The sequence below is a fragment of the Pelophylax lessonae genome (genome assembly GCF_965119305.1).
Source record: "Pelophylax lessonae genome assembly, chromosome: 5".
NCBI classification, from domain to species: Eukaryota; Metazoa; Chordata; class Amphibia; order Anura; family Ranidae; genus Pelophylax; species Pelophylax lessonae.
Window position 1 is genome coordinate 45814851 of NC_138772.1, and position 72089 is coordinate 45886939.

Consider the following 72089-nt stretch of genomic DNA (forward strand, 5'->3'; position numbering starts at 1 on the left):
ATCATTTGTCAGGATATACTGGGCTGATAAAAAGTGGAATCTGAAACTGCTCTTCGTTCCATTCTGCTGCATAAATTTCTGTCCCATCCCAATCTTCTCTACTCAGCTCAGGCGGATAACGATGCAAATATTTTATTGGCAAAAGTTATTCAACATTTAAATGCAAAACTATACGATTATTTGTCTGGGTAAATGTTTGATTACAAAGTCAAACAGTTTTATGGCAAAAAGAAATGCTTATAGGAAGCTTATCCATAATAATAATGCTACCTCTGATAGAATAAAAAGCATTAGAAAGGTCCATTTGAATTTCACATCTGAAAGAAGAATAGTTTCTAATTGAGATTTCATAAATAATAGATGAACCGCATTCACTTGGAAATGTTCTTTGACAGCCATTTAAACAATACAGGAATTCACTCTGCAGTAAAGAGTATGCTGTGTTTATTTAACGTGCCCATGCATATCATTGCATTGTATCTAAACCTAAAAACAAAAATATAATATATTGCAGAATACCAATCCTTAGATGTGACGGCTTCATTAATTTTTTTTTTTTTTTCAGACTTTTTTTTTCCCTTTATTTTCACCTGGAGACCTGGGCAGTAACACACTTCCAGTCCATGCTGGATGGAGAAGCAACAGGAACACCTTTGAGCAGCAGGATTGTCACCCTATGGAGAGGATAGTGTTAGATGGAATTGACATAAGTGACTAACAAATTAACCGCTTTATGACCGCCCGCCGCAGTGATACTGCGGCAGGCAGCCGCTCCTGGGCAAACCGACATAGCTATAGTCTCCTGCAGCAATGTCGCTTACAGGAGAGTAGGGGATGAGCGCTCCTGCCCCCACTTCAGGGAAGCTGATGCAGCAGGCAGGCGGCTCCGATTGCCGCCTGACACCCGCGATCGTTCCCTGCTGAGAGAAAAGGACGGCCAGCTGTTGTAAACACAGCTGACCGTTCTTCTCCCTGGAATGATCATAGAGCGCATATGATCCTTCTGTATAGGATCACAGGTCTCTGTTATCATTTCACAAGCCATGCCCCCCCACAGTTAGAATCACTCCCCTAAGCTCACATTTAACCTCTTGAAGAGGCTCTTGTCCCCAACAACATGGGGACAAGGTGCTTTGGGGGGCACCTTAAAGCAACCTCCCCATGTTGAGGTCAAGCAGCCTGGTATGGTTCAGGAGGGGGGGGGCGCTTGCTCGTCCCCCCCCCTCCCCCATATCCTGGCCAGACAGGCTACTTGTTCGGACAAGGGACTGGTATGGGTTTTGGGGGGACCCAGGCCATTTTTTTTTTAAACTTTGGCGAGGGGGGGACCTCACGCCGTTTTTTTCATTTTTTTTTATCTGTATTGCCGGGAGTCGACAATACATTACAACCGCGAGCAAGTTTAAATGACATTTGTTCCTTTAGAGATGTCAGTATTGCTGCAGCAGGCTCCATATATTGCACAAATGCGCCACTTTACAGGCACATTAAAGTGGAGTTCCACCCTATTTTTATACTTACCTCCATCTTCTCGCTCCGGGTCACCTGAAAAAGAAATGGATAATCGCATATTTTTTTTTTTTTTTACTTACCTCGTAGCAAAGAAAAAATACTTACCTTACTTCCTTCTTCCTCCTTCCTCAGCCGCGGCCCGTCGTCACTTCCTGGCTCTGCAATGATTCCTGGGAGCTGAACGTCATAGCTCCCAGGAATCATTGCGCCTGCACCGGCCCCGACGTCAGTTCCGGGTCGCGCGCGTCATCCCCTTCTAAACAGCTTCTGGGCATGCCCAGAAGCTGTAGAGGGATGACGCGCGCGACCCGGAAGTGACGTCGGGGCCGGCGCAGAGCATCGTGGGACCAAAGAAGGCGGAAGAAGACGCCGAAGGGGATCTCGCTGGCTTCAAGCTGCCCACATCTGAGATGGCAGCGCTGGACAAGACGTTTGCAAGGTAAGTATTTGTCCTAACAGGTAAGTGCAACCCGGGACAGATCAGAGGCTAGCCATTGTGGAATGTACTAGCCCTGACTGTCCCGGGGGTATTAAATAAAAAAAAATCCAGGGTGGAACTCCGCTTTAAGTGGGCCCCCAGGCACGATATTTAAAGGAATTTTTCATTTTTATTGTTTCATTTTAAGCATTATTAAAATCACTGCTCCTGTAACAACGATTGTTTTTAACCACTTGACGATCGGTCACGTTGACCGTACTGCGGCAAAGTGGCTCGATTCCGTCCAGCGACGTAGACCTACGTGGCTGGACTCCTCCCCCTGTAGGCGGCGCTCGCGCGCCGCCGGAGGCACGCTCCCGCTGTTTTCAGTCACAGCGGGAGTCGGGCCAGGGGAGGAGTGGCGGCGATCATCGGGGGAATCGAGTTTGGAGATCCGCCCGCTTGTGTAAACAGAGCGGGCGGATCTCCTAAGTGACAAGGAGTGACAGATTGCAGTGTTCAGCATAGCTGAACATGCGATCTGTCCCTGTGTCACTCAGTCACCTCCCCCCACACACGTCAGTAAGCACCAGGCATACATTAACCCCTCCCTCTCCAATAAAATTAACCCCTTCCCTGCCAGTGTCAATTTTACAGTAACAGTGCATATTTATAGCGCTGATTACTATAGTAATGTCACTGGTACCCCCAAAAGTGTCAAAAATGTCAGTCAAGGGTCCGATCTGTTCGCCGCAATGTCGCAGTCCCGCAAAAAAAAATCACGGATCGCCGCCATTATGCATTAAAAAAAAAAACAACAAAAATGACAAAAATCTTACCCTTTGTTAGTAAACGCAATAACTTTTGCGCAAACCAATCAAAATACGCTTTTTGCGATTTTTTTTACCAAACATATGGTAAAAAAAATTGGCCCAAAATGTTAAAAAATTTAGATTTTTACTTTTTTTGGGGGGGAATTTCATATAAAAAAATTTGAAAAATATTGTTATTTTTGCAAAATTTACGCTGTTTTTTTGTTTATAGCGCAAAAAGTAAAAATCGCACAGGTGATCAAATACCACCAAAAGAAAGCTCTGTTTGTGGAAAAAAAAGGACATCAAATTCGTTTAGGTACAGTGTCGCACGACCGCGCAATTGTCAGTTAAAGTCACGCAGTTCCGAATCGCAAAATAGGCCCTGGTCAGGAAGGGGGTAAAATCTTCCGGGGCTTAAGTGGTTAAGGGGACCCCCCAGGCACGATATTTAAAGGAATTTTTCATTTTTATTGTTTCATTTTAAGCATTATTAAAATCACTGCTCCTGTAAAAAAAAATTTTTGCATTGATACATGTCCCCCAGGGCAGTACCCGGGTCCCTATACACTTTTTATGGCAATAACTTGCATATAAGCCTTTAAAATTAGGACTTTTGATTTTTCATGTTCGTTTCCCATAGACTTTAATAGAGTTTGCATGTTCGCTAGAACTTTTTCCCTGTACGAGATGTTCTGGTGCGAACTGAACGAGGGGGTGTTCGGCCCATCACTACTGGTCTATTTGGTCCTTTAGTAAAAATATAACATGGTTTATGAAATATAGAAGAATATCTAGACAAATAGGTAAACAGGAAGGTACATATTGGTTCTTTTTGAAAAAAATATTGCATTACTCATACATAGGTTTTTGATATTTCCCTACTGATGCATCTCCACCAAATTAATATATATATATATATATATATATATATACATTGTATCAAGCCATCAGACTCCAGTAAAAGCACAAATAGGAACATTGGCATCTCTGCACATAAATGGACCTTTAAAACAAGGATCTATTTTTATCAAGAAAGAATTTTAAGATGAATGTTTCCATAGAGACTACTGTAGTAAAAATATAACATGCACCCTACCGGGAGATACTTACCTGTCTTTGTTGCTGCTCACAGGCCATCCGGCGGTCATGTAACCATTGATGGAAAACTGCGATATTCTGTTTTTAATTTAAAGAGCCAATAACGGCTTGAGACTTCTTCATTTTCTAGTGGTCATAAAACAGAAAGGCTCTTAAACTGTTAGCTGCAGATAGAGAAAATGCCCACGTTGATTAGTTAAGTTAAATTTTTCAGGATGTTCTGCAAGAATTAACTAAATGACTATTTATTGATGGATGACGTCTGGTCAATATCATAAAGAAGATAGTACAGAAAAATAAGAAGATGCAATTAATCTGTTCGGTTCCATGTAGTGGAAAAGCGCCGCCATACCGTACCGAACCGTTCCAACACTGTACTATGCGGTACCATGCAGTGGAAAAGTGCAAAAGCGAGCCGAACTGTTCGGTTCCATGCAGTGGAAAAGCGCCATAAGAACTAGAAGACAGATGTCACAATAGTGACTTTAGGAGAACAGAGAACATAGGACAAAGGAGATGGTGCTAAACTGGAATAAGAGGCAAAATCGTAATGTTTCCCCAAGTGTTCTTAACCCCTTCATGACTGAGGGAGGGTAAAACAATATAAACAAATGTAAGTCAGCGCTCAGCAGGAAGGCAGCTAGCAACAGTGTCAATGTATAAAACCCTCCGGTTTAGACAATGCAAATAAAGTGCAGCGCCTATAGTAATAATAACAAAAAGTTAAACCATACCAAAAATTAACCAATAAATAAAGAAAATAAAAAAATGCAGAAAAATGTGCACCATGGAGGGTAAAACAAACCTTAATGCCCAAAGCCAGTTTTGCAATTTTGACATGTGTTAGTAAAACTGTACATACAGCAGGTAAAATAAGTATTGAACACGTCACCCTTTTTCTAGTTAAATATATTTCTAATTTCTACCACATGTTGGTAACAACACATGCAATCCATACATACAAAGAAACCTAAACAAATAAATTCAAAAATTAAGTTATATGTAATAAAAATGGAATGACAATTCATTGGTATATATATATATATATATACCATTAAATAAATTATTAGGTGTATAATTCACAATTTTCAAGGTTTTGTTTGCAGTATATAGGGTGGAACTGGGTAGTTTCCGCCTTGTATACTGTGAACAAGGCCCCTTTTTTTTCTTTTTCACTAAATTAGGATGAATTTGGGTGAGGATTTTGTAATTAGTATAGTATAATTAGTATAATTCACAATTTTCAAGGTTTTGTTCCCAGCATATAGGGTGGAACTGGGTAGTTTCTGCCTTGTATACTGTGAACAAGGCCCTTTTTTTTTTTTTTTTTACTAAATTATGGTGAATTTGGGTGAGGATTTTGTAATTAGCTGGTATATATATATATATATATATACACCCTTAGATAAATGAACTGTATGATTCACAATTTTCAAAGTTTTGGTCACAGTATATAGGGTGGAACTGGGTAGATAATCAGGGTTTCTACCCTGAGATACACTCCCTATTTTAATCACCAACACATAAATTGAGCACAAATTTTTAGTTTTACGGTAGTAGGTGGGGGGTTGTTGTAAGGGTTTTTTTTTTTTTTTTTGGGGGGGGGGGGGGAAGAGTATCTTTACCTATTGTAAGGGGACTTATGAAAAGGGGTATCAAAGAAAAGGAAAGAAAGAAGCGAAAAAAGAAGAAATAAAAAGGGAAAGAAAGGAGGAAAAAGGAAGAGGGAAAGAAGGGAAAAAGAAGAGAAAGGGAAAAAAAGAAAGAAAGAAAAAATTGTTGAAGGGTAATGTATATGTTGGAGAACATTTTACGGTCTTGTATAAATTGATGTCTTTTTTTTAACGTCATATTTTTATTTTTTTATGTATATAAAGAAAATGTAATAATAATAAAAAGATTTAAACAAAAAAATAAATAAAATGGATTAACACAGGCTAACTGAAATTTGTTTAACCACTTGCCGACCGCCTGCCGTGTATATACTGCGGCAATGTGGCTCTATTGCGCAAATCCACGTACCTGTATGTCGTTTCGTTCAATAGCCACTAGATTGCCTGACTGCACCGCCGGAGGCGCGATTGCACCCTGATTGGACACAGCGGGGATATCAATCAACGGGTCCGGTGGACCCGATGTCCGCCGGCCTCCAGCAATCATCCCCGGGAGAGACAGAACATATGTAAACAAGGCAGATCGCCATTCTGTCAGGCATGAACACAGTGAGCTTGTGTTCCTGCGATTTAGCAACACAGATCTCAGTGTTCATCCAGTGAGTCTTTCCCCCACACAGTTTAAAAGCACCCCCTAGGGACATATTTAAGCCTTTGATCGCCCCTGATGTTAACCCCTTCCCTGCCAGTGTTATTAGTATAGTAACAGTGCATTTTTTTTAACACTGATCACTGTAATAAAGTCACTGGTCCCCAAAAGTGTCAAATGTGTCAGTTAGATGTCCGAATTGTCCGCTGTAATGTAAAAATCGCTCATCGCCGCCATTACTAGTAAATAAATGAATAAAAATGCTATAAAAATATTGCATCGTTTGTAGACGCGATAATTTTTGCACAAACCAATCAATATACATTTATTGGGATTTTTTTGCCAAAAATATGTAGCAGAATACATATTGGCCTAAACTGATGAAAAAAAATATTTTTTTTTACATGTGTTTACTGACTGTGTTTTATAGCAGAAAGTAAAAAATATTGTTTTTTTTTTTTTTTTTTCAAAATTGTTTCTCTTTTTTTGTTTCTAGCCCAAAAAATAAAAACCACAGAGGTGATCAAATACCACCAAAAGAAAGCTCTATTTGTGGGAAATTATAGGACATACATTTTTTTTTGGTACAGCGTTGCACGAATTGTCATTTAAAATAACGCAGTGCTGTATCTCAAAAAATGGCCTGGTCATTAAGGGGGTAAAATCTTCTGGTCCTTGAAGTGGAGTTCCACCCATTTTAATAACTTGCATTACATAGATGTATGTAATCCCCTTTAAAACTACTTTTACCAATGGAAACTTTTTTTTTTTTGCTAGGAAATACCTTTTTTTCTTCTTTATTCATCCTCACTTCCGGGTCCGGCCGTCGATCGGCGATTACGTCATTTGGCGATTCGCAAGGGCTGCTGGGATGTATCTCATGAAATCTCATGGGATGAAATCTCACATTATTACACAGGAGTCCTGAGCTGTACTCGTATGTATTGGATTGAGTCCGTGCTCCGCTCCGCCCCGCCTCCTCTCAGTGAGCTGTACTCGGATGTATTGGATTGAGTCCGTGCTCCGCCCCGCCTCCTCTCAGTGAGCTGTACTCGGATGTATTGGATTGAGTCCGTGCTCCGCCCCGCCTCCTCTCAGTGAGCTGTACTCGTATGTATTGGATTGAGTCCGTGCTCCGCCCCACCTCCTCTCAGTGAGCTGTACTCGGATGTATTGGATTGAGTCCCTGCTCCGCTCCACCTCCGCCCCGCCTCCTCTCAGTGAGCGAGGACTGAAAGCATTATATCCCGTAGAGCTCACTGAGAGGAGGCGGGGCGGAGGCGGGGCAAAGCACGGACTTAATCCAATACATACAGTACAGCTCAGGACACCTCTGTAATAATGCGAGATTTCATCCCATGAGATACATCCTAGCAGCCCTTGCGAATCGCCAAATGACGTAATCGCCGATCGACGGCCGGACCCGGAAGTGAGGATGAATAAAGAAGAAAAAAAGGTAGTTTTAAAGGGGATTACATACAGGTACATCTAAAGTTACTAAAATGGGTGGAACTCCACTTTAAGTGGTTAATACTTGGTACAAAATCCTTTGTTGGTAATGACAGCTTCAAGACACCTCCTGTATGGAGAAACCAGTCGCATGCATTGCTCAGGTGTGATTTTGGCCCATTCTTTCATACAAACAGTCTTAAAATGTTGACGGTTCTGTGAGCCTCTTCTATGAACTCTGATCTTCAGTTCTTTCCATAGATTTTCTATTGGATTCAAGTCAAGTGATTAGCTGGGCCATTCTAGCAGCTTTGATATCTTTCTTTAAAACCAATTGAGAGTTTTCTTGGCTTTGCGTTTGGGATGATTGTCTTGCTGAAATGTCCGCCCTCGTTTCATCCTCATCATCCTGGTAGATGGCAGCAGACTTTTATCAAGAATGTCTTAGTACATTTTTCTATTAATTTTTCCTTCAAAGAAATTAAGTTTTCCAGTACCGTATGCTGAAAAAAAGCCCCACGCCATGATGTTCCCACCTCCAAATTTCACTGTTGGTATGGGGGTGTTTTAGAGGTGATGTGCCACTTGACCTCTAAATTTAGTGTGTATTAAGGCATCCAAAGTGTTAGATCTCATCTGACCAGACTATCGAATTACTATTAGTAAATCGGAAAAACAGGATATCAGTCCAATAGAGCAGGCCATACAATAAAGGATGCAGCCACCTAAAAAGCCAAAAACATTAATCACAGAAACATTGTCAAATACTGGTGTTTGTATCCACATACACCTAGCTAAAGCTATGCGAAGCACATCGCCACCATGACACCATCACCTCTAGAATAAATCAAAGTCGCAAATAGTCATCTTATGGTCTATTCGGACACCAAATAATTTCTTGTATACCAGTTCCCGTGGGCTTAGACCTGGGGTGTCTAACCATAGTCCCCACAGTTTTTCAAACTTGCCGGGGCAACCCCAGCATCTAAAAGAAGCAAAGCCTGGCCCACAGAAGACTTGCGTAGGGGGATCTGGGGACTGTAATCATTCCATTTTATTACACATAACCTAATTTCTGAACTTATTTGTTTTGGTTTCTTTGTATGGATTTCATGTCATTAGCAGCTTAAGTGTCAGTTCACACTATGGCAACAGGACTTCGGGGCGACTTAATGAAGTCGCCGTGCACCGCGACTTCGGCGCGACTTGCACTGACTTCACATAATGGAAGTCAATGCAAGTCGCTCCGACTTTGTGCAAAAGTAGTGCAGGAACCTTTTTCTAAGTCGGAACGACTTGAGTCGCTCCTATTAGAACGGTTCCCATTGCACAGAATGGAGCACGACTTGTCAAGCGTCCAACTCGCCTGACAAGTCGGGAGTAGTGTGAACCGGCACTTAGAAATATATTTACCTAAAAAAAATGGTGATGTGTTCATTATTTATGTTACCTGCTGTATGATCCCAACTACTTTGTCTATCCAGGTGGATTATACCTTGTATTTTTTTTAGGACAAATTGGGTTTTCAATTGGTGGTAAATGGTAATGGTGTCTCCTGATTTTCTTCTTTTTTTTTTGTATCAAAGGAAAACTGGCCCAAAATAGTAAAAAAAAAAAAAAACTAGAAAAACATTAACCAAAAGTTAAACAAAATAAAAACATTATCGAAAAAAGTTAAAGAAATGTAAATAAATTAAATAAAAATAAGACACAGATTTCTTCTAAATTCTAATTTTTTTTTAACATTTCAAAAACTATCTTAAACATACTACGGATATTTCTCCACTTCCTAAATATTACAAAATTACTAAACTCTCCTTTTCATGTAACTCCACCTCTAAAGCAGGACTAAACGTAAAAATACTTACTTTTGTAGAAATGTAATAAATCCCATTTGGGGGCTGCTGTTTTCCTTTGATATCCATTTTTTAGGGGGACAGCATGACACACTAATTATATTTCACCCCCCACACACCTCTCCCTTGTATTTACTTTGTAAAAATGGTCCAACTCCCAGGAAGTCCCTTGCCGACGCCGGCTTCCCTGACTTCCTCCAGGTGCTGGTCTTGATTGGCTGGCATGCGCAGAAGTTCAGTCATCCTGGCACACAAGTAGTCTGTCGGAATGGGAAGAGAAAAAGGGTTTGTTGTATGGGTGATTCCGTGGAATACAGAAGGCTTTAGGTGAGACACTGCACTTCGGCAGCACTGGAGAGGAGAAGCTGCTCTGAAAGTGATAAAGATAAAAAGACAAGGCGCCTCTAAGTGCAGTAGGCTCTGAGTATTTATTAGGTTAAAAGTATAAAAACACTCACATTTGGTAAATGTGACATGGGCATAGCAAAGATCTGTCTGGAGTCTTACTATCCGCTGTGCTGAGTGGTTGCAATGAGGACATCCGGTGATCCGCTTTCTGTAGATGCGTCCTTTCGTCTGTGTCTCAGCCTGGTCGGCATGAGATTTCCTGAAGGCAGGGTGTGGACGCAGCGGCTGGTGTCCATTAGAGCGGGTGGTGGGCGGTTACATGTTTCGAAGCTCAGCTCCTTCGTCAGACCTCCCTTAGGACACATCTATAAAAAAGTGGATCACCGGATGTCCTCATTGCAACCACTCAGCACAGCGGATAGGAAGACTCCAGACAGATATTTGCTATGCCCATGTCACATTTACCAAATGTGAGTGTTTTTATACTTTTAACCTAATAAATACTCAGAGCCTACTGCACTTAGAGGCGCCTTGTCTTTTTATCTTTATCATGGAATGGGAAGAGAGCTGTTCATGTCTCTTCTGCTAAAAACATCCTGCCTGTTCACAATTTTTGATGGTTATGGCCATGGCAATATCTAGCACAGATTCACAAAGGACCGACGTTGTCAAACTAATCTACTTTTCTTCAGTTTTACTTTGCTGGGTCCTTGTTTCTGTCAATGCCAGTCATTGTTTGTTAAAGGAGAAGTCTAAAAAAAATAGTCAATATGCCCTGCCAAAAACTCAGTTGGACACCCTTACCCATGCAATTAAAGTATTGCTTGTTCCTATTTGGAACAGTGTTTAAAGTCGTTTTTAAAGGCAGAAGGTTTTTTTTACCTTGCTACATTCTATACAGTAAGGTAAAAAACCTTCTGCAAGCAGCTTTTTCGATCCAGCGATGTGCACGAGAGCCGAGGCTCTCTCGAGTCTCTTGCTCCTGGTGGGCTCATATACAGCAGCAGGAGTCATTGGCTCTCGATGCCGTCAATCAGAGCCAGTGGGGAGGGAGTGGGGTTGGGGGCCAAGTCCCACTCTGTGTGTCTTATGGACACTCAGAAGGGGGCTCAAGAGTGAGCACACAGGAGTGCCCTCATAGCAAGCGCGGCAGGGGACCCAAAAAGAGGAGGATCAGGGCTGCTATGTGCAAAACTATTAAACAGAGCAGGTAACTATGACATGTTTGTTATTTTAAAACCCCCCAAAAAAACAAGGCTTTACTATTACTTTAACTACTTACCGACCGCCCGCTGTAGTTTTACTGCGGCAGGCTGGCTCGGCTGCCTGAAATGACGCAGCCCTAGGTCGGTTGTGTACATGGTGCTGGGGGGGGGGGGGGAGCGCGTGCTGCCGGCGGTGTGCTCCCGCCCTCACTAGGCAGCGGGGATGCCGATCCACGGGGACCAGCGGCTGCGATTGCCGTCATGTTGGAACAGGAAGGGGCCATCCCCAAACTGTTCCCACAAAGTTGGGAGCATGAAATTGTCCAAAATGTCTTGGTATGCAGACGCCTGAAGAGTTCCCTTTACTGGAACTAAGGGGCCAAGCCCAACCTTTAAACGACAACCCCACACCATAATCCCTCCTCCACCAAATTATTTGGACCAGTGCACAAAGAAAGGATAAAGACATGGATGAGCGAGTTTGGGGCTGAGGAACTTGAGTCCTGACCTCAAGCCAATATAACACCTTTTGGGGTGAATTTTAGCAGAGACTGCGAGCCAGGCCTTCTCATCCAACATTAGTGCCTGACCTTACAAATGTGCTTCTGGAAGAATGGTCACACATTCCCATAGACACACTCCTAAACCTTGTGGACAGCCTTCCCAGAAGAGTTGAAGCTGTTATAGCTGCAAAGGGTGGGCCAACTCAATATTGAACCCTACAGGCGAAGACTGGGATGCCATTAACCTCCCTGGCGGTTTGATTCTTTCGGATTTTAGGTGCTGAAAGCGGTACCATTATTTTGCATGTAATTATTAAGAATGAGCAGCCCAAACCAACTATTTACATATCATTTTTTTTTTTTACTGTGCGTTCTTCTTTATAACATCTCGGGTATGATAAAGTTTGAAACACAAAATCATAAATTATAATATAATAAAAACTAAAAATAAGTTAAAGTATGTATGTATGTATGTATGTATACATATATACTGTATATATACATATATATATATATATATATATACACACGTGTGTATATATATATATATATATATATATATATATATATATATATATGAACATCACGTCGCAGGAGACGGAAGCCGAGCACGGAGAGGATCGCGAGGAAGAACCGCCGCCAGACACCGCTGGGATACATCGCTGGATCCCGGTGACAGGGTAAGTAACCCCGCTTTCAGGATCCAGCACTGCTTCTGGCGGTACCCCAAGTGTGGCTCGGGGTTACCACTTTTGGCTCTGAAATTTAACCCCGAGCCACGCTCGGGAATACCGCTAAGAAGGTTAAAGTTCATGTGTGTGTAAAGGCAGGTGTCCCAATACTTTTGGTAATAAAGTGTATTAATGAATACAGAATTGCATTCATTTTATTTTAATAATTTTATATCTGCCTGGGGTTTGGCTTTAAAACAAAAGAGACAATATGCCATTGGTTCATTTACCAGGAGTCTGCACAAAACTCGGCAAAGATACGGCGGCTTTATACAGAACATATCATTCCTGCATTGGCAGTATACCATAATTTGAATTCACAAAACAATTCCCTTCGAATGATCTCCAGGGCCAATTCATTATATAAACCCTCAACATGTCACATAGTTAAGCGTTTGGCAATTGTTGCCTGCACTGTACATTATATATTGATTGAGGAAGACGCAGAAGCGTAAATGTAAGTCTTGGCTCTGCTCTGATTTAGTAAAGATATTGTCAGTGAATTCAGAGAATTTCCTGAAGACATGATCTTGTCTACAAATAAATCCGTTTAAAATTAAATGACTGTGGTTTGTCAGCGCCGTTCACGTTATGGAAAATACAAAACAGACGTCTGGAGGCAATCAGAGACAATGTCAAAACCATGTTTGCTAATGACATTGTAATTCTTGAAAAGCTACTTTACTGCTGGGAAGTCAACTTCTTATTTCTTTCGCTTTTCACTGCATTTGCCTGCCACTTAAATTAAAGGGGCACACTCACCAAATTAAAAACAAATTGGAAATTAAGTGAACCAATCAGGGTAGAGTATCTGTTAGCATCTCATTATATTATGGACAATGAGTATCCCAGTCCCCATCAGGAGTATTGTGCCTTGGGGGATCAGAGCCAGGGTCTTTTCTCTGCAGAGGAGGACCATGTGTACACCCAGTGCTGTATCTTGGCCTAGACCAACAAGGCCCAAGCCTAGGGCGGCACTTTGCAAGGGGGCAGCAAAAAAAAAAAGCTGCACCCGCACGAAAAAAAAAACAGCCTCCTCCCAGCTCCCACACGAAAAGTGTCCCCGCCGGCTTGCGCTACACTTTTAGTATAGTGCCAGTCTTATGGGGCGAATTGGGCCAGAGTGCAAGGTCCAGGAGGCAAATCAGTCTGGCACCCCCATAAAGCAGTCACACAGCCACCTGCCGGTATGATAATACCGGCGGGTGAGGACATTCGGACAGACCGCAGGCCGCCGACCAAAATTAATACAACTGGCCCGACAGCCGCCAATGCTAAAAGGTTTGGCACTGCAGCCTAATGCTTCGTCTACCCTCCCCCGCCCCTAGGTATGGCAGGCATCATGTCAATAATATAATTTAATTTACTTAAACATCCCTGTCCTTGAGCGAGAATACTGAATTGCATCATATACAAATAAGACTTTTACTTGTATATGATGGCAATAATATTTTGGACCTGCTCACATCCATATGTGCTATCGCAATCAGTGACGGCCGGTGTGTTGGGGGCACAGGGGCGCCACCCCCCCATCCATGCATCCGGCCCCCTAATCTGCATGCAGGGCGCCGGACGCATGGAGCTTAATGGGGTTTTTTTTTTTTTTACATCACCTGATTAGAGCCAGAGGCTCTAATAGGGCAATGCAAAGGTTGGAGCCAGGGCGCAGAGCAGTGCGTCCCGAGCCCACCCATTGTGTGACAATAGCGAATGAAAAATCACTATTGCCACACCGATCCTCCTCCTGGCCAATCAGGAAGCGCGTCCGATACGCGCTTCCTGATTGGCTGCATGGCAAACCCCATGCCATTGGCCGAGGAGGAAGCGGGAGCAGGAGGACTGCAGGAGACGCGCCGGGGGACAGAGTGAGGAGAAGCCGCCGCCGCCGGGACTGAAGAGAAGCCGCCGCCAGGTAAGTGCTGGTGTCTGCATTGATGGGGGCACACTGTGGCGCTCTGCATTGATGATTGGGGGGTACGCTGTGGCACTCTGCATTAATTGGGGGCACGCTGTGGCACTCTGCATCGATTGGGGGGCACGCTATGGCACTCTGCATTGATTGGGGGGCATTCTGTGGCACTCTGCATTGATTGGGGCATGCTGTGGCATTCTGCATTGATGGGGGCATACTGTGGCACTCTGCATTGATGGGGGCATGCTGTGGCACCCTGCATTGATTGGGGGGCACGCTGTGGCACTCTGCATTGATTGGGGGCACGCTGTGGCACTCTGCATTGATTGGGGGCACGCTGTGGCACTCTGAATTGATTGGGGGCACGCTGTGGCATTCTACATTGGGGGGCATGCTGTGGCATTCTGCATTGATTGGGGCATGCTGTGGCATTCTGCATCAATGGGGGCATGCTGTGGCACTCTGCATTGATGGGGGCCTGCTTTGGCACTCTGCATTGATTGGGGGGCACGCTGTGGCACTCTGCATTGATTGGGGGCACGCTGTGGCATTCTGCATTGAAATGTAAAAAATCCGCGCTTAGGATAATTCTAGATTTCTAGTATTTAATGTTGGCTGCAGCCCACCTTTATACTATATTGCTAAGAATATAGTGAGAATGAAGGAAAAGGAGGGGGAAGGTGTATGGCGCTGCCAAAAAGTGCTGATGTTTCTAGATGTCCAAAAAATAGGTGTTAAGGGTATATACAATATAAATCACCACTATGAATAAAGTGTCCAGTGCATCGTATGTGTCTTCCTAATAAATGTGCATACTAAAGGATAATTCAACTATGTAAATGATAAATATTGTGAAAAAAAGTGGATACAAAATAGGTGAAAATTGGTATGATAAGAAAAATATATGAAATGTATGAATTATACAAAATATAAAAACTATATGAAAGGTGTGAAATATACAAAATATAAAAATAAATATATAAAATGAATCCACTTAAATCTACAGCCGTAAAATACAAAACATCAAGTATGACTTAAATGAGGTGCACAATAGGTATATAAATATTATGGCAGCAATAATACAAGAATAAATAAGAAAGAACGAATAGTCCCACAATGCTAAAAAAACTTTTCCTAAAAAACAGGGCAAAAAAAGGTGACTTGAGTGTAGGTGTTCTGATGATAAATATTAAAGGTGCTCAGGTATATGGTGACCATTCAGTGCTCCCCGCACCCCTTGGACCGCACTCACCAGAACTATGTACCCCTGCAGGGGTATCAGGCCTTGAATCTATAATCCTGGATCTCCTCCACTGACCATCAAAGTGGTTGGGTGGTCCAATTATCTGCCCGAATCTTGTAAACCCGGTTCCGTGGTGTTAGGGTCCGAAGGTGTACCGATATATGGGGGAAGAAGGCTCACATAGAGTAGTACCGCTTGGTTTTAAAATACTTTATTGTATATCAAAATTAGGTACTCACAAAGGGAATAGAGGGTAGTGGCATGAAAAGCTATAGTAGCGCACTTCCGGGACGCCGTGCGTTCCACAGGGCGGATGTGCGTTCCACTTAGGCGGATGTGACGCGATGACGCTCTACGTACGTTTCGTCGTGATGACGTCTTCAGGAGTAGCGTCATCACGCCATCTCCGCCTCTTTATACCAGCATGGTAAACAAGACTCGATGCGTGCTCCAATCAGAATGCCGGGCAAAGCATCCAATAGAAAAAAGAGAGAGGACGCACGCTGTTGCCGGGTAGAACTATGTGTTTTAGAACTTGGGGAATTTGCATACTGGCGGCTGCGTAATTAAGAGATGGACATATCTGACCTCAAAAGTCCGCGATATACCTCATTTTAAAAGGAAAGAAAGGGGGAACCACAAATTGGACTTTAAGAGGGTCAGGTCCTCCTCTGTTGCCGTTGATACAATAATGGTGTGAAAATCTATACTTAGGTATCGGGTCTGTTTACCATCTAGTGTACAGCATATTACATAAAATACATACGTTGGCATTAAACTAATGATGATAAAATAACATTGGTAAATATAAATAATCTTACGACCAATCACAGAATTTAACCCTTTCATAAAAATCATATATATAGTTAATAATATTTAAATAATTTAATAGGTGACCTAGAATTATGATGGTAATAAGAGATAGAATAATATTGGTGATAAAATTGGTGATTAAAAAAGTGGTGGTGATGATGAATAAATTAATATTAGTGACGAGGAATCAGAAAAATATCAGTGAACTAAATATGATATATACTCTTTTTGGTCACTATATAAAATATTTTGATAGATGGCCTAAATTCATGGTGATAATAATAAATAAAAATATAAATAAAAATAAAAATAAAAATAAAAAGATTGGTGACTAAAAACGTGGTAATGATAATAGATTAATATTAGTGATGGTGAATACATAAAAAATTGTGGAGGTGAAATAGAATATAGTGTATACTCTTTCTAATCAGTAATAAAAGAAAAAGGATATTTGTTTAAAGTGAAAGCTATGATTCGTAATCATTTACTGGGTAAACATTATAGGGCTAAAAAAATATATATATATAGCCCTAATGCTATATATTCGAATATGATGGGTCTGATAACTTGATGTAGGTGACTCTAATCAGTATGGAGTCAAAGAGAACAACGTATAGATGCGGGCCGCATTAAAATACAAAAAGTGCAGATAACGGAACACTTGGTGTCTAATCATTGGGGGGTAAAAATACCAACCCAATTAAAAGGAACCTGAATAAAGAGAATAGGAAGAGTATATAAAGGAAACATAGATGGGAAAAAATCTTTGACTGTCTGTCCGAAAAACTTGGTTGAATGAGGGTAGGGAGACAACAACCTGTATGACCCGTAGGTCTATAGTTGATCCTTATAGACATATGATCAAATTTTGACGGGTGATCCCATGGTGATAACCAGAGGAAGAGAATTAAATATCCCATAGGATTAAACCTGTTGTTTAAACTTAAAATATCTAAAATATAAATATACTGTATGTTAAAAATTAGAAATAAAACAATTCAAATCAATATCCAGGTTAAGTCCTTTGGGCTGAAGTGAATCGAGTAAAAATATCCACTTAGTTTCATTTTGGGAGATTTTCTTCCTCTTATTTTCACCTCTCCAGTGTCCCTGAATTGAATCTATACCATAGAAAACTAGCCCTTCAGGGTTTTTGTGATGAACTTCAAGGTAATGCCTGGAGAGGCTGTGTTTCGGGAAGCCATTTTTAATATTGGTTATATGTTCTCTAATCCTGACATGAAGAGGTCTGGTAGTACGTCCTACATATTGCAAATTGCAAATACATTCGACAATATAGGTGACATGCGTAGTGTTACATGTAATCAGGTTATTGATCTTAAATCTTTTGTGATTCACTTTTGATTTGAAGTCCATTATTTTTCTTGGCTGGGTAGGATTATTCTTACAGGCTACACACTTTCTGCATCTAATAAACCCCTTCATGTCAGGAAAAATTTTAATATTTTTAGGAGGGTCAATCACATTTTTGACTAATCGATTTCTCAAGGTGGGTGCTCTACGGTAGATGAATTTAGGTTTTTCTGGAAGTGTCTTGGCAAGTGTTTTATCACTTTTCAGCACTGGCCAATATCTTCTAAATATTCTTTCTACCTCCTTGTATTGTCTATGGTATCCTGAAATGAAAGCACCTTCAAATGATCCCTTATTTTCCTTTAATTTGGTTTCCAATAGGCTTTCCCTATTCATATTCCTAACTTCTTCCCTGGTTTTTTCTAAAAGATCCTTTTGATACCCTTTTTCTTCAAATCTTTGCATTAAAACAGAGGTTTGTTGATCATAGTCTTCTACTTTCCCACAGTTTCTCCTCATCCGCATGAATTGGCCTTTCGGAATGTTATTTTTCCATTTAGGATGATGACAGCTGGTCTTCGGAATATAACCATTCTTATCGGTTGTCTTGAAAAAAGTCCTTGTTTGTAAACGGTTCCCTTCTTTAAATATTTGTAGATCTAGGTAGTCGATCTTCTGCAGGTTCCAATGTCCAGTGAAGGTCAGCCCGTATGGGTTGGAATTGATTTCTTCCAAAAATTCTTGCAAGGACTCACTTGTCCCCTCCCAAATCATTATAATGTCATCTATGTATCTTTTATAAAATTTAATTTCCGGTAAGTTTTGATTATAAATATGCTGTTCCTCCCACATGTTCATAAAAACATTTGCTACACTGGGGGCATATCTTGCCCCCATGGCCACGCCTTTTGTTTGTACATAAAAGGATTTATTGTACCAAAAGTAATTGCTTTCCATGGCTAATTTGAGGCCTTCAAGTATGTACTGTATCTGAGTTCTTTTTAAGCTGTTGTCCTCATAAAGTGCTTTTTTTATTGCACTAAGCCCATCTTTTTGTTTGATGCTGGTGTACAACGAGTTGGCATCAATTGTAACCAAAAACTGAGATTCATCTGTATTCAAACTCTTAATTTCTTTGAGTAATTGGGTACTATCCTTCAAATAGGACCTTCCTTTGGATACCAAAGGTTGAAGGAACTTATCTAAATATTCACCCAATCGAGAAAACAAAGAATCGACCCCACTAACTATGGGCCTCCCAGGTGGCTTTTCTAAACGTTTGTGGATTTTAGGAATGTGGTATATTACAGGAGTTTTGGAGGATGCCGGAATTAAATATTTGGCTTCCTTTTCTGTTAAAATGCCAATATCTTTACCCTTCTGTATATATTCTTTGAGTTTCTTAGTGTATTCACTTTTTGGATCCTTTTTTAATTTCTTATAGGTATCTGGCACTTTCAAAAGGTTTTCCATTTCATCTTCATAGTCTCTCTTACTTAAAATGACAAGTCCTCCTCCCTTGTCAGCTGGTCTAATAACCACTTCCTTATTTTTTTCTAAATTCCGTATGGCTTTCCAAATCCGTTTACTGTCTTTACCATGAATCTGTAATTTTTTGATATCTTCCTCCACCATTATTTTAAAAGCTTTAATACAGTCATTGTTTGGTACCTTGGGGTTAAAAATTGAATTGTTCCTTAAAACCGTATGCTTAAAACGTGTGGATATGGGATTTGTATATTCGCCCTTAATTTGAAAGAATTTCTTAATATTCAGTTTCCGGATGAATTTTTGGAGATCTATATAAGTTTCAAATTTATCTATATCTTTTGAAGGTGCGAATTTAAGTCCCAAATCCAAAATTGCCATTTCCTCTTTACTAAAAACTTGATTGCTGAGGTTAAAAATGCCCTTTCCTAAAACTCCCTTCTTCGCTTTCTTCCTGCCCCCTCGTTTGCCTCTTGCCCGTTGCCTCTTGCCCCATATCCGTTCCAGTGGTTCCAGTTCTGTTGCTGGTAAGGTGCATGATTCCTCCATTCTTCTCTCTGTGGGGATGTGTGATCCCTCCTGGGTCCTTGTCTCCCCCCACGATTGTTCATATGATCTGGGAATCTTCCTCGGTAGTTGTATCCTTGAGGGCCCCTCCCTCCTGGTCTTCTGTACTGATTTGTCCAATTCTGTTGTCTTGGAGGCCTCCCAAAGTGGTTGGTATGAAAAAAATCCCTTCCCTGCTGATTGTAGCCACCTCTTCTTTCATCTCTAGGAGTGTACATTCTTTCATCTCTCAGAGGGGAAAACCTATTGTGCATAGGAATCCTATAACCTGGTGAGGGAAATCTGGGTTCTTGCATGACTCTGCGTCTCTGTTGTGTGGGAGTTCTATATCCAGGTGATGTGAATCTCAAGTCCTGAGGTATTCTTTCCTCATTATTACCTGCACTTCTAAATCTTACATCCCTCCAGTGTTCCTAGGGGTCTGGGGTTCTTCTTCCCTAGTTCTTCTGTCAAAATTGACACTCCGAGGAGTCCTTTGAGTGGGGGTGTCTGGATAAACATCCTGATCTTCTATTTCCGGTGTGGTTTCCCTAGAATCTGCTACTAAGGTTGTTTCCTGTAGTTCCATAGGTTCTTCTCCCATAGTGGTTTGCCAATTATAGATTTTGTTATTTTTATAGTCCAATGTATCCCTACTATATTTCTTCTGTTTTTTAGTTTGTATTTCTAAGTCATATTTGGTGATGCTTTCTTGAATCTCCTTTTCTTTATCCTTATACTCATTAGTTAGTGAAAAGGGTGTTAGGGACTCTTTTAATTGCTTAATCAGTTTCTCTACTTCCGTGAGTTTATGTTTCCTCCTAGTAATGATTGTTTCTAGGAGTTCTGATTCACATCTATTAAAGAAAATGAACCAACTATCCATTAGGGTTTTGTCATTAAGTCCGTCGTTGGGATGTACATCCCAGCGTAACCTTCTGGGTGTGATCTTCTCTTTTAAGTACATCTCCAGGGTGGTGATGTCCCACCACACCCTGACTTGCTTCTCAAGTGCGTGTTTAAGTTGCCTAAAAAGGCTGTTGACATCATAATTGGTAGACACCCTTTCACTACTAAAAATCTGTTCAATATCAACTTTCCTAGTGGTAGTGAAACTAAAAATATCCATAGCTGCAGATGTAAACACCCAGGGGTGGAGAAAATGAAATGTAAAAAATCCGCGCTTAGGATAATTCTAGATTTCTAGTATTTAATGTTGGCTGCAGCCCACCTTTATACTATATTGCTAAGAATATAGTGAGAATGAAGGAAAAGGAGGGGGAAGGTGTATGGCGCTGCCAAAAAGTGCTGATGTTTCTAGATGTCCAAAAAATAGGTGTTAAGGGTATATACAATATAAATCACCACTATGAATAAAGTGTCCAGTGCATCGTATGTGTCTTCCTAATAAATGTGCATACTAAAGGATAATTCAACTATGTAAATGATAAATATTGTGAAAAAAAGTGGATACAAAATAGGTGAAAATTGGTATGATAAGAAAAATATATGAAATGTATGAATTATACAAAATATAAAAACTATATGAAAGGTGTGAAATATACAAAATATAAAAATAAATATATAAAATGAATCCACTTAAATCTACAGCCGTAAAATACAAAACATCAAGTATGACTTAAATGAGGTGCACAATAGGTATATAAATATTATGGCAGCAATAATACAAGAATAAATAAGTCCGTTACACCTAAGAAAGAACGAATAGTCCCACAATGCTAAAAAAACTTTTCCTAAAAAACAGGGCAAAAAAAGGTGACTTGAGTGCAGGTGTTCTGATGATAAATATTAAAGGTGCTCAGGTATATGGTGACCATTCAGTGCTCCCCGCACCCCTTGGACCGCACTCACCAGAACTATGTACCCCTGCAGGGGTATCAGGCCTTGAATCTATAATCCTGGATCTCCTCCACTGACCATCAAAGTGGTTGGGTGGTCCAATTATCTGCCCGAATCTTGTAAACCCGGTTCCGTGGTGTTAGGGTCCGAAGGTGTACCGATATATGGGGAAAGAAGGCTCACATAGAGTAGTACCGCTTGGTTTTAAAATACTTTATTGTATATCAAAATTAGGTACTCACAAAGGGAATAGAGGGTAGTGGCATGAAAAGCTATAGTAGCGCACTTCCGGGACGCCGTGCGTTCCACAGGGCGGATGTGCGTTCCACTTAGGCGGATGTGACGCGATGACGCTCTACGTACGTTTCGTCGTGATGACGTCTTCAGGAGTAGCGTCATCACGCCATCTCCGCCTCTTTATACCAGCATGGTAAACAAGACTCGATGCGTGCTCCAATCAGAATGCCGGGCAAAGCATCCAATAGAAAAAAGAGAGAGGACGCACGCTGTTGCCGGGTAGAACTATGTGTTTTAGAACTTGGGGAATTTGCATACTGGCGGCTGCGTAATTAAGAGATTCTGCATTGATTGGGGGGCATGCTGTGGTGCTCTGCATTGATTGGGGGGCATGCTGTGGCGCTCTGCATTGATTGGGTGCACGCTGTGGCATTCTGCATTGATTGGGGGCACGCTGGTCACTCATTTTTCTGTTTGCGCCCCCCCCCTCAAAAACTTTTGAGCACCAGCCGCCACTGATCGCAATATGTCACTGGGTTAGTAAAATTACTCCAATCATATAATATATTTGGACTTGTGTTTGCTGCCACTAAATATTTCATGTATTTGTATAATGACTCTGGACTTCCTATTTATTATACAAATAGGTGAAATAAATCTACGATTACAATTAGTGGCAGCAAACACAAGTCCAAATATCCTAAAAGAAAGGAGTAATCTTACTAATCTTGTGACATAAGGCTGTACTAATGGGCACTGATGAGGCTGCACTGATGGGAAATGATGAGGCTGAACTTATAGGAACTGATGAGGCTGCACTGATGGGCACTGATAGACTGTGATTGTGGTCTGTGGTTTACAGATAACAGAGTGGGTAACGGGAAGGGGTGTGGCCTTTACAGGAAGTTGTGGGTCATATTTAAATTAGGAGGTGCCCAAGTATAGTCAGACCTAGGGCAGCACAAAACCTAAATATACCACTGTGTACACCCTGTGCAATGTCTCGTGGTTCACATCTTGTGTGCTCACTTTTTATTGCACCTGGTGTTTCGTTTTGAGTAAGCACTTAACCTCTGAATGTACTTCAGAGATCCTACAGGTATCCTTTGATAATTCATTTTGAGTCCCACCATTCCAGCACACAGAGCATTTAAGCCCTGAAAAAAGGGGCGTGCCCAACCCCCTGAAACAAGTTGGTTCTTTAAGGATATCCCAATATGAGACATTAACAGCTTTCCGACCAGCCGCCGCAGATGTACTGTGGCAGGCAGCCGCTCCTACAAGCAAATCATGTATGGCGCTCGCTCTGGGGAGCTCCCGCCCCCCCGCTCGTCAGCCAGGAAGCCAGTGCGTGTGTCAGCAGCTCCGATTGCCGCCTGAGGCCTGACACTCTCAATCGTTCCCCGATGAGAGAAAAGGACGGTCAGCTGTTGTAAACACAGCCATCCATCCTATTCCCTGGGATGATCACAGAGACCATGTGATCCTGCTATATAGGATCACAGGTCTCTATGGTCATCTCACAGGCCACCCCCCCCCCCCCCACAGTTAGAATCACTCCCCTAGGCTTACATTTAACCCTTTGATCACCAACAGTGTTAACCCCATTCCCTGCCAATGGCATTATTACAGTAACAGTGCATATTTTTAGCACTGATTACTGCAGTAATGTCACTGGTACCCCCAAAAGTGCCAAAAATGTCAGTCAAGGGTCCGATCTGTCCGACCGTAATGTCGCAGTCCCGCAAAAAAAATCGCAGATCGCCCCAATTACTAGTAAAAGAAAAACAATACAAATGAAAAAATGACATAAATCTTTCCCGTAGTTAGTAGACGCAATAACTTTTGCGCAAACCAATCAAAATACGATTATTGCGATTTTTTATTACCAAAAATATGTAGCAGAAAACAAATTGGCCTAAAATGATAAAAATGTTGATTTTTTTATTGTTATAAATAAAAATAAAATATTGTTTTTTTTTTTTTTTGTTTTTTTTTTCAAAATTGTCTCTTTTTTTGTTTAAAGCGCAAAAAATAAAAATTGCACAGGTGATCAAATACCACCAAAAGAAAGCTCTGTTTGTGAGAAAAAAGCACGTAAATTTCATTTGGGTAAAGCGTCGCACAGACCGCGCAATTGTCCGTTAAATTAACGTAGTGCCGAATCACAAAATAGGGCCCGGTTAGGAAGGGGGCAAATCCTTCCGGTCTTAAAGTGGTTAAATAACCTTCTCGGACTCCATGTGGCACTTTCCGCATTCTCTACTTCTGAACTCTACCCAGCATGCCTTCTATGGTCCCCTGGCTGACTAGACTGACCCAAACAGTGAGCCTTGTCAAAATTTGATCTCTATAGAGATCATGTGATCCTGCTATATAGGATCACATGTCTTTATGGTCATTTCAGAAGATATAGTACCTCATATCCTTATTTGTCAAAGCAAAATTGAAGGGGTACGCTCAACAAATGTAAGCCTTTTGCATTTAAAGTTGAATTTTAGGTGTGGTTATTTTTGCATAGTTACATGGAGCCAGCTTGGATCAATGTAACTTTGCATGTGCCATGCCTGGCTGATCCCCGTGGAAGTGGGAAATCACTGTATTAGACACTGTTACTACAGCCATTGCCATTGGCTTCAGGGTCCCATGCTGAGAGGTTGATTTGCTACTTTGTGAACACAGGAGGTTTCTCGCTCAGCACAGGCGCTATTCAAAGAACGCTAAGCAACGCATTCTCTGAATGGGCAAGATGAAAAGACAGGCTGATGACTTACAATCTCCACTTCGTCTAATTAGAGAACGCTTTATTAGGAGGAGTTAATCTCTATGCCAATTCTTTGGTGGGTTTTTTAAGTATATTTATTCCTACTGTTCCCCTATTTGCAGAGATGTATAGTAACTAAGTAGAACTACTTCACTACTGTACTTAAGTACCGAAAGGCGGTATCTGTACTTTCCTAGAGTAGAATTTTTTTCTCCTACTTCCACTTTTACTTCACTACATTTTTTCAATGATTTCAATACTTCTACTCCGATATTTTTTTTTGTGCTGCATAGTTACTCGTTACAATTATAAAAATTACCACTGCCAGAACAGTAGATGGCAGGTTTCATGAAGTTCAAAACATGTGTATTATCAGCGCATACGAAAATAAAAGCTACTGTATGTATAAATAAAAGCTGCATTTGAAATAATAAAAAACAATATGATGTTCAAACTTTTGACTTCTTTCTTTAATAACTACATAACACAGTACTTGTACTTTTACTTTCAGTACTTGAGTAGCAATTTTTTTTTCAAAACTACTGGTACTTTTACTTTCAGTACTTGAGTAGCAAAATTAAAAAAAAAACTACTTGCAATACTTAAGTACAAAAAATGTTGAATACTTCTACTCAAGTCACTTTTTGATCGAGCACTTCCACTGCTACTGAAGTCACTTTTTGATCGAGCTCTTGTACTTTTACTCAATACTTTATACAACTCTGCCTATTTGCAGTTTATTGCTTGCTATAGTTTTAACTGTTTGCTGTGTCATTACTGTAATTCAAATCTCTTTTGCTACTGGGGTACTGCATACACATCTGCACAAAACTATTCCCCACGGGTACACCATATGTACAGCCTGGCATATGCATGCCTGGGTACACCATAATCATCCTGTGTGCCAGGGCTGCTAATAAGGTAGTACAACCAGCCCTCCTGTACCAGGCCTGGGCCCTATCAGTTAAAAAGGGGGGCCTGGGCCTTATTGCAGACGCAGATCCTCTTGTTCCTCTCCCTGCAGCACTGCCAGTTTCTGCACTTCTCCCTGCCTCTGGCTGCACTGCAGGGGGATCAGTTCTAGCATCTGCACCCCCATCCATCTGCTGTCCAGTCCCCCCATGTGCCCCTTTCTCCTTCAGAACTGCTGACTTCCTTCCTCTCCTTTCCCACTGGTAGCTGCTATAGGCACACAGGGGATGTTTCAGAACAGAGAGCCCCTTCCTTTTCTGAATGAACGATCGGTACAGATTTCTCTGGGCATCTCAGAAGTATAGTAAATGGTGTTTACTATGCTTCAGTTTGTGAATAAATAGGAAGTCTGTGAGTGCTTCATATTTATTTATCTGTGCAGCTGAGGTTGCAAAGAAAGGGAATGATGAATTGATGTTCTTAGTCCCTTTCTGTGACTTAAACGTGTTCTGATTTAAAAAAATATCTGATTTTTAAAAATCTGTTTAGCCCCCTGATATTTCACCACAGCCCCCCAACAGGCCAATTAAAAATATAAATAAATACAATTCCAAAAAAAAAAAAATGATTTTCTGCCAGCTATGGCTGCAAAGCATAGTGATGCAATCATGGTATGTGCAGTGTATGCCACTGCCTCTGTTGCTCTGTTTCTGAGCTTTGGGGAGCATACTCTAATGGAATCGGCTGTGCAGACCTTTGGTGCTATTTGCAGAGTCATGGGCACAAAAAGCAGGGGACCAAAAGAAACAGCGGCTCCTTTGGGGGTAATTGCTACACACCAATATAAATGCTAGCTGAGCTATTTTTTATGGGTTTTTTTGTCAATAAATGGCCTATTATGCCATATATTGTTATTTGGAGAAATTTGGGAACTAACTAATATACTACTTTGGAAAGGTGGAGAGTGGATGACTGGATCTTACTTACACTTAAGGCCCCTTTCACACATACGGACCGTTTGTCCGTTTTTCTTCCATCTGTTGACGGATGAAAAACGGACATCAATGCATTCCTATATGGAAAAACGGATGACAACGGATGATCATCCAATTTCCATCCATTTTCATCTGCTTCTGTCAATATTGTTTTTTGAACGGATGGAAGCCCTATTTTTCTTTCGTTAAAAAAACGGATCGGCCGAGAAAAGGATGTAAACTGACAAATGGTCCATTTTTCATCCATTTTTGCATTGGTAGTGGATGTAAAAAAAATGGAGGAAAAAAACGGACGAAAAACGGATGAAAAATGGTTAAAAAATGGATGAAAACTGATGAATACTTCATCCATTTTGACATGACTGAACTGATGAAATGAACGGTCCGTTTGTGTGAAAGGGGCCTAAGGCTTTCTTGATTTTGGGTGTGTATGTTGTAGTGCATATATCTATGTGGTCTGCACCAAACACGGAGCCATGGAGTGAAGACGCACATTCGAAGATTGTGTCACTAACACTGGAAAACATTTTTTTCTTCCACCTGAATATTCGGGACACTTTTCACTTTCTTGTTTTTGCACATTGTGGTGTGCTAAATCAGGTATTTAGGTTGGTTTTTTTTATTCACTGTTTCATTTGTGAATGAATTTGGTATTTTTTAATATTTCTTATTTCATTGCTTTTACGATTCACTGTATTATTCATTAAAGGTGCAGTTGGAAAATTGGTTATACTGACATTACCATTGCTTATGCGGACGTCACCAGAAGTGACGAAACGTGTCAGCTTGGACCGCACAGCGTCATTACGTCACGATAGGTGGAACGCAAGCCAGAAGTGAGTCTGTTTGCTCCGCGAGGAGGACAAGCAACTTGCACCACTAGACCACCAGTGATGTTGTACAGCTTTTAACTTATTTTACCCGAGCTATGGAGAAATAAAGACTGCTTTATTTAAACCTTATCACACTATTTGGAGCCTTCTTTCTCCCCCACATGTTACTACTGATCGAGTACCCCGGAGCATAAAGGAATTTCAGCATTCCTGAGGACCACACAGAGGGGAAAAATCTTTTAAGCCCAGTGGGCTTTGCAAGCGTGAATGGTTCTAGTGCCATACGGCATATAGAACCCACCTCATTTGGTAAGTGATTCACTTCACCTATTTACAAGGGATTTGATTGTCACGGCCAGCATTTGCACTTTTGAATTGAAGATATATTTTGCCATCAAGGACAATTTTTATTAATCTGGGGGAGCACAGAAGTCACTTATATATTTTGGACAATCTTTTCTGGCTATTTATATATATATATATATATCTTTTAGCGATTTTTATTTATCACATGCAAATTGATTCTGTTTTTACATATTTATGCTTATTTTACTTTGCACCGATTTGCACAATTAATTAATTGATGGAGTTTACCCTGATGATATGTTTTTTTGATATTTGATATTTGTTATTTGTTTTATATATTTTACACTGGTAATACACATACCAAATATAGAGTAATATAGATATCGGCATCCGTGGTTCATAGCAAGCGCTGTATTTGATCTTCTATGAGATTATATATATCAAACTACTCCCTATATATATACAGCAGCTGCAAAGCTCATTGTGTTTTCTTTCAGGCTAGAGTTTAAAAACACCCACTATTCAATTTTTATAGTAATTAATAAACCACTCTTGTAACTCCTTGGCGTGCGGAATATACTTTTGTATATATATATTTTTTCAGCTAATGCCATGGTAGCCTCTTCACAGTCCTGTGCTTTCTTCACCTAGTGTGCTTGCAGTCCAATTATCAGCTTGTGAGTGACATCACTGGCTGACAAGCCTCGTGAACTGTTCTGAGTTGTTTGATCGACATTGGCTCCTGTCAGAAGTCTCGCAGTCAACAGTTCAGAGTTCAGCAGAGTAGCTTGTAGTTGACGTCACTGACCGTTGCCAAACGATATGGCTTCAACAACACCCATAGCCTCAAGACAAGGGACATTGCAGTCCAAAGATAAGGGACATTGCAGTCCCAAGACAAGGGACATTGCAGTCCAGTCATGTTAACAATAAATGTAGTTTAGATTTAAAGACAGACTAAGGTAAACTATATGATAAAAAAAGTTTGTGCACAGCAGACCGTAACACCTACATGGGCTTGTTGGACATTTAATTTCATACCAACATTGTGGTCGGTAATATTGAGGCAATCTTAATAGTCTCTACTCTTCTTGGATGGCTTTCCACAAGATTCTGGAGTATATTTGTGGGATATTGATGGCCATTTAGTCAAAAGAAAATTTCTGAGGTCGGGCACTGATGTTGAATGGGAAGACCTGGCTCGAAATGTTGGTTCCAATTCATTCCATAGAAACATAGAAAAGTGGTGGCAGGAAAAGACTGAGTAGTCTATCTAGCCTGGCCTTTTTTTTTTTGGGGGGGTGGGTTGTGTTTTTTTTATTTTTTTTTTTTTTTTTTGTGGGGTGGGTTGTGTTTTTTTTTTGTTTGTTTGGTTGTTTGTTTTTAACGTTATTCAGCCCCGGTTCACACTTGTGCGTGTGCGGGGTTCGCATGTAATGTCGGAGTGCACTGCTCCGACATTACATGCGATCAGCTGTGCGGTGCGAGTTTAGCCATACAAACTGTATGGCTAAATTCGCATCGCTCCCGCAGCAAACACGCACAGGAGGCATTTTTGCAGCCGCATCAGGATCGGATCGCACAGCGGTTCACACTTGTGCGATCCGATCCTGTGCGAACTGCACGATCGCACTGCGATATGCGATCAAACTGGGGGTGTCGTTAAGATTACATTGACACCCCCAGCGTATCGCATATGGCAGTGTGAACTGCCGGGGGTGCGTGTGCGATGCGGGAACAGGCTGCGAATTTGCAGCCTTCCCGCATCGCATATATGTGAACCGAGCCTAACTGAGTATAGAACTATGTTTGTCCCAAACATGTTTGAAGCCATTTACTGTTGACTGTCTCACTACCTCTGCTGGTAGTTTATCCCGAGCATTAACTACCCTTTTAGTAAAATAATACTTTCTAACATTAGTTTTGAACTTTTCTCCAGTTAGTTTGAGGTTGCCTCCCAGTGTCCCTTATTTTGGTTTCATATTCTAAAAACTGCCCTCCTGAACCTTATTCACCCCTTTGATGTACTTAAAGGTTTCAATCATGTCTCCCCTTTTCCTTCTGTCCTCCAGACTGTACATGTTAAGTTCCTGCAGTTGCTCTCAATATATTTTATCCTCCAGACCTTTCACCATTTTTGTTACCTGTCTCTGGACTCATTCTATTTTATCAATATCTTTCTGTGAGTGAGGTCTCCAGAACTGGACACAGTATTCTAAATGAGGTCTCACTAAAGATCTATGTATATAAGATAGGGGAATCAGGACCTCCTTCCTCCTGCTGGTGATCCGTCTAGTGATACATCCTAGAATTCTATTTGCTTTTCCCTCTGGCTAGTCACACTGTTTGCTCATTTTGCAATCATCTGAAATAAGTACCCCCAAATCCAAGCCCCAAATCCCAAAGATGTTCAGTAGGGTTGAGGTCAGGGCCATGTGGACAGCCCTCCTCCACACCAAACTCATTAAACCATGTCTCTGTGTAGCAAGCTTTGTAGACAGGGGCAAAGTCATGCCGGAAAAGAAAAGGTCCTTCCCCAAACTGTTACAACAAGGCTGGTAGCGTACAACAGTCTAATATGTATAAAGCCATCCATAACTCTGCCCCCCCCCAGCTACATTATTAACCGTGCACTTTGCTCATCCTAAGACCTCCTGCTCTCTAGCTTCTTTGTCACCTCCTCCCATGTTGACCTCCACGACTTCTCCAGGGCCTCTCCTATCCTCTGGAATTCTCTACCCCAATCTGTCAGTTTATTTGCTATCTTGTCCGTCTTTGTCAATTTGGATAATGCTACTTATCTACTCTTCCTTAACCTAAAACTACACTACTTGAACCACCTCCAACTGCTGTATCTCAGAGGAAATCCTGGATGAGCCCCCAAATGTAGCACTGTCCCTGTAGGGCTTGCTGTTTGATGTCTTCTTGGTTCTCCCTATGATTACCTGCAGACAGTCACTAGGGGATTTTTCACACATCCATCCTTAGTCCCAGTTGCTCGTTACTCAATAAACGATCCAGGGAATTTGGTTTTATACTTATTGTGGAACTTGGATGGCAGAAGGAAATAGTGGGATACTCCACCTAGAACTATTCACAATAGATAAGGACAACACTCACTTGGCCTCACCAGGGTATTTGTGGAAGCAGACAGGCTGCTTTTACCATACTGCCACTTGTATTGAAGAATTAAGTTCTTTTGCTCTCCAGAGCAATAGACTTCATGCAACTACATTATCTTCAGGACACCATCTAACATCCCCTTTATTGACACCCATCTACTGACTCTTCCTCAGAAGGGGTGGCCCTCTCAAGACAGGCCCCAGGACACAGATCTGTACTCACTGTAAGCAGAATCAGATCCTCTCCAGTGTCTCCCTTCCAGTCAGTTCTGCAGGACCTCTGGGTACAGTTTTCCTCTCTGATTCTCAGGCCCTCAGGTCGACCACCTGAGGCCGCATGACAGCTTCCACAGAGGAGGGCAGCCGCCCCCTCCCTCCAGGACCCTGCTCTCCAGCTGAAAGACTGCAAGCACATGTGCCCTTGGCATTTATACAGTATCCCAGCATGCACTGAGGCACTTTCCTCTGCCAATAACTAGGACTGTAGTATATGCCTATGCACTCATTTGTCAGGTTTCCTCCCACTGTCCAATATGCCTCCCTATTGGACCAGTGTGAAACACTTCAGACAAGCTGAGTTGCATCTGAGCACTATGAGCAGACCTCACTAACAGATCCTACTCTCTGGTAGGCAGAGAGCAATATAAATTTACCTGGCAATCTCTCTGGTAAGCAGAAAGACCCAAAACTACACCCTAGGAGGATGCTACATCAATAATAATAATTGCCTTTGTTTGCTTCAGCATTAACAGTGCCCTCCATTGGAAACACCTGAACTCAGTAATTTTAGGGGTGACTCCATACTCTTTGGCCATATAGTGTGCTTGCTGCATATATTAAGTATGCCTGAATGCATGAGATTGTAATACATGGTTGGGGTTCCAATATAAGAATGGCATGTATGATAGATCTAGGCACAGCAAACAGAGAAGTTCCAGATTTTTGGAAAATAAACTGCCCACTGTGTATTTACGTTGTTACTTTGACGTTAAATACGGGGGGTTATGACAGCAGCTAGCTGCCATAACCCCTGAATTCTTTTAAAACAGCTGGCGATCCGGAATCCAATAAAAGTGGTCCTGGCAGCGGATTCGCCACAGGATCACTTTTAGAGGCAGCAGGAAAGATGCCCCCCTCCCGCCGCTTCCCAATCATTTCTCTGCTTACCGGAGCCGTCGGTAGCAGGGAAAACTATCCCATTCGATGCACTGATGGGCAGGAAGTAGAGTGAGGGCAAGATGGCCCCCATTTGACTCTATGCCCCTAGAGGACCGGAGTGACGCCAAACGTTACTTCCGCCCAACGGTCTTAAAGGGCCAATTTTTTAATTGCAAAAGTAAAATGACATTTTCTTTTTGTTTTGTTTTTTTGCTTTTAAGTGTAAATGAGAGATCTGAGGACTTTTTTAACCCCTGATCTCTCATTAAAAAGGTCCTATCATGCTTATTTCTATTACAAGGGATGTTTACATTCCTTGTAATAGGAATAAAAGTAATAACTTTTTTTTTTTTAAAGGAACAGTGTAAAATAAATAATTTTGAAGCATGACATGTAAGGTATCAATTTACTTAGCGCAACATCATATTTCACATTATATAAAAAATCTCGGCTAACTTTACTGTTTTCTTATTTTTAAATTCACAAAAGTGTATTTTTTCTAAAAAAAATTGCACTTGTAAGATTGCTGCGCATATACAAGGTAATATAAAGTATTGCAATGATTTCCATTTTATTCTCTAGAGTCTCTGCTAAAATATATATATATATATATATATATATATATATATATACACAATTTGGAGGTTCTAAGTAACTTTCTAGCAAAAATTACTGATTTTAACTTGCAAACAAATGTCAGAAACAGGCTTAGTCCTTAAGTGTTTAAAGTGTTACTAAACCCAGGATCCTGCAGTCACTATGGGCCTGATTCATAGTACGGCGAATTGGCGTTTCGGCGTGATTTTGCGAAGCGGCGATTATTTAAGTCTGAAATTGGCATTCAAAGAACGGCGGGCGGAAAATAGCGCCTAGTGTGAGATTCATTAAGATGCAATATGGTCAGAGCGCGACTTAAAACCACGCCAGCTAAAAGCTCGACTAAAGTTTAGCCAAATTTTCCCCTGTACCCCCAAAAATCCCAAATCACTGTGGAAGGTGTGGAAGTCAATTTGGAGATGACTTGCGTTTAAAAAATCTCAAAAACTGACTTAGAAAGAGAGATATCTGCGAAAGTGTGGAAAGGTTAAACAGCTCCTCCAGCCGCGAGCTGCGAACTCGCGAATGTGCGCATGCGCAACGTCAAATTGGCTCAAAAAATTTCGCCAGCGCGATTTTGGGTCAATTATTTTTTGAATACCGCTTGCAAATCCGCTGTCTCGCCCATAGAAAATGGCAAAAACCGGCGGAATTGGAAAAACATGCACACTTCCAACAAGGGATCCTTTAGTAAACACCATCACATTCCATACACCTTTCCTGCTAACTCCGAAATCATAGCAGTCAAATCTACAGTGTTTATATAGAACCTCCACATTCTCTGAAAAAACCCACAAAATATTACATTGGGGAATTGGTCGTCAGATAGAAAAAAAATAGATGTAAAACATATTTCAAAGAAAGATTATTAGCATTTCACACATATCAAGGAAATGTCACAATTTTGACAATATTTTATGTGTTTCCAAAGAATGTTTTTAGAAATATATTGCAAATACTACCTTTTCTTCCATATGGGTATGGCCAAGTGTTACCATTTTACTACACATTTAACTGAAGGTATATATATATATATCCCTTATACTTGGCTAATTAGCAAAGTATGCCCAACAAACAAATAGAGCTTTAGCTCACAATATTGCTACATATTGACTTTATGGGGCATCTTTTGTATTTTGTTCATGTCTTTGGATTAAAAGTTTGCTGATACACATGCCTTTTTCAAACATGAACAAAATTAATGATGTCAACATTTGGAGGATTGGAGATATCCAAGTGTTGCCCATACAGAGGGCACCTTCCGGATTCGAACTTACAAACCTACAGCAGGAAGGCAGACTCCCTAATCATTGTGCTATTTCTCAGTGAGCGTTGGGTGTTTTCCTCATGCCGTCAAAATGCTCACATGGGAACAGGGGCCATTGAACTGAATAGGATTGGATTTTTTGCCTGTTTTGGGAGCTGATCCTTGAGCTGGACAAATCCCCCTCAAACGCCCCCAAACGGGCTACGTTCACATGTACGTGTTTGTGGTCTGTTTTTGGGGCTTTTGTAGGTGATTTCATATAACAATGCCTGCCCAAAAAATGCATGTCAAAACGCCTGGGAAAACGCCAGCCAAAATGCACATAAGAACGCCTGATATAATTGCCACGCCAAATTTAGGGATGTTCATGAGTGATGAGTCAGATTGTTGGCTTACATATCTGGTCAATCGTCACAATCTCACTTCTCAAATCCCAAAAGGTGTGTTTCAATTGTTTCCCTAAATATATATTTCTCTCTCTCTCACGTAATTGTATATATATGTATGTATTCCTGTATCTAAACATTCTAAATAATGACTAGCAAACTTCAAGAGAGAATTTTTTCAATTCACATATACTATACACACCTACATACATTTCTATTCCTCATTTCTATTTCCCTTGTTTTGGCAACTGAGCATGCTCCAAAACACACAGGATACACACAGTTAATTTTTGGACTGGGCGTTACCATTCTGGGTGTGTTTGCTTGGATTATATATAGCTCACTCAGACATCAGGAAAGATTTGACCTACGAAGAGGTCCAATATATTTGTGTGTCACATGTTTTATGGGTAACATTTTTGGCCCTTTGTTATTTATGGAGGTGAGATTTGGCTGTGTTGTGTGTTGACTCTCTGTAAGTATTTATTGCTGTTAACATAATTCTGTCAATCTGCACATGCATCTGTTGATTATGGGCTCTTTGTCGATGTATATGGTCTAAATGTTGTACAAAGGTTGTTTTGGTTTGAAAAATACAAATGTAATAAACAGCATGTTTCCAATTTTTTTTTTAAAATGTCTTCATGTGTCTAAATAAAGTTTTCTGGTGTCCACAAATGTATGTATTTGTATTTCTTTTTCTAAGTTAAATCTGCTTAATGGTTGTGTATGTTCACTATTCGCGAATTCGCGAATATACAAAACCGCGTTCTCACATTTATACATGAAACCGGAAACGAAACTTTTGCTGCGTGCACACGTTTCCGGAAATTGTCCAGGCCCTGTCGTAAGTGTGCATCATGGCTCCTGCACTGTTTACAGACGAAATCGTGGCATTTGTGTGTAAGGTAAGGAGGGGGTGTGAGTGTGCAGGGTGCGGGATGGGGGATGGGGGATGGTGGCAGGGTGGGTCGCTTATCTAGCGGGTGTGCAAGAAACTTTTGGTCTGCTGATCTGCGCATGCACTTTCTGCCTATTAGACGTGATCTAGAAGCTTCCTGTTATAGAAACTTCCTAGATGTGAACCTGTTCCCTATATATATATATATATATATATATGTATGTGTGTATATATATATATGTGTGTGTATATATATATATATATATATATATATATATATATATATATATTATATGTATATATATATAGATATATTATATGTGTATATATATATATATATATATATTATATGTGTATATATATATATATATATATATATATATATATATATATATATTATATGTATATATATATATATATATATTATATGTGTATATATATATATTATATGTGTATATATATATATATATATATATATATATTATATGTATATATATATATATATATATATATATATATATATATTATATGTATATATATATATATTAATATGTATATATATATATATTAATATGTGTATATATATATATTAATATGTGTATATATATATATATTATATGTATATATATGTATATATATTATATGTATATATATGTATATATATTATATGTATATATATGTATATATATTATATGTATATATATATATTATGTGTATATATATAGATGTATGTATGTGTATCTAAAAAATATATATATTAGACAATATATATACTATGTATATATTATATACAATATATATACATTAGATACATTATAGAATGTTATATACCATATATTAGTGTATATAATAGGGAACAGGTTCACATCTCTGAACTTTCTATATAGATATAGATAGGCATACCCTGCTTTAAGTACACTCACTTTATATACAATCGTGAGTAAGGACACAGCTTGTTCAGCTTGCCATGACACTGCTCACAAACCATAAGTGACAGGGATAACAAACTTAGGGAGCAACGACAGGGTACCCAGGTACCCAGGACTACACCATATCCATTTTGTGGCTGGCCAGCTTGCCTAGGTAATCTATCATGTCATAGTCCTGGATCCCCTTAACATGCTCCCACATGGTTTGGGAGTAAGGCTATGTCAATGTGGCCAAAATTTACAATGGAGCTGGTGTATTTTCATGCATCGAGAAAAGAAAAAAGGGATTGCTTCACTTTAAGTACATTTTCAGTTTCCATACATGCCCTGGTCCCATTGTGTACTTAAAGTGGGCTATGCCTGTATATAGATAGATTTGATTCGTTTCAACTTTTACACAAAATGAAACCCAATTATCTGTGACAGATTGCTCTGACGCTTTGGAATCTATCTAGATAAAGACAAATGTATTGACCCTTTTCATATATGCAAGATTAGAAACATTATATTCCCTAAATGCATAATGCAAAAAATTATTGCCTTACATACATCCATACACACTGCAAGCTCGGCCCCGTTTGTCTTGTCTGACACTCTTACCATCATAAGCTGGATCTGCACACAGCAGCTAATTGGTTCACCTGAGATGGAATCAGTGATCACAAAAATCTGGAATGGTCATGTCTTCAAAGGATTGCCTTGAACAAATCACCTCTAAAAGAAACACATGAGTGTATAATCACTTGTCTCAATGGATCACATTCCCAACAGACCCATCTCACACTGCCATATGATAATGAATGGGGGTGTCCATTGCAAGTTAAATACACCCCCAGATCCCATTGCTTTGTTAATTTACAGATCTAACTGGAATCTGATGGCACTGCTGTGAACCACTATGCCATCAAATTCTGCTGGTGACCTTTAAAAAGGATTATGTGTGATTGTGTGGATAATTATGCCACCTTAAATTTGCATCTCCCACATACCATGTGCAACTCTTGCAGGAATTGTGAATCAAGGATAATTCAGCACAGCTTAATGAACAGACACATTGAGGAGTGTAGGAACACACCGTCAGATTACCCGATCACACTATGGGGTTTTAACTCCTCCATAATTTTGCCACTTTGGAAACCAAGTGCTTACTTTATGTATACTTTTTAGACGGAACTACAATTTCTAGTAGGGTGATATCATTGCATGAGATTTTCCCTCACTTCCTGTCTTAGTGTCACCAAGACAGGAAGTGAGGGGAATATCACTGTGGGGAAATAGCTTGCAATTGTTGCCTTATAATGTCCATAGTATATATAAAAGGAAAGAATTGCTGGCTGTATCCCCACGGGAGATTCCCTCACTTCCTGTCCTGGTGACACCAAGACAGGAAGTGAGGGGAATATCACTGTGGGGAAATAGCTTGCAATTGTTGCCTTATAATGTCCATAGTATATATAAAAGGAAAGAATTGCTGGCTGTATCCCCACGGGAGATTCCCTCACTTCCTGTCCTGGTGACACCAAGACAGGAAGTGAGGGGAATATCACTGTGGGGAAATAGCTTGCAATTGTTGCCTTATAATGTCCATAGTATATATAAAAGGAAAGAATTGCTGGCTGTATCCCCACGGGAGATTCCCTCACTTCCTGTCCTGGTGACACCAAGACAGGAAGTGAAGGGAAATCTCCTGCAATGATATAACACTGTTACATGTTCTAGTTATGTAGCAAACTTAAGAATATACAAAGCAAACATCTTTTTTTTTCCATTTTGGCAAAATCATGGATTCATTAAAAAAATATCTTTGTTTGTCCCGTGGCTTGCAGGAAAAACATTTTGCCTTGATTCCACCATCAACACAGACAGGGGAAACCCTCCTGCGGAGCCATTGTGTTCTCCTGGTGCTGCCCCTGCCAGGAAAACACAGTGATTATTGCTAGTGGCTACAAGAGATGCTAGCGATAAGTGTGTGTAAAATCTGACAGACTGGTTGTACGTTGTCCTCCAGGTGATCGACCAATCAACTTGGGTACCTTCAGCCTGGCCATACACAGTTTAAATCTGCATCTCAAATGAAGCAATCCCATTTACATATAACACTCCATAAAGGAGAATTGAGGGGCTTATCAGGTCTGCGTCAAAAATTAACAGCCACACCCAATCAGACAGCTCGTGTTAAAAGGGACCTGAAAAGCAATCTGCATGGCTTGCTTTTCCAAGCATTGGCTAGTTTAGTGAGCCTGGACTAATAACAGTCACTGTAATGCTACCCATACTGCTGTCCTTTTAACATGGTGACAAAAGTTGATACCTATGCTACATGTGTGTAAAGTTACTTGCACCCTGCTAAATGGACAGCAATAAGGTTGTAAATACAGTGACTGCCTGTCCCCCCTGATGGCGGCCCTGGGTGTGTCATGAAAGGCCAATTGAGAAAATGGCTATATCATGTAGAGGAAATCACCAGTGTGGGGCAACCTATGTCATGGAGGTAGATTTGGACATCGATGTATATGTATCACCAGAAATGGAATTCTTTGTTCTACAATATCTCAAAGACGACCTAGCATGTTATTTGAAGACTGTACTATTTTGGACATACTTGGACTCAAACATACACTGCTCTTTCCACAGCTCCTCCTCCTCTGGGGGTATGATAAAGTTTATACGCATCTTCACCAAAAGCACAAGATGATGTGTCGTCTCCGGATGAGGCTGCAGCGGAGATTTCAGTTCCAGGCTGATATAGTGGATCTGCAGCGGGCCTGGAGTGATGCCAAAAGGCGCTCACCCAGGCTCCTGCGAAAGGCTGTGGAGCAAATCTCCGGTAAGTAAAAATATACATTACATGTGACCAGATAGGTTACAATTTTTTGGGTAGGTGGACATGTGTTTAGCTATGCAACAACACTAATACCAACACCCCCCCCCCCCCCCTCCCTCTCGCTCCTACCTTTCCTACCTCCATCAAGTGTCTCTTCACAACCTTTAATACTACTATGTACATTCGTATTTTTTATGTTTTTTTTTTTCTTCTGCTTCTAGCCAAAGCGGACGGACGGCACCCTCTTGTGATTTTGGTGAAGAAGGGGAGGAGGAGGACGGCCACACTCCAATATGCAGTCAGAGGCAGCGAGCCATTTGAGCAGCTGAAAATTGTGGATCGTAAGTAGAAAATAAAAATGTTAGAAATTTCTAATCTCTAATCACATTTTACAGAGCCCCCTTTACATCGGAGTCTCCAGACTTACTACACTGTAAGAGGGAAGTGTGAAGACTCTGATATAAGGAGAGTTTGGGAACCATTATTTGAGGGGGGAAGCTGGGGACTCTGGTGTAAAAGGGAACTCTGTGTTCCCCAAAGCTCCCCCATACATCTGAGCTTACAGAGACCCTCTTACACTTCCCTTCCTCAGTCCACCACAGTCAAGGGCACAACAAGTCCCACTGCAGAAGGCTACCTGCTTGGACTTGTAATCCTCTCTGTAGGGGAATGAGGAAATACTGCCTGCTATGCTAAGACTTGTAGTGCCCTCTGTTAGGGACTAAGGATTCCTCAGTCCTCAACATTCTAGGGCACTATAAGTCTCAGCATAGTGGGCTGTCATACCTCAGTCCCTCACAGCTCGGGTCAAAAACAACACAGTTAAACATCTAAAGGACAACTCCAAACAAAACTACCAATAATGGACAGAGTCCATATGCTCTATAATGTCAAAGACCCGCTACCACTCACCTTCCACCTCTGGTGCTGTCATTGTGTAGGGCAAAGGGCTCCATCTACACCATGTTTGGCTTTCATGTCAGATAGGCAGGACTTGCTCAGCTCCACTCTCTTCCTTGGCAATTGACTCTGGCGTCATTGTGGATCTTTCCTCCTCTAGAAAACCCCCAGGGGCCCTCTCCTTGTCCCCCAGCCACCCAGGGCCTTCTTCTCCTCCTCCTCCACCAACCATTTTCAGACTCTTCCAACTTCCCTGGGGCTACTCAACCACTTTGCATAGTGGACACAACAAATCTATGACCAGCCTGCAAAATATCAAGTCTGGGCCTGGTTACCTGTATGTTCCGGGTCCAGGGCGGAGCTCTCCTCCCAGAGCAACAACTGATGATAGCAGAGTGAGTTGACCGGCCAGTCACTTCCTACTGGTGCAGGTACACACCTACCGATTCCTCCACATCTTAGGATAACATGATCAGACGGCCAATCCCCAGGCAGAGAAGGAGGAGTAAGTGTCAGCGGACAACAGACACCTGGCAGACGCAGTGAAGGGACTGCAGCACACTGCTGCAACTTTTTGATCCGAGGATTGAAAGCAATCTTTTACTTGGGAGATTTCCCTGACTGCGCCCTTCGAAATGTTGGTGCTCCGCCACTGGCCGCAAGGCCCCTGTAGGTGCGAGGCCTTAGGCGCCCGCTTAATTTGCATGGTGCCCTCCTGTTTTAAAACATGGTCAATGCATCTCATTGGTGTAAGTGCACTTCTATGTTCTGAATTGTAGGGGCATTGAGTATGGTGCTAGCATGATGAGAGGTTACTGCCTATTTGTGTCCATAAATAATATATAATGTATTTCTTTTATTTTAGAAACCAGTGATCAGGATGTTGCGGCTCAGCCTTCTCAGGCCCCCTGTAAGTAATGTGGATGTGCTGGTGTGTTGTGTATTAGGTCGAACTTGGAGGAATGATTGTTTGTTTTGTTTTCTTTTGTGGTTGATGTAACTTCAGCAAGAGAGGAGCCTCAGGCAGGGCCGAGTCGCCTGGATCCGGGCCAGGAACAAACTGTTGGCCAAGAAGAGGCCAATTGGTCCGACTCGGATGAGGACCTGGGCTCTCCTCAAAGGGGAAGTAAGTATTCTACATGTGTTTGTGTGTTCAATGTGTCCTGGTAAATATAAGGGCTGTAATATATATATTTTGACATTGGGGTTTTGTAGCAGCTGACATTGAGGATGTTTGTTGTGGAGGACTGGGGAAGAGGGGCCACTGCTTACCCAGTCCACTGTAACTACTACCTTCAATGTTTCCAGACTACTTTCTGTGTGCCTTTATCAAATAGCTTTTGTTCAAGGATTGTATTTGTGTCTTTGTGTTTCTAGGAGATACAACGCCATCCCCCCATGAAGGGACACCATCCCCCCATGTAGGGTCTCCCCCATCCTCCCCCACTCCAGGCTCCCCTGAACTAGTCTGTAAGTACCTAAAATTAGATTCTCACATGAATTGTGTGTGCTAGGATGATGTGTATCTAGGATAATCTAAGTTGGAGTCAAAGCAAGTGTAGTTTTGCTATATGTGACAGGAAGGTTGGTCATGAAACACTCTTGCTTAACCTTCATGTTTGAAAGGTGGTTTTGGGGAGCTTTACAGGACATGTTATCTTTTGTAAGTTATCTCAAGCCACCCTATTCTAAATTGGTGTTAGTTTCTCTACATTGGAAATGGTGTGCTTTGTACTTGTAAATTTTTAGGGGACATTGTAATTTAATCATGTCCTGATTTAGTCAACACTGAAAATGTGTGTTTGTCAATCTTTCATAAATACTCTTCCTCGGTAATGTACCACATTCCAGTTCACAATTTGTGTTCTTTTTGTGCAGTTTCTCCAGAGCCAGCAACGCCATCCACTTCAGGGGCCCCAAAAAAACCTGATGATGGTAAGTTGTGTGCTTTTCCAGTAATGTGTCTACTTAGTAAGTGGAGAAATGCTAACTGTGTATGTCCCCGCTCAGGCTTCAAGTTGTTCTAAAGGCAGCGGGTTCTTTATGTGAATGCATTCTATGCATTAGTATTCCAAGTGATAGGTGTGCATATTCCCCCTAAGACTTACTGGGACCATTTTTTACGGTCCAAATGTTTGCACTAATACTTGTCTGGAACAGACTCCCCCTCCTCCTTAACTGAGGTGACAGCATGCCAATATTGCCTCCTGATGCTGTCACTCCTAATCATTGAGACCAATGGAAGGGAGGGGGGCAAGGCTGGCTCACAGCCTAGTGCCTGAACAGGCACAGGGTGCTTGGCTTCATCTCATGTGCCTCCATAGCAAGCTGCCTGCTGTGGGGTCAAACAACAGGAGGGAGGTGCCTAGAGGTGTGTACAGGGGCCATGTAAAAAGGAGGATTGTTATTTCTCTTGTCCCCAAAAACCTAGAGAGTGTAAGTCTAACCTGATTAGTTTTCCGCAGCCCTCCCAAAATGATATGTTTCCAACACTTAGAACAGGCAGGGCTGAGGCACCAAAAACATCAGAAAAACACAATCAGCACAAAAGCAGGGAGTACGTATCCTTAACGCTACAAGCTTCACCCAGAAGAATGACGCTTGCACTGTACAAATCTGCATCACCACCATATCAATGTCTAAATAAAACTTTCAGGGAAATGTGGAGGGGTAATGAGTGGGTGTTAGAGCGTTTTCATGACTGCGTAACCTACAGTTAGCGTGAGTCCATTTGTTGATAAACTTTTTCTTCTCTCTTAACACAGCTGGGATGGCGGAAAGGAGATCAGGGGAGCAGACACATCTGCTCCGTCCAGAACTGGCCCTCAAAATTCCTAAGGGTGAGTCTCTACTATGTGTCAGGTTCAATCTATAGACAGTAAGAGTGAGAGAGAACGCTCCACAGATTCCAATGGTGATAGAGATAAATGTGTGCACATGTATCGTGTTGACCAATTGAACCCAAAACACCTTACATTCTTCAAAATGATTGCTTGTGTTTACATGCAGAAAAGCATTTTACTTAGCTTTGGTGGAACTGCTACTAACATTCCAAGCCATCTTATGTAACCTTTTGAACAATTTGCTGTGAAAGTTTGAGTTTAAGGTTTACAACAGCAATTTAGCATATTTGCTTCAGAGTGTTGATAAAAGCCAACCAATAGACTCCTAAGCATATTTGTTGAGGCACATTAATTACAATCCTTGTTTGGATCATTTTGCCTAAAACTAATTGTCATGTTTTTTTCTACCCAGGGCACACCCACCTCACCTACGAGGTCCTCCTGGATTATATGAGGTGGTGCGGAGACCGAATTCTATATTTGGAACACCTTTGTGGCGTGGATCCAGACCCTAAGGAGCCATTCGTTAGGAATGTCACACCTTTAAAAAGATCCTAGTATTTTTTTTTTGTGGTTTGTTTACTTATGTTGCACGTTGCAACACAAAGAAATGTCCCATTTGTAATTGTTGCCCATTATAAACAAAAATCTAACAAAAAAATCAAAAACAGTTTAAAAAAAAACCCTTTTTTTGGGACCCAAAAAAAAAAAAAAAAACAAAAAGCCTTGTTTTTGGCAACCAAAAAAAATATAAAAATTTATAAAAAACCCTTTTTTTGGGGACCCAAAAAAAACAAAAAAACAAAAAAAGCCTTGTTTTTGGCAACCAAAAAAAATATAAAAATTTATAAAAAACCCTTTTTTTGGGGACCCAAAAAAAACAAAAAAACAAAAAAAGCCTTGTTTTTGGCAACCAAAAAAAATATAAAAATTTATAAAAAACCCTTTTTTTGGGGACCCAAAAAAAACAAAAAAACAAAAAAAGCCTTGTTTTTGGCAACCAAAAAAAATATAAAAATTTATAAAAAACCCTTTTTTTGGGGACCCAAAAAAAAAAAAAAAAAATAAAAGCCTTGTTTTTGGCAACCAAAAAAAATATAAAAATTTATAAAAAACCCTTTTTTTGGGGACCCAAAAAAAACAAAAAAACAAAAAAAGCCTTGTTTTTGGCAACCAAAAAAAATATAAAAATTTATAAAAAACCCTTTTTTTGGGGACCCAAAAAAAACAAAAAAACAAAAAAAGCCTTGTTTTTGGCAACCAAAAAAAATATAAAAATTTATAAAAAACCCTTTTTTTGGGAACCAAAAAAACCAAAAAAATACAAAAAATGCCTTGTTTTTGGCAACCAAAAAAAAAATGTTTACAAAAAAGCCTTGTTGTTTTTATGGCAACGGACAAAACCAAAAATGTTTACAAAAAAGCCTTGTTGTTTTTATGGCAACCGACAAAACCACAAATGTTTACAAAAAAGCCTTGTTGTTTTTGGTAACAAACTAAACCACAAATGTTTACAAAAAAGCCTTGTTGTTTTTATGGCAACGGACAAAACCACAAATGTTTACAAAAAAGCCTTGTTGTTTTTATGGCAACGGACAAAACCAAAAATGTTTACAAAAAAGCCTTGTTGTTTTTATGGCAACGGACAAAACCACAAATGTTTACAAAAAAGCCTTGTTGTTTTTATGGCAACGGACAAAACCACAAATGTTTACAAAAAAGCCTTGTTGTTTTTGGTAACAAACTAAACCACAAATGTTTACAAAAAAGCCTTGTTGTTTTTATGGCAACGGACAAAACCAAAAATGTTTACAAAAAAGCCTTGTTGTTTTTATGGCAACGGACAAAACCACAAATGTTTACAAAAAAGCCTTGTTGTTTTTATGGCAACGGACAAAACCACAAATGTTTACAAAAAAGCCTTGTTGTTTTTATGGCAACGGACAAAACCAAAAATGTTTACAAAAAAGCCTTGTTGTTTTTATGGCAACGGACAAAACCACAAATGTTTACAAAAAAGCCTTGTTGTTTTTATGGCAACGGACAAAACCACAAATGTTTACAAAAAAGCCTTGTTGTTTTTATGGCAACGGACAAAACCACAAATGTTTACAAAAAAGCCTTGTTGTTTTTATGGCAACGGACAAAACCACAAATGTTTACAAAAAAGCCTTGTTTTTATGGCAACGGACAAAACCACAAATGTTTACAAAAAAGCCTTGTTGTTTTTGGTAACAAACTAAACCACAAATGTTTACAAAAAAGCCTTGTTGTTTTTATGGCAACGGACAAAACCACAAATGTTTACAAAAAAGCCTTGTTGTTTTTATGGCAACGGACAAAACCACAAATGTTTACAAAAAAGCCTTGTTGTTTTTATGGCAACGGACAAAACCACAAATGTTTACAAAAAAGCCTTGTTGTTTTTATGGCAACGGACAAAACCACAAATGTTTACAAAAAAGCCTTGTTGTTTTTGGTAACAAACTAAACCACAAATGTTTACAAAAAAGCCTTGTTGTTTTTATGGCAACGGACAAAACCAAAAATGTTTACAAAAAAGCCTTGTTGTTTTTATGGCAACGGACAAAACCACAAATGTTTACAAAAAAGCCTTGTTGTTTTTATGGCAACGGACAAAACCACAAATGTTTACAAAAAAGCCTTGTTGTTTTTATGGCAACGGACAAAACCAAAAATGTTTACAAAAAAGCCTTGTTGTTTTTATGGCAACGGACAAAACCACAAATGTTTACAAAAAAGCCTTGTTGTTTTTATGGCAACGGACAAAACCACAAATGTTTACAAAAAAGCCTTGTTGTTTTTATGGCAACGGACAAAACCACAAATGTTTACAAAAAAGCCTTGTTGTTTTTATGGCAACGGACAAAACCACAAATGTTTACAAAAAAGCCTTGTTTTTATGGCAACGGACAAAACCACAAATGTTTACAAAAAAGCCTTGTTGTTTTTGGTAACAAACTAAACCACAAATGTTTACAAAAAAGCCTTGTTGTTTTTATGGCAACGGACAAAACCACAAATGTTTACAAAAAAGCCTTGTTGTTTTTATGGCAACGGACAAAACCACAAATGTTTACAAAAAAGCCTTGTTGTTTTTATGGCAACGGACAAAACCAAAAATGTTTACAAAAAAGCCTTGTTGTTTTTATGGCAACGGACAAAACCAAAAATGTTTACAAAAAAGAATTGTTTTTGTGAAAACCTTCCAAAAAATGATGTCAAAACATAAAAAATGTTTAAAATGTTTATCTAAATTAAATTTAAGTATGTTGCTCTTTGCAACACAAATGTTACATTGGCAATTTAGTTCATTCTATTATATATTGTAATATATTTTTTGTACGCTACAGTTGGTAGACACCCACATGTGTTATTAAAACATTTATTTTATTACCCAAGTTTTCTTTTTGGTGTACACATCGAATGTCTTTTGTGTTGTATTTGTTTACTTGAGTGGTGTGGTCTGTAATTGTTAGTATGTTGGCTTTGGTTTATGTTAGCCTTGAGACTTGTTTTGAAGCTACATTTGAAGGGAGACCTTTTCTTGGGTCGTTATGTGAACATTGAGTTATCTAAATTTACATGAAATCATATGTTTGGAGATCGAGAAGCACGTGTGTATAAATGCCTACATTAACCAGGGCCATTACTTGGCCACCAACACTCCTAAAAAACCAAAGAGCAAACACAAACTAATCATTTTGCATAAAATTTTATTTCATCCCCAAAAAAAGCACTATAAGAAATCATATTGTGCCACCCTCAAATTTAAAAAAAAAATGGCCCCACAAATTGGCCAATGTAACAATCATTAACAAAACCAAAAAAAAAAAAAAAATAGAAATTAAGTTGGTGGTGGTGGTGGTGACTGAAGCAGTGTGGTGAGCAATGGAAAGGTTCCTGCCATCAAATGGTGGGCCAATAGTCCCATCTGCTCTGGGGTTAGCCTTAGAGTTCTGGTAAAGTGGCCCATTAGAATCAGATCCCGTGTCTGAGGCTGCTGCTGATGCAGGGTGTTGAACCCTGGAAATGTCCCAGACTGAAGATCTTGTGCCAATAGTCCCATCTGCTCTGTGCTCAGCCTAAGAATTTGGGTAACGTGTGCCATTACCATGAGATGGGATCGTTGCTGCTCCAAGGCTATTTGATGCTGCTGGTGGTGCAAGGGTTGTGAAGATGTGTGGGGAGTGGTGGTTGATTGGTTGTTGTGGTCCACGGTGCGGGGGCAAACGACATGTCGCATTGGTGACAAAAAAGAAGAACGGCCTGGGGAGGAGTGAAGTGATAAAGGTGTGGAGGGAATGTAGTCAGGTGGAAGGGGTACTGTGGAACCAGTGCGCATTGAGGTTGTGCAGGAGGATTGCTCATTGAGGGGTGTGGGAGTCCGAACGGAGTGTGAAGTGCTAGGAGTGGCTACAGGAGGAATTGTCCCATCCCCAGCTGCCTGACAAGTGGCCAACACTGGCATTACCCTCCCACTACCACAACCTGCAGTGGCAGGTGAGTGAGATGTTTGGGAGGGCTCTGCCAATGGGGCATCTTCAGATCCAAACAGGCATTGGCGTGTGGCCAGCACCTGAGTGTCAACACTTTGCCGATCCCGTTGATGCTGGTCTGCTAAACTTACCAAGCTGTTACGCATATCCTGTTGAACCTGTAACATATCCTGGTGAACCTGTACCATTGTTGCTACAGATTCCTGTATGAGCCCGAGCAGACGTACTGCCTCAGTAGATTGCTGAGTACGCCTCCTTAACTCATTTTGGACCTGATACTCATCAAGCAGCCTCTCGGCTACATCCAGCATAGATGGACGAAGTTGGGTAGGTGACAATCCCTCTGCATCTAAGGCTACCTGAAAGCAGAAGAAATAGACCAAATCATTATCAAACATCATGACTAAATATTTCAGATTAGTTTGACAACTTAACACCCCAAGCAGAACGTTGAAAAGTTTGATGTGCTTCTAATGAGTACTTGTTCATTGTAAGATTATCCAAGCTAGCAACACTTCTGATAATGGGTACATATTATATTGGTAGGACTAATATGACAAAGGCAAAAAAGATTCAACATGAAGGTGTTCCCAATTAACCCTGGTGTGGTAGGTTGTTTATGCTTTTGGTAAATCTGTTACTACACCAATGACTTTATACATCTACGTATGTTGTCTAAAATCTTGCCATCAATCGGCTAGAGGACAACCCAACCAAACGATACCCATGAATTTGGACCTGGAAAATCAAAGACGGGCCGGACTTTAAAGATCCTGGATGTTTTTGGAACATTAGTGGCACACCAAATTATAACATAATTCCCTGATGTTCAAGATAGAACTCTTGTTGTGCTGGTGCATCGTCAGAATGTCATAGCACTAATTTAACACACACAATGTAAGCCACATCTAGTCCAAAATCAATGCTACCATTGAAATGTTACATGTGCACCTTGTTCCCTTATATCACATACCACAGCACTGGATGCAGAATCGTCGCCAGCTCCTGATCCAACTCCAGCTGCAACGTCAAGAGGGGCCTGATGTTCTTTTAAAAAAAAAAAAAAAAAACATGTTTAGTACATAACCTTAGTCAGTAATGATTATGGCCAGATTGCCCTCCTAGCTTCATGAATGAAGCATTGAGGCCAAACATTCTAAAGTGCTTTCCTGGGCTCATAGGACACTTGCTAAACCCTCCCAAAGGTTAAGAAGGCTTGGTCTGCCTACTAATGACGGCACCCATTAATGCTGTCAACTGTGTTTTGCAGGGTAAACATCTAAAAGGCAACACTCTTTCCTAAGAAAAAACATGTGTGTTAATGGGGTTAATAAGATTCAAAAAAACATTATTTGACTAGACATACCAACACCTTCCTCCAGGCCTAGCTGCACTGGGTGTGTTCCCTGCTGCGGATCTTCTGTAAAGGACATAGCAATATGAGCTATCTTGGCCAAAAAAAAACATCTACATTGTTTGGCACAGTATGATATTGGACCTACCAGGAGGAGGGTCAGCACTGATGTCAACACCTGTGAGTCCGTCTGGTTCGCCAAGCTGCATGGGCTGTGGAGGGGCTGAGATCCGTGCTACAGATGAACAAATTGCAGGTTGGGGAAAACAAAAAAAGGACAATTGGAAGGGCAAGTATCACATTCTCTTAATGTCACACATAGGATAGTAGTTAATCTTTTCCAAACAACTCACACAATTGACATCCAAGATAATATCCTACCTCGGTGCAAAGCATCCGAATCTAAGTCCTCTCTGGTAAAGATGGTATCGGGTCCTATGATGTTCAAGAAAGGTAATTGATAATCCCAGAGAGAACTTCGTGCACGTTCATCCAGCCGACCTTGACGGTCATAAAGACCCTCCGCAGCCCATGCAATTAGCTTCTTCCGAACGGACCCACAGATGTCGTTGACCTTCTTCCGCACACTGTCACGGTGGCGAGGTGCTTCACCCAGTGCATTTACAGCATCCCGGATTTCATCCCACAATCTGTTCTTCTCTGTTACTGAGTAAGACGCGGCCCTGGTCCCATGTATCGCCTGATATCTGGCCATATAGGCGTGGACCAGGGCACAGCACTGATTGTGGGTGAAACGGGGAAGCCGGGTTAATGTGGACAAGCTGACTCTGGTGGACGGACCCTCTCCAGGACTACTGTCAGAAGAGCCAGCTTGTCCACTTGGTGTGTTAACACCTCCCCCGGCTTCCTCCTCCGGGATGGGGATGGTGGACTCCCTCATGGATACAGCTGGAGCCTCCCTCACACCAGAGCCAGACGATCTGCCCACCCTGCCCCCCCTGCCCCCCCTGGCCCCCCTGGCCCCCCTGGCCCCCCTGGCCCTTCTCATCCTTCCAGTGGGTGGGGCCATGGGAGCACGAGGTGGGCAGAGAATCTGGCTGTCCAGCAGCAGCAAAGAGCCCCAAACTCCTAAATCTGAAATGACAAAAGAGAAAACAGAAAAAACAGGATTTGCAGATTGCTCTTCATATACAGTATAATTAGTGAACAGTTACAGAACACACTTACCTAATGGCACAAACAGACTTGGTCGTGGTGGTGGTGGTAGTAGTGGGCAAAGAGCAGAAGAGGCTGCAAAGAAAAGGAAAAAAAAAAAACACATAAGAAAACGCATAGGGGTACAAATCACACGAGGCCCTCCAAACACTTACCTAATGGCACAAACACGGTGGTGGTGGTGGTGGTGGCAAAAAAAGCAGAAGAGGTTGCAAAGAAATGTACAAAAAAAACACATAAGAAAACGCATAGGGGTACAAATCACACGAGGCCCTCCAAACACTTACCTAATGGCACAAACACAGTGGTGGTGGTGGTGGTGGCAAAAAAAGCAGAAGAGGTTGCAAAGAAATGTACAAAAAAAACACATAAGAAAACGCATAGGGGTACAAATCACACGAGGCCCTCCAAACACTTACCTAATGGCACAAACACAGTAGTGGTGGTGGTGGTGGTGGTGGTGGCAAAGAGCAGAAGAGGCTGCAAAGAAATGTAAAAAAAAAACACATAAGAAAACTCATAGGGGTACAAATCACACGAGGCCCTCCAAACACTTACCTAATGGCACAAACACAGTAGTGGTGGTGGTGGTGGTGGTGGTGGTGTTAAAGAGCAGAAGAGGCTGCAAAGAAATGTAAAAAAAAAACACATAAGAAAACTCATAGGGGTACAAATCACACGAGGCCCTCCAAACACTTACCTAATGGCACAAACACAGTAGTGGTGGTGGTGGTGGTGGTGGTGTTAAAGAGCAGAAGAGGCTGCAAAGAAATGTAAAAAAAAAACACATAAGAAAACTCATAGGGGTACAAATCACACGAGGCCCTCCAAACACTTACCTAATGGCACAAACACAGTAGTGGTGGTGGTGGTGGTGGTGGTGTTAAAGAGCAGAAGAGGCTGCAAAGAAATGTAAAAAAAAAACACATAAGAAAACTCATAGGGGTACAAATCACACGAGGCCCTCCAAACACTTACCTAATGGCACAAACACAGTGGTGGTGGTGGTGGTGGTGGTGGTGGTGGCAAAGAGCAGAAGAGGCTGCAAAGAAATGTACAAAAAATACACATAAGAAAACTCATAGGGGTACAAATCACACGAGGCCCTCCAAACACTTACCTAATGGCACAAACACAGTGGTGGTGGTGGTGGTGGTGGTGGTGGTGGTGGTGGTGGTGGTGGCAAAGAGCAGAAGAGGCTGCAAAGAAATGTACAAAAAAAACACATAAGAAAACTCATAGGGGTACAAATCACACGAGGCCCTCCAAACACTTACCTAATGGCACAAACACAGTGGTGGTGGTGGTGGTGGTGGTGGTGTTAAAGAGCAGAAGAGGCTGCAAAGAAATGTAAAAAAAAAAACACATAAGAAAACGCATAGGGGTACAAATCACACGAGGCCCTCCAAACACTTACCTAATGTCACAAACACAGTGGTGGTGGTGGTGGTGGTGGTGGTGTAATCCTTTATAGGCAAAAGGAGGCTGCAAACATTAAACATACATGAGAAATCGCATGACCTACATACGTGCACATAATAAATTACAGTTATCAGGAAAGCAAAAATGGTGTCTTTGGAAGCTGGGAAGGTAAGGGGGCAGGTTTAGATGCCAAATCTAGACTGCACACCTTTAACAAACATGAGAAAACACATGTCCAAACCACATGCACATGGGGCCAACTGCCAATGATTAAAAGACACTTGAGGGGTTCCCAAGCTATTGTGGGTTGGAGGGGATTCACCATAGACAACTTAAGCACACCCAAGATAAGTACAAATTGTCTCCTTCCTTTTTTTTGGGAGAGAGAGATACAATTGTCTTACCTCCAGATAATGTAGGTTGTGGGTCACAGGGTCTTGCTAGCACATAAGAAACATCGATCTATAACATCCAGCAGCCATATTGGCCATGTGCTCCTTTTATAGCTGGCTCACAGGTGTGATAATTAGCGGCCGTTTCTATATATATCTGCGCATTCGCGAATTTGCGCGTTCAAAATGGAGGACGATATCCCAGACGCATTAGATGGTGCAATGCTGGCATTTATTGGTGCCTTGTTTGAGGAGGCCCTGGCACAGGAGGCAGCAGAAGGTGGGGAAGCTGCAGCAGCAGCAGCAGCAGCACCTTCAGCAGCAGCACCTCCAGTCCGTGTGCCCTTACCTCGCCAGCCACGCATTTTTGCTCCAAGGATCTATTTGGACAAGCTGCGGGATTCTGATGTCAGGAGGAAGTTCCGGCTCGAGCGAGGAACTATTCTACACCTCTACCAGCTCATAGCAGAGAAAATTGACCCGGACACACAGCGCGGCCATGCGGTGCCCGGCATGGCCAGATTGCTGGCCACTTTGTATATTTTAGGGCGTGGCAGCTTCCAAGCCACTTCGGGAAGTATCATGGGCATTAGCCAGCCCACAGTTTCAAGGGTGTTCATGTTGGTCATTAATGCCATAGTGGATATAGTGCCCAATTTTATCCACTGGCCACAGAATGAAAATGAGTGGAATGAAGTCAAGTTGGGTTTCTACCGGCGGGCACACATGCCGCAAATCCTAGGGGCAATCGATGGCACCCACATAGCCATTAGGCCCCCAAGGAGCCACGAAAGTGAATACCGGAACCGCAAGCAGTACCACTCTGTGAACGTCCAATTAGTGTGTGACGCCAAACAGCGCATCATGAGTGTCAACACTGGTCACCCAGGGTCGTGCCATGATTCCAGTATGTTAAGAACAAGTACTCTGTACGAGGTGTTTGAAAGTGGACAAATGCCCGAAGGGTGGCTTATTGGTAAAGTATTTTGTCTTAACAACATAAACTGTAAGATTACATAGACATAGGAATAAGCTACATCGGTGTACACCCTGATTTAAGCAAAGCCTACCTAAAATGGATGTGTTATTAGTTGTCAGGCTGTTCACACACAACCAGATCAGCAGCTTAGCAGCTCACAAAAGAAAGATTTGCAAAGTTGTCTTTGAGTCCAATGAAGGTGGTTAACCAATGTGTAAATGGTGTCCTCTAGCCACCCAAAGAAAACCTACAAATGATTCCAATGGTATTGCCATATCCCCAAAGTACTTTGCATAAGTGAGTCAATATTGGTTTCCTCACTCTAGTTGCAGATATATTCCAGAAGTAAGACCTAGGCTAATGTAATAGGAACAGAATAGGGGCCAAGTTGTAACTTGCAAGAGAAACCCACCACTTTGTGTGTCCTTTTTCCCATTTGTATTAGTGATTTAGGCAGTTAGACAGAGTTGAGATGTTTCATATGATTTTTTGCAAACAGACGAGCAGGTTGTTTAGTAAAATGCCTAATTGTCTCCCATTTTGAGGAGTCATCTAAAGTCACATGATATGAATAACTAATGTATATTTTTCTTATTTTTCAGGGGATGCTGGTTACCCGCAGCTGACGTGGCTGATGGCTCCAATCAGGTACCCCCAGGGCCCAGCAGAGAGGAATTACAACAGGGCCTTGCGGAGAAGCCGGAGTATCATTGAGTTGACCATAGGTCTTCTCAAGTCCCGGTTTCTCTGCTTGGCCCGGCCTGGGGGTGAACTCCTGTACTCTCCTACAAAGGCTTCCAAGATCATCCTGGCGTGCTGCGTGTTGCACAACATGTGCGTTGCCCGGGATGATTCTTGGGAGCTGACGGAGGAGAGGGAGCCAGAGGTCCGTCAGCCGGCGGCCCCCAGGCGGCGGAGCACCGCTGCCGGTATGGCCACCCGGAATACCCTGGTTGCTAGCCACTTTACATGTAAGTACTGTAACCGGTCAAGATAGGGCATGTGTATTAATTAGCTAGTTAGCAGAGGTGCCACTCACAGGGAGACAGAGGGTGATTATCATCTGCCAATGACACTTGCCATTGTAGATAAAGTGTAGTCAACATTGTTAAAATTGTGTTACTTGAGCAAAAACATGCACCTCTAACCATAAACATGTTGGTATTGTGAATAGTGTAAAGGGCTGAGAAGAGCTGGCAGGTGTTTATTTGTGTCTATGCCACCTGTGTAGTTATTGATAACATGAACGGCTGCTTGGTATCTTATGGTGTTGTAATTTTCCAGAACATCAACATCTTGGAATCATGGCACGTACCATGGGAAGCCTGTGGTGATGGGCTGTCTGGCGTCACAGGTGTGTATTCAAATGTTTACATTAATGATTTCTGGTTTGTGTAAGTTGGCATAAAATGTGTTATTTCACTCGTGATGTCGAAATTAAATGAAGTTCAGAATGAAGCAAACAGGCATTAAGATGTGATTTTCATAATGAAATGTCTTATCCTTTGTTTTATTTTTCCAGGAGTGGTACTGCTTGCGGGTGTAGGTGGTAGAAACCCACCTTGATGGACTCCACTCATTTTCTTTTGTGGTCAGTGGATATTTGGTAAGGCACATGGCCAATGACCAACATGAACACCCTGGAACTTCGAAAGTGGCTTGGAAGCTGCCCAGCAACCTTGCCATGCCTGTCCCCTATGAGCTGGTAGAGGTGCAGAATGGATTCTGAACTCTGCCGGAAGTTGTGGAAGACATCAGAATCCCGTAGCCATGGAGCAAAGATCGTGGTCTGGCGCTGTAAAGGCACACGGACTGGAGAGTGACAATATTCTTTTGCTGCATCCCTCCTTCTGCTGTCATTCTCAAATAAATAAATACATTAGAATTGAACATGTGTTTTTTTGTTTTGTGTGGGTGCCTACAGACAAAAGGGCCATCCACACTGTAAGATTTAGAGAAGACTTTATCCTTCCGATTGACATTTTCTATGTAGTGCAAGGGCCTGCCTGATTGCATCCAAATTGAAAGTGTTGAGGTTTGAGCTTCTATTATATGGTTTGGTTAAGTCTACAGGAAAAAGTCTAGACAAATTGTTAGTGTATGGCCCATTAAGCTGCCAAGGCCGGAGTTTTGCACTTTGCATGCTGCTTGTACTGGTGATGTGAGGGGTTGTAATGTAGAGTAGGGATGTGACAGTGTTGTGTTGAGGTGTGAGGCAAATGTAGTGTTGGACTATGAGGGCCTGTGTTGTTGAAATATGGAGAGAGTCCAATATCAGACACCTATGTTTATTGGTCAAGAAATTGTAAGAACCATGGTAAATATGTAAAGAATTGCATCTCGATAAAACTAGGACCACACTCATAAAATCAAAATTGTGTTGTTTCCATTGATGTGCTTGAAATTTGGGTAGGACACCCCCCTCCCCCCCCAAATTCAAGATAGTTTAAAAAAACTGTTTAAAAAAATGAGAGTGAAAAGAGATCCCAAGTGTAGTGATGTGATTTGAACCCATGACGTTGTGAACTGCAGTGAAGTTGCAAAGCACTTAGCTATTGTGCAGAATAAAGCTGTATGGTGGAAAAAATGGAGTGTGTTAAGGCTAAAAAGCACATATAGCTAAAGAACTAAACATTGTATGGAATGTGGGAAGAAGACCATGGTAAAATTGTGAGGTTTCATCTTGCCCTGAAGTAGGGTAGGGGTTTGGTCACTTGCCTTTGGTACTTTCCTTCATAAGATCGATTCGACACACAGACAAGATCAAAAAAACACTTAAAATGGTGTAAGCTTGCAAGCGCTTCTGAGTGTAACATTATTTAGCAATATATATGATGTAATCCGTTCCATTTTAGCAATATAAACAAAAAAAGAAAATAAAAAAAGTAGGTGGAGATGTAAGCCTCGAACCTACAGCAGAGGGAGATGAATTACAGACATGTGATGTGTGCACTAATCCACTAGCCCACATCGCTATGTGAAACTGCTATAAGCAGGAAGACATAAGTTTGCGAATTGGCGAAGCCGCGATCGTAAGTGAATCCCGCTGACGGCGGAATTCATTATTGCTGTTTTACTCGCCAATTCGCCGCAGCGCCAGTTAATTGATTTGAACGCGGCGAAACTGAAACACGTCATAGATGTTTGAAGCTGCAGTTTCTTTAAATCCGGCCCTATATCTGGTCTCCCCAGGAGCCTGCATTCACTATATCTGGTCTCCCCAGGAGCCTGCAGTCACTATATCTGGTCTCCCCAGGAGCCTGCATTCACTATATCTGGTCTCCCCAGGAGCCTGCATTCACTAAATCTGATCTCCCCAGGAACCTGCAGTCACTATATCTGGTCTCCCACAGTACACAGAACATGGAAATACAATTATTTTAGCAAATATAAACTGCTAAATACCTTTTCTCCACAGCAGTATAAAGCAGTCTTATGACTTCTATCCATGTCTGGTTAAAGCTTGTAGGAGGAGTTTTCATTCTCCTCTGAGGCTGCATGACCCGAACTGTCTGTCTGGACAGTGCTGATTGGCCCTATGCTGATCAAATGCACCCTCCCAAGAAAAAAAAAAAAAACTCTCTAGCAATACACACCAAACTGAGCACGTGCAGAGTGCCCCCAAGGCTCTGTTCTATCAGCAGATGGATTGGGGCAGTGGAAGAGGGGGAGGATCAGAGAAGACAAGATCAAGCAGTGTTTTTACAAGATTATTCCCTTAGGTTCCACAGTGAGTATAACAAGCATGCATTACTGCATATACAGACTGATTTTACTGTTGTGGGTTTAGTAACACTTCAAAGCAGACACCCTCCCCTGTACTCCTATACAGTATATGCCAGCATACATGAAGTTATCAAAGATCCTATCAGCGCTGAATTTATTGGGTTGAATTTGCTCTTATGGCTGAGCTATATATCCTGAGCACAATTCCCCAGCAAGCTATTAATGGTGATATACACTCAAAGGTTTACCTAGACCTTTTCATTATACCGGGATCAAATCACTTTATCAGGAGACGTGTAATTTACCGTTCACCTCTGAGTTACTGCTATTGTAAAATATTTAAAAGCTTCATCACTTAACCCAAGGTTGGCTATAACACAGAAGGCCCAGTCTATTGCAGCAAAAGTGCATTAGTGACCCATACTTCTACTTCTTATTTGTTTTATGCTTTAGCTCAGAAAAAAAGGGTTCAAGGTTTTCTCCTCGTGTAACAAAAAGAATAAAAATTCATTTCAGAAATCTGAACACAAAAACAATGAGAATTTTAATGCATTTTGCAAGGTTGGCTTTAGCGGAGAAAATTTTGCGTAACACTAAATTGAACATGACATTAAAAAGAGTGATTGGTGGTATCACTTCTGATGGAAATCTCATATGTGGTTCATCAATTTATGTCATTTCAAAAGTTGTTTGCAATCTTTTTTTAAATATGCAGCTTTCCTTAACTACTTCTGGACCGGAAGGATTACCCCCCTTAATGACCAGGCCATATTTTGCGATTCGGCACTGCGTTACTTTAACGGACAATTGCGATGTACCCAAATAAATGTTATGTCCTTTTTTTCCCACAGAGCTTTCTTTTGGTGGTATTTGATCACCTGTGCGATTTTTTTTTTTTTTTGCGCTATAAACAAAAAAAGAACGACAATTGTGAAAAAAATAAAAAACGATATTTTTCACATTCTGCTATATAACATTCCCAAAAAAAGAATTAAAAATCAAAATTTTTTAACATTTTAGGCCAATTTATTTTCTGCTACGTATTTTTGGTAAAAAAAAATCACAATAAGCGTATTTTGATTGGTTTGTGCAAAAGATATCGCGTCTACTAACTACAGGAAAGATTTATGTAATTTTTATTGGGTTTCTTTACTAGTAATGGCGGCGATCTGCGATTTTTTGCGGGACTGCGACATTGTGGCACACAGATTGGACCCTTGACTGACATTTTTGACACTTTTGGGGGTACCAGTGACATTACTACAGTAATCAGTGCCAAAAATATGCACTGTTACTGTACTAATGACACTGGGGTTAACACAGTAAGTGCTCAAGGGGTTAAATGTGTACCTAGGGGCGTGTTTCTAACTGTATGGGGGTTGGGCTTGTGAAATGATCACAGAGACCTGTGTTCCTATATAGAAGGATCACAGGCGCTCTATGATCATTCCAGAGAGAAGAACGGTCAGCTATGTTTACAACAGCTGACCGTTCTTCTCTTTCAGCGGGGAGCGATCGCGGGTGTCATAACATTCCTTTGGCTTCAGAAAATTACTTGCAATGGTTCCTGATAATGGAACCTAAAAAAAAAAAAAACTCAGATGGGTATAAGGCTTACTTAAAGAGAATTCATCCCAGGGACATTTACACAGCCTAGGGACTTTAATAGGGTGGGCCAAACTCCTGGATCTACCAGTTGAGGAAAAATGGGACCACACACAAAAAGGATGGGTAGGCCTATGGAAAGCAGAGGCATGGAAGTAAATCCAACTTAAAATTATCCTTTAAAATTTCCAACCCCATGGTCCCCAAGGCACACACCTCTCGAAGAGTAGTGTTCCCCCAAAAGCCACGGCCCATAGTCAGTAGGCAAGCAGTCCTCTCCAAGAGCCCCTGTCCCGGTTGGGTCTGTCACAGCCACCCTCATATCTCAGGCTCTGCATACAGGTACGTGACAAATAGTTTTCCACAAAACCATTATTGAATAGGTTGGCATGTTTTACAGGTTGTTTGTTTTTGTTTTGGTTGGCATTACATAGTGTAACTAAAGGCAAAACTTTTTTAAGTCTTGGATTGAGTTTAACCGCTTGCCGACCGCCGCAAGTACATATACTGCGGCGGTCAGCCCAGGCCAGGCAAAGTGACGTATATATACGTCACTAGCCTGTGACCGGCTTGTGAGCCAATAGCGGGCGAGCGCGCGCCCGCCCCGGCTCGTTCACTGAGGAGTCCATGCGTGTGACCGGGGGACCCGATATCCGCCGGTCACACTGCGATCGTCGGTAGAGAGGGAGAAAGGCAGGCGGCTTATGTAAAGAAGCCGCCTGTCATTCTCCCCTGTGTAAAAATGGAGATCAGACGGTTCTACTATGTAGGACCGTTGATCTCTGTTTTTACAGTAGTAGCCATGTCCAATCACAGTTAGAAACACGCCCCTAGGACATACTTAACCCCTCCCTCTCCAATACAGTGAACTCCTTCACTGCCAGTGTCATTTTTACAGTAACAGTGCATATGTTTAGCACTGATTACTGCAGTAATGTTACTGGTACCCCCAAAAGTATCAAAAATGTCAGTCAAGGGTCCGATCTGTCCGCCGCAATGTCGCAGTCCCGCAAAAAAATCGCAGATCGTCGCCATTACTCGTTAAAAAAAAAAAAACAACAAAAATGACAAAAATCTTTCCCTTTGTTAGTAAACGCAATAACTTTTGCGCAAACCAATCAAAATACGCTTTTTGCAATTTTTTTTTTTACCAAACATATGTAGCATAAAACAAATTGGCCAAAAATGTTAAAATATTTTGATTTTTACATTTTTTTTTGGAATTTCATATAAAAAAATGTGAAAAATATTGTTATTTTTGCAAAATTGACTCTCTTTTTTTGTTTATAGCGCATGATCAAAAAATCGCACAGGTGATCAAATACCACCAAAAGAAAGCTCTGTTTGTGGGAAAAAAAGAACGTCAAATTCGTTTAGGTACAGCGTCGCACGACCGCGCAATTGTCCGTTAAAGTCACGCAGTGCCGAATCGCAAAATAGGCCCTGGTCAGGAAGGGGGTAAAATCTTCCGGGGCTTAAGTGGTTAAGGGGATTAGAACACTGTTTTTTATTGCTAGCTCTGCCCCTGTTAGGGAGATTCCCCTGGTTTACTGTGATCATCAAAAGTGAAAGTATAAGAAAAACCCACATTTTGGGTTGTCTTCAGAACAGCAATAAAGGGGAAATCTTCCAATGGGGAAACTAGTTCTGGTGACATGAGGGGCCCAATGAAGGTAAATCTCAAAAAGAATCTTACAGTGGCTTTATCCCTCCTTTAGCCACAATCAGTGTTGATGGGGGGGTGGAGTTCTACTTCTATTTTTTCCATATGATTTATTGAAATTTTTATAGAAGATACAAAAATATTGGACATCAAGTATTGTAATCGGTAACATGCAATGCACATTCGAGTAGTCCAAACAATAAAAACTAAATTCAATAACAGTAAGAGGGGAGTATAAAGGGGAGGGGGATAGGGAAGATACAAACAACAAATATATTCTAATTATGTAAAAACATATTAGATTATGTCTATTCTGCATATTAGGCATTAGGTGGAAGTTGATGACTGTGACAGGAGTCACTTTGGTTGGGGGGCCCGTGGAACCCAGCTTACCTTAGAGAGGCTGGGAAATCCTTGTCTCAGCTCCCCAGATCCCTCTTATGTCTAAGGCTGGCCATACACTATACAATTTTCTTGTTCAACTTTGCTTTAGATTTACCAAAACCATGTAATATAGGGTCAAACCTAAACACTTTCAATTTGTATGCAATCTGGCAGGCCCTTGCACTACATAGTTTAAGATAAATCTAAAGGAAATTGAATAAGAAAATTGTATAGTGTATGGCCAGCTTAAGTCATCCTGTGTCTATTAGGGGCACAGGGTGACTGAGAAAATGGTGGATAACTACTCAATTAACACTGAGAATGTGGTTTAGATTACTTCAACTGGGACAGTAATAAGAATCCACAATATCCCTCAAGAAATCTATGATACATTAATTCCACTGTATCATAATGATGGAACATTGTATGAGCTTTGCCTCATAGACTATTGTATTTAGGAACCGGGACAGTCTGTTACTGGTGGTCTCCTGCTATTGTCTATGTATTGAGGTGTTATGCGCTTTCTGCTAAGCTTGTCTGCCCCATTGTAAATTGTTAATTATGTCACCTATTGTCTGATTAATCACAACGTTGTCTGGGTGGGCATTGAGTCACCTAGGCTGGTTTAAGTGGCTAGTTAATTAGCTCAAGTTATTTAAATCACTGTCAGCTGTTAGTTGCTAGTGGGGAAGTAGTATACTGTTTGTGTTGGTTGTTCCTTAGTTATGTTAACAACTTGCCGACCACTCACATTGGTGCTACTGCGGCAAAGTAGACCTACATCACTGGACTCCTCCCCTTGTGGGCGGCGCGCGCCCGCCACCGGAGGCTCGCTCCCGCTGTATTCAGTCACAGCGGGAGTCGGGGCAGGGGAGGAGCGGTGGTGATCACCGCCGCTCTTCCCCGATCGTCGGGGATCGAGTGTGGAGATCCGCCCGCTTGTGTAAACAAAGAGGGCGGATCTCCTAAGTGACAGGCAGGGTCAGATTGCAGGATTCAGCATAGCTGAACCTGCGATCTGTCCCTATGTCACACAGTCCCCTCCCCCCCCCCCACACGTCAGTAAGCACCAGGCATACATTAACCCACTGATCACCAATAAAAATTAACCCCTTCCCTGCCAGTGTCATTTTTACAGTAACAGTGCATATTTATAGCACTGATTACTGTAGTAATGTCACTGGTCCCCCCAAAACTGTCAAAAATGTCAATCAAGGGTCCGATCTGTCCGCCGCAATGTCGCAGTCCTGCAAAAAAAATCGCGGATCGCCGCCAGATCGCCGCCATTACTAGTTAAAAAAAAAACAATAAAAATGACATAAATTTCCCGTAGTTAGTAGCTGCGATAATTTTTGCGCAAACCAATCAAAATACGCTTTTTGCAATTTTTTTTACCAAAAATATGTAGCAGAAAACAAATTGGCAAAAAGAGTTAAAAAATTTTGATTTTTACATTTTTTTTGGGGAATTTCATATAAAAAAATGTGAAAAAATATTGTTATTTTTTCAAAATTGTCGCTCTTTTTTTGTATATAGCGCAAAAAGTAAAAATCGCACAGGTGATCAAATACCACCAAAAGAAAGCTCTATTTGTGGGGAAAAAAGGACATAAATTTAATTTGGGTACAGCATCGCATGACCGCGTAATTGTCCGTTAAAGTAACGCACAGCCGAATCGCAAAATATGGCCTGGTCAGGAAGGGGGTAAAATCTTCCGGTCTTAAAGCGGTTAAAAATACGCTCATTGACAATTTTTTTGTCAAAGACATGTAGCTAAATACATTTTGGCCTAAATATATGACAAAAATTGAATATATTGGATATTTTTTAACTGTCAAAGTAGAAAAATATTGTTATCTTTTCAAAATTTTCTAATTTTTTTATTAATATTACAAAAAATAAAAAGCGCAGAGGTGATCAAATACCACTAAAAGAAAGCTCTGTTTGTGGGAAAAAAGGACGTAAATTTCGTTTAGGTACAGCGTTGCAACCGCGCGCAATTGTCAGTTAAAGTCGCACAGTGCAGAATCGCAAAAAGTGGCCTGGACATAAGACAGCAAAATACTCCGGTGGTAAAGTGGTTAATTATGTTTCTGTATACAATTTCATCTGCATATGATAATGTAATCAGGCTGATTGGAAATGGTGGGGTACATATTCTGTGTGAGTTTGTTCAATAAACGTTACAGTTTTATACAAGCTATTGTCGGCTAGTCTTGTATATTGCGGCTGTAATATCTGATATCTATGTTCAGACTGGAGGAAGCTGTATATTGACGGAAGCACTAAAGCAGAGTGTGGGTCGGTTTCGTCACAATGACCAAACCTACCCCGCCACCCCAGATGGGAACAAACTGTGACAGAGTGGAGCCCATTCACCATAAAGCATTCTGTCTCTAATGATTTTTGTTGAGTTTTTGGGAAATACATGCATCGAGGCAGAACCATGAAACAATTAAAATTGTAACAGAAGAAACCAGGGATCCAACGAATACCTTGGCCATTATAAATCAAGTAGGAGTATAGAACAAAATTAGTGGTTAAGACAGGTAGGAACTTGTTGTCTGGTGTATCTAAGGGCAGATTATAATAATGCACTGTGACCCGACTTGAGAAATGAGCCATCAAACCAGTGTAGCGACATATGGAATCGTGGGTTTGCCATGTCCTACTAGGTTATGCCATTGTGAAGACAGTGTGTTTTTTACATTTGCTCCCAAGTATGGTTCTACTTTTAACTTTGTTTCTCTCCCAAGTTTCTATGTTCAGACTGGAGGAAGCGGTATATTGACGGAAGCACTCAAGCGGAGTGTGGGTCAGTTCCGTCACAATATTCAAACTTACCCTGCCACCCCAGATGGGAACAAACTGTGACAGAGTGGAGCCCATCCACCATAAAGCATTCTGTTTCTAATGATTTTTGTTGAGTTTTTGGGAAATACATAAATTGAGGCAGAACCATGAAACAATTAAAATTGTAACAGAAGAAACCAGGGATCCGATGACCACCTTGGCCTTTATAAATTAAGTAGGAGTATAGAACAAAATGAGTGGCTAAGACAGGTAGGAACTTGTTGTCTGGTGTATCTAAGGGCAGATTATATTAATGCACTATGGCCCGACTTGAGAAATGAGCCATCAAATCAGTGTAGCGACATATGGAATCGTGGGTTTGCCGTGTCCCACTAGGTTATGCCATTGTGAAGGCAGAGTGTTTTTTACCTTTGTTCCCAAGTATAGTTCTACTTTTAACTATGTTTCTCTCCCAAGTTTCTATGTTCAGACTGGAGGAAGCGGTATATTAACGGAAGCACTCAAGTGGAGTGTAGGTCAGTTCCGTCACAATAACCAAACTTATCCTGCCACCCCAGATGGGAACAAACTGTGACAGAGTGCAGCCATCCACCATAAAGCATTCTGTTTCTATTGACTTTTGTTGAGTTTTTGGGAAATACATACATCGAGGCAGAACCATGAAACAATTAAAATTGTAACAGAAGAAACCAGGTATCGGAAGACCACCTTGGCCAATACGAATCAAGTAGGAGTATAGAACAAAAAAAGTGGTTAAGACAGGTAGGAACTTGTTGTCTGGTGTATCTAAGGGCAGATTATGATAATGCACTGTGACCCGACTTGAGAAATGAGCCATCAAATCAGTGTAGCGACATATGGAATCGTGGGTTTGCCGTGTCCCACTAGGTTATGCCATTGTGAAGGCAGAGTGTTTTTTACCTTTGTTGTCAAGTATGGTTCTACTTTTAACTATGTTTCTCTCCCAAGTTTCTTCATTGGAATACTTTCCACCTCGAAATTGGAGATTTCCTATATTGATTTGTATAGTTGCACACGTCTGTCCAGTTGGAAATGTAAATATAGTATGGCATTGATAAAAATCTCATTGATAATCTTATTATCGCCTCTTGGCACGCAACGTTTTAGAATTTCTTAGTAACTATACTTGTATAAATAAAAATATATTGTAAAGAAAAAAAAAGGGCCAAGCAGCCTTTCTAATACAGAATAATAATTGCAGAAGAATCCTGTACTTTTAGATAATGTGATTCCAAAGTGCTCTTCAGCTGTCATCTCACATAAAACGTGGAATTCCAACTCTGCTTTGACCTGCCAGTAGAAGAGTAGACTGTAATTTTCAGGACTGGGAGAATTAAACCTACAGCCAGCTTGGCAGCCGGTATGAAGAAAATAAATTGATTTTTCTAAAAGACAAGAGCTGTCTGCATGGCCTGATCACAAACCCGTAATCTAATCCTGCTGGGGAGCACAGAGAAATAAAAAGGAAAATAAGAACGTAGCCTCACACATAAAAAAAGGAAAGCGTAACACCTGTTAAGAGATATAATTTTATTCCAGCCCCGGTACTTGTGGTAACAACCTGTTTGCTAAATTTCATCTATTTTTATCACTTTGTTACCCAACTGAAAATAATCCCTGCCTAGCTCCTGTTGTTTAGTATAAACATTGTTTTTTTTTTCAACTTTATTACACTTTAACTATTATGTTCTTTACAACCTTAAAGTGTTACTAAACCCACAACAGTAAAATCAGTGTGTATATGCAGTAATGCATTCTTGTTATACTCACTGTGGAAGCTAAGGGGTTAATTCTCTGCATTGTGTAAAAAGGCTGCTTGATCCTGTATGCACAGATCCCAGTTGCGGCCCGTCCATTGGGGGCGCCACCCCCCCATCCATGCATCCGGCCCCCTAATCTACATGCAGGGCGCCGTGCGCATGGAGTTCTATGTTTTTTTTTTTTTTATTGAAGCACGGGCTTAGAGCCAGAGGCTCTAATAGGCTTCAAAAAAGGGTGTGCTCCGGGCGCAGAGCACTGCGCCCCGAGCCCACCCAGTTGTGTGACAATAGCGAATGAATATTCGCTATTGTCACATTGATCCTCCTCCTGGCCAATCAGGAAGCGGGTCCTGAGACCTTTGGCCATGGAGGAGGAGGGAGGAGACGCAGGAGACTGACGGAGAAGAAGCCGCTGCCGCTGCTGCCTGCCCTTCTTTGGCGTGGTCCGTCTGATGCCCCCTCCCCTCCCCCCCACCCATGGAGCACCAGCCGCCACTGCCCACAACAGTAAAATCAGTCTGTATATGCAGTAGTGCATGCTTGTTATACTCTCTATGGAACCTAAGGGGTTAATTCTTTGTATTGTGTAAAAAGGCCGCTCGATCCTGTATGCACAGATCCTCCCCTTCTTCCACTGACTCCAGAACATGTTCAGATAAGAGAGAGCTATGGAGTCAGGCTGCACATGCTCAGTTTGGTGTGTATTGCTAGAGAATTTTTTTTTTTCTTGGGAGAGTGCATGTGATCAGCAGAGGGCAAATCAGCACTGTCCAGACATGTCCAGACAGAGGGTCAGGAGTCCTGCAGCCTCATAGGACAGCTCAGTGCTGAATGAAAACTTCTCTAACAAGCTGATACAAATCACAAGTCTACTATATATTGCTGATGAGAAAAGGTATTTGGCAGTTTATATTTACTAAAATAATTGTATTTCCATGTGTACTGTGGGAGACCAGATATAGTGACTGCAGGCTCCTGGGTTTAGTGACACTTTAACATATAAACAAAGTGCTGCACTAAGTTAAAATTCTATATAAAAAGATAAAGGTAAGAACAATCATACAATTTAAGGTAATGATAAAAGTGCCAAAGTGAAGAAAATTTGGCAGAAAAGTCCAAAATCTTAAATCTTGAAACGTGAAAATCTACATTATGGGGATCACCATAGTACCTCCCCAAAACTATAAGTCCATATAAGTGATAACAGGTAAGCAGGGCCGCCATCAGGGGGGTACAGCCAGTACACCTGTATGGGGCCCGGGCCCATAGGGGGGCCCGGACAGCAGGACTATTGGTGGGGAGAGGGATGCACTGTCTGCCTCTTCCTCCACCAGCTGAAAGCCGGGTTTTCCCCCCTCTTGCCAGCTTTCAGCTGTTTGTCCCCACCCACACTCAGAGCTGGGACACGGGGACGGCAGTCTGGAGAAGTGGTGGAGTTGTGGAGAGGTAAGACCTGGGAGGAGGTGCGCTGTGTGGTGCTCTGTGGGCTCTCCCCTCCTGTCTGAACACTCGTCCATGCAGCATAAGAGACAGGATTGCTCTTACATCGCATCGCACTGTACACACACACACACACACACACACAGTGTGATTACCACCCCCTACCTCCTCCACGGGATGCTCATCTCCTGACAGCAGGAAATGTGGGTGGGGGGGGTAATCAAACTGTGTGTGTGAGTGTACAGTCCGATGCAATGTAATGGCCCGTACACACGATCCGAAAATCGGACGAAAATTAACGCTTGTGAAAGGATCGGACGATAATCGGATCGTTAGTACACAGCTTACGAGAGGCGATCACAACAGTTCACCCGATATTATCCGGTCGTGCAAGCATAAAAATTTTGATCGTATTATCACACATCGTACGATAATCGTATTATCAGTATGTTGTTCGTCCGAAAAAAATGGTGAGCAGTAGACAGCGCATGAGCAGTAGACATCATTTTCCCCTCACACGCTACAGCGTGGTTACGCATACCGGAAGCTAAGAATTATCGTCCGAGAAAATTCGTATCATGAGTAACCTCTCCCTTTAAGTGAATATTATTGAGAGCTGCTAGAATACGAAAAATAACGGATGGAACGTCGCCCGATTTTCGGATCGTGTGTACTGGGCATTAGAGCGATCCTGTCTCTTATGCTGTGTGTTGTTCAGACAGGAGGGGAAAGCACAACACAGTGCACCCCCTCCTGGCTTAGTAGTGGTTTCTCCCTGTCGGTTTGGGGGGCTTACAGAAATAATCATGGGAAAATAATTTATGCCTGGGATGTTTGAGGGATTGGCAGCTCTCGTTGCTAGAAAGTGTAATGGGGATTTGGGGGAGGGGGGCATTTGGTAGAAGGAGGAATGGGGGGGGGGTATGTGCTTGTAGGAGGGTTTGGGGGATTTCAACCAGAAGGGGGGATTGGGGGGAACGTTTGTGCTAGGAGGGGGGAATTTGTGCTGCGGGGATGGGGTTGTGAATTTGTGGAGGGATTTGGGGGGTTGTGCTGGGAAGGGTGATTGGGAGGGATTTGTGCTAGGAAGAGAGATTAGGGGGGGGGTAATCATTTTGATATTTTCACCGGAAGTGGGGGGGGGGGTCCTGTCAAATAGGCTGTATGGGGCCCTGGGATTTCTAGCGGCAGCCCTGCAGGTAAGTATCTATAAGCAATCACTCCGTGAATTCCAATTACATTCAGTGATCCACCACCAAGAGTAAGGCAAGCACACTTACCAGAAAATGTGGACACACATAGCGCAATGAGTCTACAAAGCTGATGTGATTTCCAGTCACGTGTGGCAAGATTCATCTGTGTATTCCATATAAAGATTTCTAAAGCCAGGCATGTTTTTTTTTTTTTTTTTCTACTAGAGATTGGCGGCGATCTTCAAAATTTTGCAGGACTGCAACATTGCGGCGGACAGATCGGACCCCTAACTGACATTTTTGACACTTTTGGGGGGACCAGTGACATTATTACAATAATCGGTGCTAAAAAAATATGCACTGTTACTGTTATAATGACACTGGCAGGGAAGGGGTTAACACAGTAAGTCATCAAGGGGTTCAATGTGTACCTAGGGGCTTGTTTGTAACTGTATGGGGGCAGGACTTGTGAATGCAAACATGGCAATCACAGATCAGTCTCCCATTTTTTGGAAATATGTGGGAATATATCAAGCATCGGCACACAGTGTAAAACCAGAACTTTACATTTCTTAGAACATATACAGAACTCATACACAAAGTCTGAAGAAAGACAGCACTGTTAACAACCACTGCACCAATCATAGATGCAATCCAAGGAATTGGGTAAAACGTACGCATTGACGTCACAGACAGAAGCTCGAACCAACGTGTTTTGTCATGTAGCACCCTCCTAGGTAGGTGCTAGTGAGAGAGTATAGTTTGAGCTCTGTCTGCTTACCAGAAGAGCTGCAGGTAAATCTATATTGTTCTCTGCCTACCAGAGAGCAGGATCTGTTAGTGAGGTCTGCTCATTGTGCTCAGAGTGCAACTTAATCTGTCTAGAGAGTGTTTCACACTGGTCCAATAGGGAGGAATGTTGGACAGTGGAAGGAAACCTGACAAATGGGTGCATGGGCTTTTGATACAGTCCTGATGATTGGCAGAGGGAAAGTGCCTCAGTGCATGTTGGGATACTGTATAAATGCCAGGAGCACATGTGCTCGGGGTCTTTTGCCTGGATAGCAGAGTCCTGGAGGGAGGGGGTGGCTGCCTCCTGTAGAGGTGCTATGTGGCCTCAGGGGGTCGTCCTGAGGGCCTGGAGAGTAGCAGTTAGGAACTGAACCCAGAGGTCCAGAGAAGCTGACTGAGAGGGGAGACACTGGAGGATCTGATTCTGCAATAAAGTGAGTACAGAATTTCAGGTCAAGAGGCCTGACTTGAGGGGGGCCATCCCTGCTCCTAGGATAGTGGACGCATATCAGTTAAAAGGGGATGGGATGCTAGTGAGAGTGTCCTGAAAATAAATTATAATCCACCACGTTGTCTTGTCAGAGAGTAAAGAGAGCAAGATACTTAACCCATTCTACACTTGTGGCAGTGTGGATTTAGCAGCCTAGCTGTTTCCAAATGAAGATAGAAGTCCTCAACCAATGTGAATAGTTCAGCTGGAATATCCCACGTTTCCCTTCTCCCAATCCCAATTACCAATAAACACCAAAAAAAAACAACACACCTATACTGTTTACTGTTTATTTCTGTGACGAGCCATCAGGAGTAAGGAGGGATTTGCAGGCCCTGCAGGGACAGTTCTACAGTCATATTTGACATCATCTGGGGGTGAGAGCCCCGTCTGGTCATTGCGTTTAAAAAAAATGAGCAGCCAATGGAAATTCAAACATTCGTGTCTCTAACAGCTGTCCCCCCATTGTAATTTCAGCCAGCAAAAACAAAGATGAATTGTCAATTGTGGTGCTTGCAGCTACCTATTAGCGCAGTATCCCCCTTTTTTTCTTTATAACCCTAAAACTGTATTAAACCCAACAGCAAATATTTATTATATTGCAATTTACCAATTCTTAGATGTGACGGCTGCATTCATTTTTTTTTTTTTTTTTTTTTAGGCTTTCCTTCCATTATTTTCAGCTGGTGATCTGGCCAGCAAGTCTGTCATTTTTTAAAAGAACAAGCTCTCTTGCAGATGTAGCAGTTAGAGGTATGAGACAAACCATTTGCCACTGACAGAGATGCGCACAATGGTCAACTTTTGTTTATTTATTTAAAACCTTTATCCCAAAAGGAAAAAAAAAAACTGTTGCTGTAACAGATTATAAAGTGTTAGCTGGAGTTTGGCCTCAATTTGTTAGTGTATCTAAAACTGCTAGTACATTTAACACTCCCCCCTCCCCCAAGATGACCAAGGCTGCTGTCCAATTGTGCCCCTGTGCTTCTTCATCCAGAATGGAGGCACTCTAATACAGGAGGTGTGTTACTCGCCAGATCACCAGGTGAAAACAGAGGGAAAAAAGCCTAAAAAAAGAAAACAAATGCAGCCACCATACTGTACATGATTGGTAAGCTGCAATATATTACATGTTTTGGTTTTGGGTTTAATAATACTGTAACGGAACCCCGACCCACAATGTGCTTGTGTGCTTCCGTCAGTATACCGCTTCCTTCAGTCTTGAACACAGGTATCAGATATTACAGCCGCCTTACATACAAAACTACCCGAGAATAACTTGTATAAGATCTGGAACATTTATTGAACAAACTCACACCGAATATATACCCCACCAGGTCAGGTACCTGATTACATTATCATATGCAGATGAAATTGTGTACAGAAATATAATTAACATATCTAAGGAACAACCAACACAAACAGTATTCTACTTCCCCACTAGCAACAAATAGATGACAGTGATTGAAATATAGAATGGGATTGGTGCAGCGCTAACACAATTGAATCCACAGTCCATACAAATGTTCAAATGGATCAAATACAAAAGTGCAGTAAACAAAAGTTCATCAGAGAGTGCTCCAATAAAGAAGGGAAACTGTCCACCACTTCAAACTTGGAAAAAGCCCCGAGTGCAGGAACCGCCACCAAGATAATAAATGGCCTCTTACCAAATTGCAATGACCCCCATTACAAGGATCAAAGACAGCCTGTGTGATCAAATCAGTGCCCAGATCGACATGTATCGATTCCCAGTGTTCCCTCAGCAGCTCCGACCGGAACAAGTGAACATAAGGAAAAGAGGGACAACTCCAATAGTGAAATACGTTCACAGGTTTATTCAGTAAAAGCAGAGTGGCAACTCACGTTTGCATGAAGAAATCACAGCATGTCTCGGAGCTATACTCTCAGAACCTTTGTTTCCAACCAATAAAATGGCCGCCGTGTCTCCTTGCTGGCCTCAGCACGACGAACCGCAGGCTCCTCCTCCATTGATTGAAATAACTTGAGCTAATTAACTAGCAGACTTGCTATCATCGAGCTCATGAAATACAATACACATTATTATAAGTGTAAACACATCCCCACAGAAGACAATAGGTGAGTTAATCAGCACAATCAACAATGTGTGGAAGACAGGTGGTTGAGCTGATGACATTAGCATCTGCTATGAGTCTGACTGTGCGCAGCAGTCCCTTATTGGCAATAGGCAGCTATGCCTTTAACATGAACCCTAGGCTAGAGTCCCAGAGTCTGTGTGTCTTGGGGAGATGTGGACTTGAATCCAAAGTAACATCACTTCAAGGGTCCCCCCAGAATACACCTCACAAAGACCAGTGTTCCCTCACAAGCCAGGGCCCATAGTTAGTAGGCAAGAGGCTAGTCAGCAGTCCATTCCAAAAGCCCCTGACTGAGTCTGTCACAAATTCCTTAAAAAAAAAAGCACTTTTGTCTAACCTAATCCTAAATTTTAGTTGAAGCTAAACACACAGGTGACATACAGATACAGAAGATATTTAGGATTCCAATAGATTTATGTCCATCCAAGATTTGCACAACTCTGCCACACAGCACAGTCTTTTCTGGCAGGCAAGAGATCAGATATTTCTCTGCTGCAGTGCAGTAGCACTTACAGGTGCTGTCCTTCCACTAGTCTGTGACTGCACAGTGAAAAGAGAAGCAGTAGAATAATGAGCTCATCTCTCTGTCAGTCTACTCTCTCCTATTAGGGCGTTCCATGTTAGCACATGAGAACTGCAGCTCATTTGATTCCCCCCACTCTGAGCATTGCTGTACAGGGACTATAAGAGGCTGATGCCAGGACCTTCACAAGTACTTACTTTGCTTGTGTAGTGCTACCCCTATAGGAGCCACTGATTATAACTGGTTCTTTCCCAAATAGTGCAGAGGCTACCAATCGCACAGGCCACAATCCATTCACTCTAGCTCCATTAAACAGTCTAGGGCACAGGTGTCAAACACAAGGCCCGTGGGCCGAACCTGGCCCGCCAGGCAATTTCATGTGGCCCTCGCACACAGGGCTTTTTTTTTTCAGCTAGAATGTGGTGGAACTCCATTCTGCCACCTCCAGCTCTTGCAGACCCCTGCCTATTCTGTATGCACTCAGCAGTGCCAACCAATGATCTCCCTGCAAGTGAAAGAGAGATACGCGGAGCCACCTACACTGCTGGGAGGCACTAGATCCAGGCAAATGAGGTGTAAGGAACAGTGCCATCTTGAGAGCTTTAAAGGGCCCCGGGCAATGCAGTGCACTGGGGCTCTGCCTACAAAATCACCCATGAGAATAAAAATGCAAAATATCAATAAGGCGATATTTATTGGTACAGCAGTGCAGCTTCCAAGTTCAGCGGCTGGTTCCGGTGAACACACACATGGATGGGACTCGACTGTCCTGTGTGTGCCTGTTCTCGTGGAGGTGGAGAGGCATTCCTGCAGTTGTGGGCTCCCCCTCCATGGCCCAAGTGGCCTGACAGCAGCGCAGGGCCAACAGGCACTTGACACCTGCTACGTTCGGCGGCGGGATGCACACGGGAATCGGGACTAATGCTTGGCTTGGGCTGGGTCGCTGAGCATGTGGGGCCCCGGGCAACTGCCCAGCGTGCCCATTCGGTAAGATGGCCCTGGTGAGGAAACTTTTTGGGGGGGTGGGAGCGCACTCTGTACTCCGCACACTCTTGAACTCCTCATGCCCCATACTTTCTTTCTCTGCATTCTGTATGTAGCGTACCCATAAAATCTGCACTTACAGTTTTACATGACAGGACCCCTTGGCATGATTGTGTACACAATGTGGCAAAGATGAAAGGAAAGGTTATAATTTTACAGCTCTGAGCGCTTTTCCTTTTGTCTGCTAAATTTTTCTCCCAAACTAAACACATGGCAGCTCCCTGGGTGCCATATGGCACGTATTTGTTTTTTGAAAAATATCGCTTTTGTTTCTTATCCAGACTTTCATCTCAGGCTTATGGAGTTACACAGAACATATTGTTC